The sequence below is a fragment of the Lagopus leucura genome, unplaced genomic scaffold, assembly GCF_019238085.1.
Source record: "Lagopus leucura isolate 7727_CA_CO unplaced genomic scaffold, USGS_WTPT01 Super-Scaffold_100159, whole genome shotgun sequence".
Lineage (NCBI taxonomy): Eukaryota > Metazoa > Chordata > Aves > Galliformes > Phasianidae > Lagopus > Lagopus leucura.
Genome location: NW_024962335.1, coordinates 6,025,341 through 6,093,294, shown reverse-complemented (window position 1 = coordinate 6,093,294; position 67,954 = coordinate 6,025,341). Strand labels below are relative to the sequence as shown.

The following is a 67,954-nucleotide window of genomic DNA, read 5'->3' as shown; positions in this document are numbered from 1 at the left end:
TCTGGCAGAGTTGGTTCAAACAAACGTGTGCTGTAACTTTTTCCCAATGTAGTTGTTTCTCACATCCTTTGCACTGTTGCAATAGTGCAGATATACTCCTTGCTATTTTTGTCTTGCTTTCTGTAGGATATGCATCAGACTAACCTACTTGCCTCTTGGCCAGCTTGATTCAGTCTTATTTCTTCTTTTTTTTAATATATATTTTTTTAAGATTAAGCATGTTTATGCATGCTGCACTAATTTTGTCTGGTTCCTGGCAGCATAGTCACATCTATTTTTCTCTAGGGGAAGTGCTTTCCAGACTGCTGTTCACGTAGAACTGCAGAGCAGTATACCCCACTGTGCTCAAGATTCACACCTCCTCCTACGCACGTGCATGGACCCAGGCTGATGCTGTCATGTCAACAGGGTGTCTCTGGAAATCTCTTTTCCAAGGCTTTTGTTACCTTTGTTGGTTTATTTTTTATTTTTTATATATGAGAATTAAAGAAGAAACTGGAATCACATCTTCCATGAACAAAAGCTGTTCCTAATTAGGCACTAGCACAATGAAATTTGCATGGGGAATCAGCAGTGCTCAGTGAAACCAAGCTTTTTCAACAAATCATTTATTCATGAAAATACTCTATCACAGTCTTTCTGAATTGTTAGTGAATTTATAAAAATATGAAAATAGTTTCAACAACAGGGGAAAAAAAATACGAAAGTGCTTATGTCTTAAATAACAATTCTCTGCTAAGACATTAAGGTAGCACAGTATGCTGTTCCCCAGGTAATAAAACCCTGGAATTTGTCTGCAATTGTACTCCTACTACTAGGAAGTCTGTTCTCAAGAAGAGTAATCTCCTTGTGATGCTCTGCTTTGTTTCAGGACTCTAAATAAGCCACTGAAACTCTATATTGGCAGTGGGGAGAGCCTCCATGGTATTATGGGATCTAGGCTCAGATCCAGCAGAGAGTGAATTGGAGTTAGATTTCTTCCTCTGAGGAGGTTGTTTGAGTGAGAAATTCACTTGATTTTGTGAATCTTAACATTCTCTTTTTGTAATGGCTGGCACTATTCCAAAAAGACTGACAGGAAACCATCCTGAGATTGCTCAGTAGCACAATGGCCAGGAGTTACTCTACTCAAGTCCTAAAAGTCCTTCTTCTAAGAAAGCTGCCAGGGAGAGATCCAGTGCAGCCTTTAGCTTCTTGGCCAAAAGTAAAAGCTGTTGATGAAGAGGGCGATAGTATTTTGGATCCTTCAGTAAGGTAGTCATTTACCTATTTGATCTGGTTTGATTCAAGTTCCCAAACACTCAATTCAAACTACAACACAAAAGCATGGTGTGAGATTTATCTTCCAGTTCAAAGAGAGAGGAAAAAAAAAAAAAAGTTAATTTGCAGTCAAATAAACAAAAATATTTTAATATTCATCTGCCCATCAAATGAACCAACTGAAAAGACCAATTTTCTCTACTTTAGCCAGGATTTCAGTGTTTTCTTTTTATTTCTCAATTGTTTCTTTCTGTCTGGAATCAGAAAACAGACTTCTCAGGTGTTGAAGGACATTGGTAATGATTTTCAGTAGCAGTATTATGTATGCTCTTATTCTCCTCAAGGCATTAGAAAGAGTTGTGCTCATATTTTCATACTTTTATGGGGTCTGCATACAGATCCCCTTTTGTGTGCTGTTTCAATGTCCTTTGTTGTCACATTTGTGCAAGATGCCTGTGCTGGAAACTGTTCCCAGGGATCAAAGTATGTCTGTGGTGCCTGCTTTTTCCATATCTAACTTCAGTCTCCCTCTTCTATGACATACCTTCTCCTTGCTTTGGACTGTCTGTTGTAAGCATTACAAAGAACAATACGAAAGGACATAAGGATCTTGTTTTCCTAAGAATAACTCATGCCTTTCTTACTAGAGTTGTCATAATGTTGTACTCACAAGATGGAATCCTGTTCTCTGGGCATGCAAACTAGTTGCCTGCTGCCTCCTCCAAGCAGATCTGCTTGGTTACTTGTTCTCTAGCAACTGCTTATGGTTAAGAAGAATAATAGTCTTTAGCAGAGATCCATCACTTACTTTCTGAAGCCCTGTAACCTCTTATTTCTAGTGGTTTAATATTACCTCAATCCTGGGATTTTTCAGTGTTGGTAATTTTGAAGAGTGAAGTAGGCTAAGTCCCATTTCTGTTGGAGGAATGTCAGCCTCCAGGCTTTTTGTCTGAGCAGTTTGGGGCAGCGACCGGCACCTCACGTCTGTGAAAAGGTTGAAGTGATTGGTAGGAATCAAGATAAGAAATGGGTTCTGCTGTAAATGAAGCCTGTCACATACACATTAATTCAGCACAAGACAGATGGCAACAATGACATAACTGGGGCAAAACGTCAGACGTACATATAATTACGTGTATAGGTGAGAAACATGAAAGATCAGTTAGCTCTATTTGTCAGAGAAAAGCAATAATGAAGAAAACATTTTATTTATTTATTTATTTATTTTCAAGCTCTAGAAACTTGGAGGATCCCAGTGCACTGAAGTCCAAAAGCCCACCTGATGCATTCTGCTTGGCACATTACATCCCTATAACTGTTTTACCAACATCAGAAAAAAAACTAAATGCTTGCTGTAACTGCTGGGTTTTTTTTGTTTGTTTGTTTTTTTGTCAGCAGTTATACAGAACTGTTCCCTGACATAAATTTTCTTTTATGACAGACCTTAACTTTAAATGTGTAAAGAAGAATAATTTTGGAGATAACTCCGCTGCCTCATCTGTATCAATGTCAGCAAACATTTGCCTTTAGTAGGGCATTGCATACACTTTGGATGCAAATATACTTCTAAGGTAATTGCCTCCCTCCTTTTCATGTTTCCTTCAAGGTGTAATCCACACAGATTGGACTAGGTTATAGTTTAAGCCAGCAAGCAGCTCAGCACCACAAAACCTCTTGCTCACTCTCCCCAGGTGGGATGGAGAAAGGAACTGCAAAGTAAAACCCATGGGTTGAAGTAATGATAATACAACAATATAGTAAGGAAAAGACTAATAATAATAATAGTAATAATAATAGAAATACAGAACAAATGATGCACACAAAATTGTTCACCACAAGCAGACCAATGCCCCAGTCCCTGAGCAACAGCAGCCCAACACCAACCAATTCCCCCAGTTTTACTGGCAGCAAGACACCATATCACAGAATCATAGAATGGCCTGGGATATATAGTATGGGATGTTTCTGGAGTCAGCAGTCCCGATTCTGTCTCCTCCAAGAGTTGTGCACCCCCAATTCCTTGTTGGCATTGCAGTGTAAGAAGCTGAAAAGTTCTTGACTTAGTGTGAGCACTGCTCTGCAACAATTGAAATATCAGCATATTTTCAACATTATTCTCATCCTAAATCCAAAATATGACACCATACCATCTACTGGAAAGAAAATTAACTCTATCCCAGCTGAAGCTAGGGAAAATTATCTAAATGTATATGAGCTATCTGGAGAAAAGATACCCTAGTTCTTGCACTTTCAAACACTCAAAGGAGGCTGGAAAATGAACAAAGGGAAAAGGAAGAAAGAATATTGATTTGACAGAGGGACGTTTCGTGGTAGCCCATAGTGACTGGAGGCAATCCAGGACCCTCAGATCAGATGCGTAATGTTTAAAAGAAGGGGAAAAAAATCAACCTAAAATAGGAGATGCATCCTTATAACATTTTGTACTCAAAGGGCTTATAAAACTGTACATTCTCCAAGTGCAGAAGGACTAACAATTCTCTGCCATCGGTAAACTGAAGAACAGAATTATTAGCATGATCAGGTGCACCTGGCTCATTGGTATTTTGTCACTCAGACCATGCAATGATTTCCAGCAGCTGTCTCACGAGCCATGATAGCTCGACTCATTGGTGCAGATGGTAGGGAGAGCTTTGGGAACCTACAAAATAATCTTGAGTAGTTAGTAGCTACAGCACAAAACCAGAGGAACTTCAGAGAGGAATAATAATGCAGAGTTGTTAATGCAGAAAGCAAATATTTTTTTCCCTACAGTTTAATTGTACAGACTGACACAATTGGCAGGGCTTTCTGGTAATGTGTCATGACTTGTCCTCTCTTGTTTACCTTGTCAAAGGCAAATAGTACTAAAGAAGTGACAGGTGAGCTTGTGACATTTTTTTCTACACTGACATTTGTGATCCACTTCAAACGATAATCAGTTGACTCTTCCAAATCTCCAGAAACTGTTTAAACACAACAGTTCTGACACAGTCCAGCAGTTGTAAGTCCTGTTGAAAGCTCATGTAAACATACCCTTTGTTTAGATTTAAAAAAAAGTCTCTCCTCTGAAAGTTGTTACTGTTTTCAAGGAAAATATGGCAAATAATTGTGCAGTTTTCATAATCTCTTTCGATCATTTCAGAAACCATTTCCATAACAGTGCTGATGAATGTGTGTGCCTTATTTAAAAGAAAATAAACTTTGAGCAACTATATCTTATCATTAATAGATAATTTGAAATGTTTTAGATAAATCTTTTCACACTGCTTTGCTAGAAGCCACATTTCACACTGAATATATGCACCCTATTACTATGAAAACACTTCCATTTATAAATTCTACCTGTTCTCTGTGTGTGAACATACATACTTTAAGACTGGTTTCACATTCAAAAAAATATCTGATGAACTGTGAATCATGCAAGCTAGTGACCTCAGTCTATTTGTTTGCTGGGGATGCAGATTCCTAGTCTTTCAAGAGTCAACTGTCCAGAATCTTTCATAAGAAAAACTCTGTCTTTCCCGTCTCAGTGGTGGTAAGGCAAACAGATGCAGAATTGTTTTGCAAGCAGAAACCATTTTCAGAAATGTTTTTTTAAAAAAACACAACCCTATAAAGTAATAAATCACCTTCTCCCTAAGTTCATAAATTGGCAGTAGAAATTTATGTGATGCTGGATGATGAAACTCATTCAAATCACTTCCAATTGCATATATTTACAGTATTCCTACAGTGTTTTTGGGAAAGCTCCCCAAAAGAAAAGGAAGACAACTCAAAACTAAGAATACTACTAAAATATATTAAGATACAAAAAACCTTTCTCCTAATTGAGAACTATAACCAAGCAATTTAGATGAGTTAATTTTTGGAGACGCGAAAAAGGTCATCTTTTCACAGAAGAATTAAAACTGTAGTGGTAGAACATTCATCATTAGTGATAATTTTTAGAGGTGCTCTAGTTGGTATGAAAAGATGTTTATGGCAGTCGACTCTGTTGCATATGTTTGTATGTAAGCACAACTTTCAGTGAAACAAAACAAAGATCAAGGACTAGCTGAGAGAGAGAGAAATGAAAACAAAAACAGGGAAGGAAAAGAAGAGAGGGTCTTTGGTAGAAGTGCTGTATCAGAGTGAGAAGGAAAATAAGGTTGATTTGGAACAGAGGGAATCTTGAAAGAAGCTTTATTGGGCATCTGCTTTGTGTAAAAGAATGGGGAAAGAATCTTGAAGAGCTCAGATGCATTTTGGGAGGAAAATTAAGAGCCCAGAAGCTATTGCTCCACAATGCCTCTTGTAGTGGTCCTAAGGCCTTTCCTAAAACTTGAGATTCACTATATCTCAGTGTACTCTATCTTTACTTCTTTTAGGAACTGGCAGGAAAGCAATTACATTCAGTAACAGTGTCTCATGTTTGTAATAATGTCCAAAGTGCTGTGATTAGTAAGTAATCCAACATTTGAACCCTGTCCAAACACAAAGAAACTGTGCCGATGTGAAAACAGCACCCATGAGTTTTCTTCAGATCATGCATTACTATATTTTGTGCACTCTTTCATGCTGATGTGGAATTGCCTTTTAGAAAGAATTCCAGAAGGAATATAGTATTATGCCACAACCTTGAGTTTCATTAAAGATTTTTTGGAAACCATGTGAGGAAGCAATGTCAGCTGGCAAATCAACTCTGCGGTGTTCTCAGGCTTAACCCTCATCCTGTAAACCATATGCTTCTCCATGTGCTTAGTTTTATCAGCTAATGCTTCAAAAACTGGCTGATATAAGATCCATGGTCTACTAATTTTCAGTGGCCCTGTAACTTGTGTTTTTTTGTTTTTTTTTCAGGAGCACTGTGGCCCCTTAAATGCTTACAGGTGCTGAATCAAGGCTCAGATACACTACAAACTCGAAAGTTTTTGACTAGTCTCTGCTTAACAATATGCAGTGGAAAAGTCCAATTTTATTCAAGGAATGCCAGAAAAAAGGAGGTTTAATGCTGACAGAGAAAAGTCAACATTGGATGGTTATAGAAAATATGTTTTAAAAAATTCTAAGTCCCAGCATTGGTTAATCATATCATTTGGGGCATCTCTACTCTTGTAAAATGGATGGCCCTGTAGATGCATCCTGTTCATGAAAGGCATATAATGGGATAATTAAGCCAGATTAAGATGGATCAAATTCACACTGAAATTCAGATTTCAGAATATCAGAAATCCCATTCATAGGTATTTTGTTTGTTTTTTTTTTTTTTCACTGGAAGACTTGTTATCTAAATATTTTTAAGGCTCCTATGTAACTCTTGTATAAAAGCCCTATACCTTCAGTATTACTTTTAGGCTATAACTTAACACAACAGGAATTTTATTTCAATGCATAATCTACTTAAGAGAAAAGAAAAAAGTTGTTCTGGATCAGGCATTCCCTCTCCAAATCTCTAGATCTACTTGCCAGAATCCCACAGAGGTATGGTTGTTCTTCGTGTCAATAATACATGATGAAGTGACACACACGCTCTTTTCAATATGCTGTTACCCAAATAACTATATGTCTAGTAAGCAAAAGAAAACATACTGCATAAGACAAAGGGTAGAAGAGGAGAAACAGCAGTGAGTAAAAGATATTATGAAATGATGACTTTCATCAGAATGGCTTTACTTAGAGAAAAATGAAGTTTTTAACCATAATCAACGCCTCGAGCTATTCCAGATATAATCCAAGAGAAATGAAATGAGAATGAGATACATGAAATCTTCTGAGTTTGCAATAGTAACAGCTGTGCCCAGAGAACCTGGGGAGATTGCTATTCAAATATGTCTATTTTAAATAGCATCTTCAATTCAAGCATACATCACTCTCCATTAAAACAAAGACAAAATCCAAGGCTAAGCACACTGTACAAACTCTGTGATCTTCAATAAACGGTCTTATAATCAAGCATCATGTAATTAGTGCAGGAACTGAATGCCAAAAATATGTTGTGATTCTATTAAATGTACCCTTAAGGATTTGTGAAAAAGAATAAATATTCTAGGACTGATGCCCATTTACCCTGTTCTGTTCCACATGAAAGAAATTATATTAAATCAACTGAATATCTGGAAAGAATTAAATCATCATCTCTCATTGGCAAGCCTAAAGGAAAAATTCACAAGAAAGCACAGTTTTACATAATAAAAGTTCTCATGTTTCATGGAGTAAAAAAGGAAAAAAAAATTACTGCCAAAGGGAATGGGTTTGGGTTTTTTTTCTTTTTTTTTTTTTTTTTTTCTTCTTTTGATTATTCATCTTTTCAGATAGTATATTAAGGAGCTCTCATCTGCTCTTTTTTATTAGCTTTATTCAGTGGCCTAAACCTGCAGACATAGTACCCAAAATTATCTAAATGAAACCAGCTCAGATGCTGTCGTGGAAACTCTCGCAGAAACTCTTCTCTCTAACAGCTGATACAGTGACAGCCATTGGCACTATACAGTAGCAGTCCAAACCAACTGGCCCCCTCAGCAGGATTCTTTTTAATGACAGAAATGTCTGGATTTTTTACTACTCTTGAGGTCTATTTAAAGTAGCTTTTGGCCAAAATCTGCCTTTGTCAGTGGTGTTTCAGAGGTGTAAATGAAAACAAGGACTTTCTCCAGCAGACCAAACTTACCACTGGCTCCAAATGATTTATTTCAGAGATGGCTTTGGTTTAGTGCTGTAGAGTTACAAGTCACATGGAACTGTGCTTTAATTTGTGCTTAGCTTTGGTGTGCCATGCTTGAATATGAACTATGATCATTAAGATGCCATAAAACATTCGGAGCTTAACTCTCACTCTGCTCTCTGAGGTGGAAATCTGGCTTTCACTAGCTGATGCTGTGTTCTGCAGACTTTAATAAGGAGAAGTTGCAAACCTTGAATGCTAAAAATTACAGATTAGATACATACTTAAATACCCACTTAACAGATAGAAACTGAGATGTCTCACTTCCTCGCAGAATATGAACAACTGATTCAGCATCTCATTTCTGGCTTCAGCAATTCCATCAATTACTGAGTCTCCTCTTACACCTCAGGTCCCTTTTCAGAAGGTCTCAGTCCTTCTCTCAGCCTCTTCTATTCCCTGCTAATCACCCACTGTTCTTTTTCTTTAGATGAATCAGTTTATTCTCACTATTTGATCCTCCGCCTCTGTGATAAGGATTCCTCAGTCTTCTGATGAAAGCTATATTAAAGAAACTTCAATTTGACGAGGGAAAATACAGAATTTGTTCTTTTCCTCTTTAGTTATCCTCAGTACTACATTTCTTTATAAATCTACATTTACTACATTTACTTAAATCTACTTAACTACTTCTTCTTTCTGTCCACTTCTTGTTTTGGATGCTTCACTGATTGTTTTGGATACCTCCCTTTACTTACTGTGATCTGAATTTTGTCACCACATGACAGGCTGTTTCCTGTATCTCTTGAACTATTATTCCCATCTATAGGCTGTCAGTACTTTTATAGCACTCAGTTATCAGAATATCTTCCTTCTGGTCTCCTTGACAGTAATTCCCATTTTTTTTCTTTCTCTGTGTTGACATACAGGGTTATTTGCACACACATTTGCACACTAATTATTTAGAGCTTCAAATCATCTTCCTTGACTATCATTTTGAATACACTGCACTAAATCTGTCAATTTTTGCTATTTTCCACTCCCCAAAATGAATTCAAGCTTCTGACTTCAGGTTGGACTTGCTGACCTGGACAAAAAATTCAGCTACCTGTTATCACATACTACAAATTATACATTGATGCGACTAAAAACTTGCAGAACTTCTCATCTTATGTTTCACTAAGCAGTTGCTTCAGAAGCTGTGGCAGATGCAGTCAGTTTCTGATATTTTCACCTGCTTTTAAACGTGGCTCATGTAGGCCCTTTTGCTGTGGTGGTAGCATTATATTTTTTTTCCAGTTCCTCACAGTGGATTCTCTGACTACCAGAAGGAATCAGAAAAATAACTGTGGGCATCTGGGCAAACAGCACTATAATCACCACACTGCTCCTCAAAGGACAGAAAGAGAGCATCATTCGTGCAGTGAAATTTAACACTGTTTCCCTTGTGCTTGTATGGAGAATTTCCCTCTGCACCATAGCTGGAAGAATTCCCACAGCCCAAAGCTGACAGAATCTGGTTTAATCTGGATTTCCTGACTTCAGGAAATTTGCACAAACCAAAACTTCCCCATGAATGATTCCCTTACATGTTCATCTCCACAGCTTTGTGTGAAAACAAGATATTACCGACCTCGAAACAGCACTGAGACACATAAGCACTGTGGTTGCTTTGAACCCTAAAGTATGCCTCTCTCCTTCCATGTATAATCCAGTGCTTGTGCATTTTCCTGACACCTGGCACACTTGCTTAGAGTAAGTGCTTAAATTCGTCTCTTTTGGAGAACAGACAGCAGTAGAAATCCGCCCAATGGAGAACTTCAGCTGCAATGGTTGTGCTCGATATAAGGTCATTTTTCAGTTAATCCAGATCCTGTTTCCAGTAGAGGTAACACTGAGATGGCAGAGCTCATGCAGCACAGACCATGTGGGAACTTGTAGATGGTCCACTGAGCAAATGCTGATTGCAGCTTGATTTTGAATTGTGAAAGTCAGCGACGGGTTGTTCAGGCAATTAAACAAAGCAAAAAAAAGAACAAACTAAAGCCCCCAAAAAGGCAATTTTGTAAATCAGACCTCTAAAAGCCATTTGATTCTAGACACTTGAGGTTCTGTCAAGCTATTAGGATACCATATGTGTGTCAGTTTATGAAAGCCTTTCTCGGTGTGTAAAATTTAAAGAGAATTTTTGGTAAAGGCCAGATACATTTCAAATAGGAAGTGAAATGCAATGTCTTTGTACTTCTGTTCAACCAAAAAAATATCCAAAAATATTTTTGTAGGCATTTTTCTCAGACATTCGCCTTTAAAAATATGACTAAATCTGACCTTTTTTAAATGGTGGAAAAATTCATGTGTTGCTCTTCAATCAGTGTTAGTTTCCTGTACTGTCACCCTAACAGCAACCTGAACTTATGCTGAACTGCTATCTGGGCCAATATTTTCTGCGAGGTAATTTGTTTCTGTCTTGCTTTCCACACATTTCATTAATAGAAATGGATTCTAGCTAACATTGAATTCTTTCTTGTTTACAGCTACATTATTTTGCAGATACTTGATAAATCACCTCAATAACTCTAACAGCTAAAGATTCATATTTCCTTAAAGTCAATGAGAAAAATCTTGCATTATACACTAAATTCTCTGTGTGTGTGCTAGTGTCTGGTAAGACATGTTCCCAAGTCTGCTCGGAAAAGAAACAGTTTAAAGCAGAAACTCAAAACAAATAAACAGAAATATTGGCTGAGGGGTGGTGTGCCTCTTGCTGACAGTGCCAGAGGTCCTGGAGTCAGGTCACAGCCCACAGCCCAGCTCTGTCTGTCTCACTTTGCACAGCTGCTCCGCAGCCCATGAGCCTTGCTGGGGAGCTGCACCCCTCCTCTGCAGACTGCTTAAAACTCTTGGTGCTATTTCTGCCACTGTGGAGTGAAGCTGGATCATGGCCTGTGTTAAAATCCAAGTTATTTCAAAGCTGGTATTAACAGGAAGGAAACTTCTCATAGGACGTAGTAAGTTATGGGGGGAGGAAGGGGGAGAGGAAAAAAGAAAAAATCTTTTGCTAACAAAATCAATAATTTAATCTATGAAAACATACATTATTTTAAAAAAGTAATTTCCATGTTTTTAGAGCAATTAGAAGAAAATAAATTGCACACAGTCAGCTGGTAATAATGAAACTTGCTGAAGCTCAACTGTTCATATGATCCCTTTCAGCTGTCACTTGCAGCTCTATTTTACAATGCAAACATACTTAAATTAAACTGTCAAATACACGAGAGAGAAAATCCATCTTTTTGGCCTGTATAATTGAAAAAAAAAAACCCAAAATGTAGGGCTATAATTTTAATGTTTTATAAAACTTAATGAAAAACACTAAAACATTAACCACATTTTATTTCTAGCTTTTTCAATGACAACATTAAAAAAAATGAAATAGCTTTTAAAATGAAGTTGTAATTTTTAATTTTTGTATAGATCTGATTGTTTGGGGAGAAGAAGGGAGTTGTATTTTTTTCTTTTATGTGTGTATCCTACCTGTCACTAAGTGATTTTCCACCGTTGTCTCCTTCTCAGGGAAGACAGTCTGACATTTAGCCCTTCATCAAAGATTAACTGAATCAATATACTTCCCAAATACCAGACCAGAGCAGTGAGTACTAATGACAGTAGAGCTTTCCATGAGATTGATAGCATCCGAGACTCTAGCTAGGTGACTGCTAGAAGAAGCAAATAAAAGGAAATGTAATGCATAAATGCCATTGAAGTGCAACTAAAATAATGATAACATGAAAGCCACGTGCGTTTATAATCCCTAGACTGTGTTCTGCAAGTTGAGTAATTACATCTTCTTTAGAATCATAGAAACATTAAGGTTGGAAAAGGCCTCCAAGATCATCGAGTCCAACCATCCAGCTACCACTAATATTGCCCACTAAACTATGTTCCTTAGTGTTACAACACCATGTTTTTGAACATCTCCAGTGATGGTGTCTCTACCACTGCCATAGGCAGCCTGTTTCAGTGCCTGACCACTCTTTCAGAGAAAAATTTTTTCCTATTATCCAACCAGAACTTCCCCTGATGCAACTTGAGGTCATTCCCTCTTGTCCTATCACTAACAGATCTCTACAGATGGAATTACTTGCTAGTGCATTATTCTGAAATTGTAAAGTTTGAGATGCTACAAGTAATTAATATTCATTGGGATAGACTTACATAAAGGCATTCAAGTGCAAACAATTATGTCATCATACAAGTATTTTTTGATGTTTGATGTTTGAAAGAATTTTCTAATGAGTGGGAAAGAAAACCTTTTGTTCAATGTTTTCTATTTCAAATTTGCTCAGGTAATTGAGGATGACGTGACATCCATTCTGCCACATACTGTCTTTTACAGTATTGATACATGAATTAAATATAACAGTCTCCATTGTTTCTGTTGAAAAATGGATAAAACAAAATATACTATAAAAAACTTGTGTTCTAGTGAAATCCTTCTCTTATTGAAACTTTTTTCTGGTTTAGTTTTCCATCCGAGGCAAAGCATCATACATCTTTCAGTGATAAATATGATAACCCAGCTCTGAACTGTACTTGTATAGCCAAGGAAAAACTTAACAGTTTTCCATCTCTGCAGCCAGGAACTGCTTTTTCCTGGGTCTAACACCACAGGCTGGTCTGGAACAGCAGACAATAGCTCGGATGTTAATAAAAACCATTCTGCCACACCACATGCCTGCATACTCAGCACTTCTATCTTATGTTCAACTATGATTAAGAAAGATTCCTTGCCCAACTCCTCAAAACTCATGCAAATTATACCTCTTAAAGAGCAAACTGTAAATTTGGTTTTAGAAGAATGGCAGCCTATCTAATATGAATGGAATATAACCCAAGTATGTGAGTCTGAAGCCCTGACTCCAGCCTTTGGGCTTTGTGAGAGTTCTTGAGACTGCCTTTGTTACAGCTTATACATAACTGATAGAGAAATTAAGCACAAAATGTATATTTGTTTTCATCTAACTGATTTTAAAAGTATAAAAGGATCAGGTTGAAAAAAAAAAAGTGACCTATTATAATTTCTCCAACAAAGTCTTCAGAAAATGCATCTTCATCTCTCCAGCTTTCCATGGCAAACATTGTCTTAAGCACCGATCTCAATTTATGTTACGTCAGTATCACCTGCCAGCTGTGTCCAAACTGAAACTGCTAAATATCCTGAGAAAAAGTATATTTTTGAAACTTTGGATTCAAATAAAAGGAAGGAGTATAAGATGGATAATTTGTTGTAAAAGCAATTTCAGATTTTGTTTAGCTGAGTTGAGTAATTGGAGTTCTCTGACTTTCTAAGTGCTTTTCTAAGCTAACCATATGGTTTATTCCTATAAAATATACAGTAATAATCTCACAATTTTTCATCTGCTTGAAAATTTACAGCATACTGAAAGAGGGAATAGAACAGTGTGATGGATTTAACTTATGGCCTATTTCAGTGAAAAAATGTTAAGGATGTAAAACTGTCCTTGGAAACAAGGACAATCTGAATTTTACAGGACAGTCATGCCTGCAAGTCTGGTTAAAGATGATTAAAACTAATAGCTTTTGGACCATGCTTACAGTTTGCAAGATCATTTAATGATTCCAGAAGCAAGTTCTAAATCACCTTTTCCAGGAGAAAAAAATTGTGATCGTTAACTATAGATTTGGTGCTTGATTTTACAGTAAGTAAGAATTCTTTTTAATACTAATACTTTATTCTTAATAACAAGGAAATTCCAAGTCTAAATAGATGTAGTCTTTACCTGGGTAAGAAACCAATATTCTGGATGCTCATTTAGAAAAACGTTACAGTTTAGCACACCAAACTGCATGAAAATGTTTGGAGAACTAATCAGTAATAATCAATGCTAGACAGATCTGGTATACATTTCATAGATTTTAAAGAGGCAGGCTATTTTTAATTTGTTTTTTATTATTTTTATGGAATAGATAAAAAATAAAAACAAACTGGGCAGGCTGTAAAAATTACCAAAAATTTGTGTTTCAACCATAGGAAAAAGATCATATAATACACAATCCAACACTATAATCTGCTGACAAAAAAATACAAAGGTGAAGGATGACAGTAAGAGTAACTTTTAAAGGAGACAAATAACAACTTCAAAGGATCATATGAATTGAAAATGAAATTTGTTATCATGAACAAAGGATCAGGCATACTGAGGTGAGAAATAAAGCATTACACATGTAATGTGCTTTTGGTTGTAACTATGACTCATTAAAAAGCTATTTGTTTTCCTGCATTGACTGTTTATTCAGAAATAATTAAAACTAAACAGGACTTTACTAATAAAAACAGTTGTAGCTATCTTACATTTTCTGTTTAACTCTATTTTTCCTTCTGTTTATGTTGATTTGCACAAGGGATAGAACAGTTGGAGCACTGTAAATCCTTCTTTTGTACTCTGTTTAACTTTGATGAGCAAAATGGAAATGCTAATCCCTTCTGCAGACACATGATTTCCTTCCTTTCCCCTTCTCTCTGAGACATTTTGTTTTTATGTGCTCCAGCCTTTGTTCCCAAGTCCCAAGGAGGTTCATTTGATGCACTTATTTCACCATGGTCCTGGGCTGAATAAGGCTCTACAATCCAGCAATTCATGACATTAGAGATACTGAGACAGGACAGGGATATGTCAAAATAGCTTCCTACCTCTTCAACCTATGCCTTTAGAACAAACAAACAAAAAGGACAGTCGGGGGCATTCAGAATCTCAGAAGTGAATGTTCTGAAATGCTGGCGTGAAATTTAGCTCTGTCTTTGATTGCAGCTAACTTCAGTGATTACAGGATTTTGCATTCTGGTTTCTCTTTGTTTACATAATAGTGAGTGTACATTTTAAATTTGGAAAGCAAATAATAGAAAATCTTAAGAACAAGTTGAGACAAACATTTGGATGAGAAGTGGATTGTTTAGGACACTGTGCGCCTTAGTAAAGCTCTTCATGAACATTCAGTGGGAACAGTTTGGAGTGCTGAATACTATTTTCGTTTAGAAAATTTAAAGCTGTCCAATTGGATGAGGTATGTACAAGGGCTGCTCCAAAAGTAATGCATCCTACTTCATTATGTTGGCCCAAGGCATCAGAAGCAGATGTTGATGGCATGGCAGTAGAGGATAAATCTTCCTGCCAATATTCCGTTACATTTTGTTGCTGTGTCACAGATGGCAGCAGAGGGGCAGTGTGACAGAATGGCATCTGACATGGAAGTGAATCTGAAGCACAGGTGTGTCTTCCAATTGCAGAAAAAGCTAGATTCATTGACATTCATTAATGCTTGTCAAACATTTATAGAGAGCAAACAGTGGATTTGAGCAGGTTGAGGTGGTGAGTGGTGTGTTTCAGCAGTGATGCTGTCATAGCAGCTGTCATTTCTGTAGGTGCAGATTTTTACGAGTGCGGCATGCAGGCCCTTGTCCATCACTGCAGAAAATGCATAGCTAATGGTGGTGACTCTTTTTGGCCTGTTTCTTGTGACCAGTGTACCTGCAGAGTCCTTTCTTGTTATTTTTCACATCCCTCACCACGTGCACTTCCATCTGCACTCTGACTTCCCTGATCCTGTATCAGCATGCCCTGATAGCATCCCTGTGTTCTTCCCACGTGACACATCCGTTCTTACACTGCTTGTAGACTTCTTCGTATCCCTCAGTTTGACCTGCAGGTCCTTGCCCAGCCATGCAGGTTTCCTGCCTCCCCTGCTTGTTCTCCTGTTCTGAGGGACAGAGAGCACATGTACTCTCAGAAGGGCATTCTCTTCTCCGTAATGAAATTAAGGTCCCCTCCTCACACTAATGTTAATGCTAATCAGCTGTCACGGGGTTATCTTTAGATATAAGTCCCTGACAAGGGGGCACAGGCCCCGGGAAGAACAGAGAGAAGAAAAAGGGGTACGAACGATTTGCCGCTACCCGGCCAGCCCCGGACCGCGTGCGCTCCGGGAGAGGGGAAGGGCAGAGAGTTACCGATAGTTTTAACAAAGAGAAAACACAACGGCAACGATCTGAGGAGGAAGATTTACTGAATTTAAGTAAATCAAACAAAACGAGAGAGAGAAGAGTATCAAAAAATGAGAGTGAAACCACGATAGTGCGAGGGAAAGCACGTGCTTTCTCCGCGGAGAGTTCAGACGGCTGAGCCGGGGCCAGACGGAGAGAGGCAGACGCTCCGGGTCCTGTCCTCAGCTCCATCCCACTGCCTCTTCCCGCCAGGCCCTCCAGGGATGCCGCCCCCCTCCCCTTCCATAAGGATGCTCAAAGAGTCACAAAAGGCAGTAAAAAGAACCAAAACATTAACTCGTTTACTCCCACTGGTCCACCTGATGTTCTGATGTGGAATACTGACAACAAAAATCATGAAACCACAACACCAGCTAATGCAAAAATTAACATGCCAATGTTACTTCAGTTTTGTAGTGCAAGTGACCCAAATTTCCTTGTGTGGCTGATGTACTTCTGATCATAGAATCTGGAAAAGGCTTGGAAGAACTCTAGAATATCTTTTTAAGGGTCTATATAGCTTGAGCAGCTTAAGTTACTGTCACCACTACTACAATAGTGGAACAGGCTGCCCCGAGAGGTTGTGGATGCCCCATCCCTGGAGATGTTCAATGCCTGATTGGATGGGGCGCTGGGCAGCCTGGTTTAGTATGAAATGGGGAGGTTGGTGGCCCTGCATGTGTCAGGGGCGTTGGAGATTCATGATCCTTGAGGTCCCTTCCAACCCTGGCCATTCTGTGATTCTGTGTGATTCTGTATAATACTCCTCTCCTTTATTTAGACTTGTCCACGGCCCAAGAGAAGGTGACCTTTCATTTTTTTACTGTTATTTTATATGGAAATACATAAACATCTTCACTAATTGCTCTTTCCCTATCATTTCAAACTGGGAGCAGCTTTTAGCCAGGTGCTAAGTAGAAACAGAACGCATGTCTCACTCCTTCCAAAGGTGGACATTATCCTCGATTAAAAGTAGCAAGAGAACTTGACAGATCTGAAGTAGCAGAATAAAGGTCTGTACTTCTGGTCAGGTTGGCAGTCTAGAAAGGTGATAGTGAGGAATCTTAATGATGTATACAAGCTCTCTTTCTGAGGTACAGGCAGGATTTTTCATTTCATGGAGAAAATACTATTCTTTCCACACATTCTTTATTATCAGAAGTTTCTGAGGATGAATCTGTTAGACCCAAAATAAAAAAAAAAGCAAAGAAAAAAATTGTATTTATTAAATGAGTTCTGACAGTCTGAATCAAAGACAGTGCTTTATAATCAGTTTTGAGAAAACAAGACTAGGACAATCCTGAGGCTTTGGCACTGAGTTCAAGAGCACAGCTAGCAGTCATTGTACCTCCAGGAGCTGGGAGAACTGAAATGGAAACAAAGTCTTCTCAAAAAATACAAAGGAATAAATTAATTCATTTTGTGTTGCCAGCAATTATACAGTAGGAATGCATTTTTAGCTAAAAAGTGTTAGGCAATGACCACAGCTGGATATGCTTTCAGCTCTAGTCTTACTCCAAAAACCACTAGATGCAATGGAACTCTCCATTAACTTTAGCGAGCTTTTAATCAAGCCCAATATACAAAGTCAGACAGCAAGATTTAGAGATAACTAGGGATGTTTGCAAGACAGTAACTTAAACTGCAAAATCCTCTCCAGAGGACGTGGAGAAAAAAAACGTCTCTGAAGGGACTAATTACAGGACATGGAAAGATCATTTGCAAATGTCTTTTAGCCAGACCCAGGAATTTCATTATCTTCTGTGATAACAGGATTCAGAAAACACAAGACAGTAACCCAAATCATAAACTTTCTGTGAGCTTTTTTTGAATGCTTGTCTTTGCAATCAGAAATATCACCAGTACTTATACAAACTTTTTTTTTCCTTTGCTTTTGTGTGCATAATATTCTCAAACTGCTAAACTCTTTGGTCTCTTGGATTTCTATCTAGTCTAGAGCTGCTAGCATCCAAGGTCAAAGAAGATGCAAAACATTAATTCCACCATCAAATACAGCATGTCTCCCACAGATTTGCCACTCTGTCTCCAACTTCTGCTTACTTACATCATAAAATGCACCCCAAAAATAATTTTCTTTCTTTGACCCCTTTATTTTAATTTGAAAAATATATGTGCCACATAAGACAACATGTTCCGAATTTTGTGATGTACTTTGTATAAAATGTAGGCTTTTCCAAATAAGTTTACAAACAAACAAAAAAATACCAACATCAGTTACTATAATACAACATTCAGTTCATTTTATTTGCTTACTGGCCTCCTTGTTTCTGCAAAAACAAAGCTAGCAAAGTATATTGTATTTTAGCAGGAATGGGAAAATAGTAAGCCATGAAAATCAAGATTATGGTAAGATCCAGAAACTAAAGTTTTTTGAATAGTTTTGGTCTTAATAAAACAAAACCTATAGACCAAAATTGCCAAAAGCTTCAGGCCCTAGGCCACAGTATGTAAAAATCAACTTATTTGTGTAAAGAACTGAGAAAAAAAACACGAGTGTAGACCTGAAGAAGTTGTTTTAGATAAGAATTTTCCTTCAACAAAGGATACAAGATTGAAGTCTTTTGTACAAGCGCTTATCTAGAGAGAATGCTTTTTGTAAATCGAGCATTTAGAAATTACATCTTTTAAAAGAACAAGTACAGAGGAAAATAAAATACTTAGAAGTCAGATAATGTTCATTACTTCATTATGGGGAACAACGTAAAAATTACCACCAGGATGCATTTTACTGCAGAAGCTATAGCTATTTGTTATGTGACCTCCAAGAAGTATACTTGAGTTCTGAAAGCAACCAGGTCATTAGCTTCAGGAGTAAACCACAGTACTTTGAGTTTAAAACTATTGACCAGAACAAAAACTGCAACAGGACTCAGTAGTGTGATCCCACAGCACAGTGGGAAGGAGTTTTCAAGAAAGAAATTATTGGATGTAACAATTCAAGGCCCACCTTCTGATAAGAATCATATTAAGCTGAACCTTCCTGTCATCGAGGAGTAGTTGTAGTACTTCAGGGCTTCACTCAGTTGCCAAGGCAGCAAATAATACTAAATAACATTTCATTTGTCCTAAAATATCTTGCCTATTTGCTGACAGATTTGTTATTCTTCTACAGGTCATTTGATCCATCTGCTAAATCTTTTCAAATTTCTCAGATTGCCTAGGCCAGTGGACATTCAAATTATTAGAGATTGCTTAACATTTTTAACATGCTTTGAGTTTTGCATACAAATTTGGGCTTATAGGTTGGTCTTTTTAGTTGAAAAACAAAATGATGAGGAAATTATTTAAAACAAAAGGAATCAGGTTTCCTTAATACATTAGAGTCTTCTACATTAACACTATATTCCTTCAAAGGTAAGGAATATCTTTAGGCTTTTGCAGCTGTTTGCATGGAACAATGGCAGTATTAGGAAGTACGTTTAAAAGAAGAGATGGAGAAATGATGAAGAAGATCTGAAGAGTGGTTCTTTATTGTACAAAATGGCAATAATAATAAAAAAAAAAGCCACCACAGAATCAAGTAGAAAAAAATATACAGAAATTGCCATCAATAAGAAATCATGAATTATAAAGTAAAAAAGTAAAGTATAATGTATATATAAAGTATAAAGTAAAGTGCACACTACTACAATATATATTTATCACTTGCAGTATATTACAGCAGTTCATATATGTTAAGGAAGTGGTATCGTCCTTTATAGAATCGTAGAATCATTAAAGTTGGAAAAAACCTCTAAGATCATCTAGTCCAACCTTTGTATCATCACCTCCATGGCCAATAATGATGTCCTTCAGGGCCATCTCTGCATGTCTCTTTAACACCTCCAGGGATGTCGATATCACCTGGCAGCCTGTTCCAATGCCTGAACCTCCCCTGATGCAACTTCAAGCCATTACATCTCCTCCTATCACTAGTTATCTGGGAGAAAAAGCTGACCCCCATAGCTACAATATCCTTTCAGATTGTTGCAGAGAGCAATAAGATTTCCCTGAGCCTCCTTTTCTACAGACTAAGTAATCCCAGTTCTCTGAGTCACTCCCTGTAAGATTTGTGCTCCAGATCCTTCAAAGCTGTGCTACCCTTCTCTGAACGTGTTCAAGGTGTCAATATCTTTCTTGTAGTGAGGGGCAGAAAACTGAACACAGTGCTTGAGATGAGGCCTTACCAGTGCCAAGTACAGAGGGATGATCACCTCCCTTGTCCTGCTGGCTACAATATTCCTGATACAAACCAGTATCCCATTGGCCTTCTTGGCTACCTAGGCACACTTCTGGTTCATGTTTAGTCAGCTGTTGACCGGCACCCCCTGATCCTTTTGCTCTATGCCACTTGCAAGCCACCCTGCCCCAAGTCTGTAGCAGTGCATGGGATTGCTGTGGTCCAAGTGGAGAACTCGACACTTGGTCTTGTTGAATTTCATCCCATTGGCTGCAGCCCAGAGATCAGCCAATCCAAATCCCTCTGTAGGGCCTTCCCACACTCAGGCAGATTAACACTATCTCCCAGTGTGGTGTCATCTGCAAAGTTACTGAGAGTGCACTCAATCTCCTTGTCCAGATCATCAAAAATACAGTAAAAGGACAGGCCCCAGTACTGGCCACTGAGGAACACCACTCATGATTGGACACCAGCAGGATTTAATTCCATTCACCATTGCTCTCAGGGCTCATCATCCAGCCAGCTTTTAATGCAGTGAAGAGTAACAATCATGTCCAAGCCATGAGCTGCTAGCTTTTCAAGGAAAATACTGTGGGGGACAGAGTCACAGGCTTTACTGAAGGTAACCTAGGTAGGTTGCAGAAGAAAAACATGGGAAAGAATGGGTCCCTTAAGTATTGTCTCAGAAGTACTTAGAGAAAAAAAATTCTCTAAATACATATTACCCACAGTAGATTGAAATAAATTAAATATTATCACATGCAAAAAATATGTCATAGGTAAAAGTATTCCATCTACTATGCAATTTCTTGAGGTCTTGATTTTGAAGGTAGGAAACACATATTTTTAGATGATCAGAGCACCTAAAAAACTGTTTCCAGCACATAATTGAGAGTGTTGACTATTTGGAATAACAGTATGTTTACTCGCTAGGTAAGAAGTGACTTAGGTCATTCACCCTGTGGTAAATCTAGAGGATCTTTCCCAGCTTTGATGAAACTACTGTGTCTCAATTCAAGCTAAATTGGGCACTGTTTCAAAGTCACGTGGGTTCTGTATTGATTTTCTTACAGCTCACTTAGATTTCCTTTTACTGATGCTTTTATTTTATGCTTATTGTTTACATCTGCCTACTGAGAAAGCAATCAAGAAATTAAATATCAACAGCTCTGTGTTTTATTGCAGAGGTTTTAATGTATTAAAATATATATCACTGAGTGTTGATCATGCATTGCATTTCTGTTCTGCGTCCTTCCTGTTATTATAAAATCTATAATGGATTAATTGAGCAAAAATAAAACTACTTCTACTTTTTAATCAGATTTATAAAGACACTGGTAGGAGCAGTGAGGAGTTTTAGGGGAAGGGATAAAAAGCAGTGATGTGGAATAAATGCCATTTGCTTACAATAAACCTTTGTTTGACCTTGCTCAAATTAAATTCTGCAAAATCAAACATAAAGGTGTTCAAAGTCAGAGAAACTCTCTGAGCTGAAGTCCCCCATTGAGGATAGAAGCTGTACTACCTCCCACAGCCCCAGAATGCCACTGTCATTGGTCAGGGTCTAATACCACTGGCTCTGCATTCTGAGTAACTCCACGCCATTTGAGAGATTGGAAGCAAAAGGTAAGTTTTGGTACTTATTTCTTAGAAAAGTAAATTGGATTTTTAGGGTTGGAAATATTTTTATAGCATTTGTTTGATTTTATTGCACAAATTGCTGATTTAAAGGCTGAAGGTAGAGGAGACTATGTTTTTCTCTGGATATGTCTTAGTTCCTTCCTGTTAGAGGAGTACATAATCTTCATCAAAATATTTGATCTTTCAGCTACTGCAGATGCCAATATCATTACAGGATGTTCCAATATATTGCACAGAAGGGAAGTACAGAGACATACAAACTCTGTAGGTTAGAGCAGATACTATGGGTATACATAAATAGCAGTATTTCTGAGGAGATAAACATTGTATTTACTGCTTTTGCCTACTTATGCAAAATGGTGTACATTTAAATATGTCATTTAAAATCTTTTATTTTTAGGAAAAATTAAATGTAAATGATTCTGAATAATGGGTATTCAGCATTTGTTTGCTTGGAGCAAAAAAAAAAATGTATGTTATTATTATATTTTGGGGTTAGTATATAATATCCTTTATAATTTGATCATTTGAGTTAAATGACATGTCAGAAAAAAGTAAGACCAGAAATATTTCTATTAAGAATATCAGAAAATACAAAACGGGAAAAAAGAACAAGAATATTCAAGTGTGTTTCAAGTATGCTTGGATGTATTTTATTTTATTTTACTGCAGTGAAGCAGGAAACCTTTAGTAATCTTATAAGCTAATACTGAAAGGTGCAATTCAACTAAGTCTGCTCAAAGACAAGCTAATGTTGCGCTAGCTTCTCCCAGCAGCAACTGAAAAGTCTTTTTGAATAAAGCACATGAGGGAAAAATGAATGCCTTGTGTTGCTGGCCATCCCCAGAGGAATTTCATATCCTCATGCCTAAACCAGCTTCATAAAGACCTCTTTTCACATCACTAAAATTCAAGTTGTCGCTTAGCATGCGTTCCAAAAACTGTCTCACACGTTTCTTATACTTAATCTACTTTAAATTGCTATAATTTTAAATGAAATACTTGCCTGTGTGTATTATGGGATTACAACAGAAGTACAGAAGTTTATTAGCTATGCACTGCTTATTATCAAAGTTTGCCCTTTTGGTGAAATTAGTGGAAGCAGTGAATAAATTAAGATGTAAGCAAAAAATATTGAATAGACCCTGCACGTTAGACATAACTTACAAAGGATAGGGAGTGTATAAATACTGATATTTAAGGCTAGTGTGAATATTGCACCATGTTAGTAAAATACAGAACTTTTAAAAAGGTGGTAATTGATTTTGAAGTTCTATCCTCCAAGGAGAACAGATGACAGCACTCCAATGTAATTTCTAACTACTTTAAAAATTATGCTGATTGGATAATGAAAGAAGTAAGGTTACTGTCAATAATAGGGCTGGGAAGAACATAGACTATTTCTGATTTTGCTCCCCAGACCCTTTGCAGAAGAGACATTCCAAATATGCCACATCCTTTGAAAACTTAAAATGACACTATGTCAGAACAGCTGTTGGGTGAAAAAATGCATTGATTATGCTCATCCAAAGACAGGAAGGAAAGGGGTCCTAATGTTTTTGAATAGATTTTGGTAGAGGAGAAAGACAAAATTAAGCTGGACATTTCAAAGTATGATTTATTGTGATTGATTAAAGAATAGTAACTTAGTCTTGGCTAATTTCTCAAAAGCTCTTTCTAGTGATACATTTGAAATAGTAAAATATAGATGAAGAGGAATAAAGATTATTATACAAACTTTCTTTACCCTTTAGATATCTTCTCACTGAGGTCAGTTTATTTTTATACCATTCTGATACAACAAAAATCAGTCGGTCCTTCCTTTATTAGCTAAATGTTAGTATGACCAAAACCATCTGCAGAAATTCTCTGATCCAAAATAAACCTTTGAGACTTTGTGAATAAATATGACCATCAAATCATTGCTGCATGAAAAGAAGCACTGTATTTCTGAGACTAAATTTTCATGGATTACTTGCAATTATCATATTAGTCACATTTTGTTCATTTTCTTCTCTTTCAGGAAAAAAAAAAAAAGAAGAATGAAGACGTTTGTAAATATTTTTCTGGGATTTTTTATCTTTGAGTATGTTGGAGCTGTACCTATCACTGATCCTTTAACTTATGATTCTGAGTTCTATGATGTTTCACTTGGAGAACTGCCTCACCCATTTGCCTATGCTGAAACTGAGCAATCTGACCAATTAGAGGTAATGAGAACTTTTCATTTTTCTGTTCTTTTAAAGTATGTAACTGCAGCAGCTACAGATGGCTTTTGTTGGCCATGAAAACATATAGCAGACAAATCTGCTCATGTTATTGTCTTTTGTTGATCAACAATCAATTCTCTGTGCTAATAACACACTGTTGTCAGTTCACATTTTCTCCAGTCTAAAAATGTGGCCAATTTTTTTTCCCAATTGCATATGTGTGATTAGGCAGAAGATTCCCCAGGTGTCCTCACTTTGTTGCAAATTGTGATAGAGATTGCCCCAGTGATTTATTTGTCTATATGAGATACTGAAACAGCTGTTATAGGACATGCAGGATTCCCCATGAGATGAGGTTGTGAAATGCTGTTACCTGAGGTTATTTCTCATAATAACAAATATGTTAAACACAAGTATTTTAGGTTATAAAAGGTAGTGATTACTATTTCTGTTAGAAAAGTGAACAAAAGGAAGTGAGAAAGGAAAGGAAAGGAGCTTGAACTGAAAAACAAGAATGGAAGGAATATTACTGAAGAAAAACTACTGAAATTCTGTCAGATTCTGAGATACTGTGGCCTGTAGAAGACACGACCCAATTTGTTGAGTTTAATGCTCTCTTCTAGATTATTGTATTTCTCTATGTTACTTAAAAGCTACATTAGTGCTGATCTCATTCTGCTTCATAGCCATGGGCAAAAATTCCTTGAAGGTGATATAAGCACTGTGTGATACAGCACTGAGTGGATAGATGTTCATCATAGAAGATAAGCGAAAAATACTGGTTAGATAATAAGGGTAATTTTGCGTGGTTGCTTTGTTTTTGTTCTGCTTTTAACTTTTTTTTTTTTTTTAATTACATATAATATTTTAGTAGTTTCTTACAAAACAGTACATAATTCATGAAAATGTGCTCCTCTTAGTGATTCATGATTGCATTGAGAAAGACAGTAGCTAGTATTTCATCAAGGTGAGATCAAGGTAGCAGCATTAAAATCAAAGGAAAAAGAGACAGAATTTACAGATAAATATATTTTAAAACTAGCAAACTGGAATGATACATATCATCTCTGCATCAGGATCAGAACCTCACAGTTTAGAGGAAATACATTTTCTAATCTAAGAAGGACTGTGAAGAACTTTGGCTTAGAGGAATGATTTTGTCATTGATCCACTTCCCTGTGCCATGCAGATTCAAAGGTCTTTAAATACTCATTCATCTGTGCTTTCTTCCATGAAAAATTCACCTTCAACTTTAAATCACTAGATACTTGTGCTTCATTTTAGAGAGCAATAATTCTGAGTTTCTATGCCTTTTATTCCTGAGAACGTATCAGTCCTATAGATTTCTCAGTAATGTCCTGAATGCTAAGTGCAACTGTCTTCTGGTCTCCCTGTGACATGCTATGATACTATTGTCTGTATGGCCCCTCTTCAAGTTTCTGAGGGACATATAAGGCAAGTCTCCTGTGGCTCTCTTCCAGCTGAAAGGAAATTCAGAATGATCAATATTATATCAAACAAGATAAAACAGATCCTATCTCAGTTTGCTATATTTAGGGAAACATGGAATAGAAACAAGACATCAAAATATTTATTTTGTCTTGTAAACTTTTCCAAAGTATGATTTTCTCCCAATGTTGAGCTCTTTATCCAGTCTTCTTAAAATTCTCCAAGTGAAGGTCATCAGTCATAGCAGCTGGAAGGAATGTTACTTTAAGGATGAATGGATGGACCTCCCTGTGAGAGCTGTTTTTTTCCCAGATCTTTTGCCAAAATCCTTTGCTTACATTCATTTTCCCATGTACCACCCCAAAGAAGCCTAAGCATTCACAGTTCCCAAAGCCCAACGGAGAGCTCAGGGTGGTCAGTGTTACAGAAATCAGAAAGCTTTTATAGACTTTTAAGTCAGTTATCATTCAGATACTCTAAACATTATTGTCATCACTCATGTTTTATAAACAACACATTTGATTTTCACTGACAGGGTGGTGAACTGTTAGCACAGACTGCCCAGAGAGGTTGTGCATGCCTCGTCCCTGGAGGTGTTCAAGGCCAGGTTGGATGGGGCCCTTGGCAGGCTGATCTAGTACTTGATATTGTAGCTGGCAACCCTGCCTGCAGCAATGGGTTGGAACTCGATGATCCTTGAGTTCTCTTCCAACCCAAGCCATTTTATGATTTTATGACTTCTCAATCACTGTTACAACTTACCATGAATATGCAAACTACACGTCTCTTTGTGCAGCCCTGTGTGTAGAACTCAGTACTTATTGAAGGTCATGGCTTAGATTTTATTATGCATAGCTTTAATGATGAGCAATACCACAGAGGCATATACAAATAGCAGGCCTTCATTTGATCCAAATGGTGTGCAGTAACTCTTTAGGACCTGATTTGCGTTTTGCTTTAGAGACCTCCAAATAATGTTTTAGCTTTCTGGAAATCTGAAAAACTGAAGAAATATTATCTGTTGTTGCTCTCTTCAGTTCTTTGCAAACATAAATCATTCTACATAACAGATTTCTAAATTCACAGGAATTCACAGGAACTTTTCCTAACACTTTTTTAGACTAATTGGATAATTTCAAGCTTTTCCAGGCTCGTACTTCCAACTGATTTTCAGATGGTCTATGAGTCAGATTTGCACTAGGACTTCAGATGAGCTGCTTCTTTTTAATTCAGGGGCATTAGGTCCATGTGAATGTCAAAGAATTAAACTAAAGTACCTGTGTCAGGTATACCCTTTCCAGAATGGACCCATTATGTCCTGTAATCAATCGCTGAATGTGCAGTCACCAAATTGAAAGACCTACAAGTAATTACGGGGGGAATCCTATCTGTCATTCTATCCGGTTAAAATTAGGTGTTGCATCTCAAACTCATTCTCTCTTTTGGGATATATTACTCATATAACTTTATATAGACTTACGGTACCTATGTCTAGCTGAGTTCTGAAGTTTTAATTTAATAGTTAGCTAACAGTGACAGAAGAGGCATAACTTCTGTAATTCTGATACTGAGTTTTGAAAAATTAACAATGGAAATCAGAGGTTCTTTAGCAATGCCTGCTAAAATAAGCTTGTAATTTTTTGCATTCTTTTCATTGTATACAACAAATGTACATGGAACACATTTTTAGTACAAAGATTTTGCAAGGGGAAATTGCTTACAGCTGGGAATTAGAGGATTGTACAGAATCCTGAATCAAAGTTGTGCATTGGCATGTATTAGATCAAAATTTGGCTACAAAATCTGTGGTTTCTAAGTGTCTAGGTTACTGAAACATGAAAGTCCAAGCCAAGACTTTGCTGCCAAAGGACATTTGTTGCCAAGAAAACCTTACTAATATATCAATCAGAAAGATAATTTTATAAAGACTTTAAGGAGAACTAAAAATTGTGGATAAAGGCAAAAAGGCAATGCACACACACGCACACACACATACACACACACAAAAGAGCAACCACAATGAAAAAAGAACAACAACAACAACAAAAAGGAAAATAAGAATACAAACCTTTTACCGAGGTTGAAATTTCAAGGTCCTGGAGGAGAAAGGCTGCAAAGAGATGTCACTGTAAAGTTATCTACAAACTTTGCATTGGTTTTAGCTGACAGTTACAACTGCATAAACACGCATTGTACCATCCCTCTCCTTCATACCATTTTTTTGTTTATTATTTTCAATGAATATTTTTGTCACAATGGGGTTAAAAGGCCCCAGTCAAGACTGTGTCTTCATTGTCCCAACTGCTCTGCAAACGTGTACTGATTTCATTCCTTAAAATGGGTATGATCAAGTCAGTCTATCAAAGAGACTGTTGTGTAACTTCTTGTTCATACTAACAATAGTTCTTCCCTCTTTGAAACTAAAACTCTGGACGTGAGACAAATAAATTGTGCATAGATATTCCTATGTGCATCAGCTAATAAGGTTTAATAAAATCATATTACACGCTTTTGATTATACTGCCTGTTAAATTTATCTAGTTCATTTTCCTTCAGTTAGGAAAAATTATGACAGAAAACAGGAATTGAAATCCACAGACTGCAGAAAAATAATGTTGCCTTTTTCATTGGTACCAGTGAGGCTGAGAAGGGAGAAAGCTAACTTAGCACTAAATAAGCAGCAAAAAAAAAAGAGGGTCCATATCTGTGTACACAGAATACATGAGCTGGATAATATGGATCCAGAAGAAAATTAGAAACAAGCACTGTAAAAAACCTAATATCTAAAATGGCATCTGTGTATTGAATTTGAATCAAACTGCTAATAGAATGTTCAGAATCCTGCTCAAAGAAAAGAACATGAGTCATAAATACACATTCACATAAATGTGTCTGCATATGCACACAAAGAATTGCTGCTGTTACTGTAACAGAAATGAAGATGGCTGTTACCTGTGCAAGAATTCCAACTTGCCCATATTCAGTGTTGAAGGAAGCTTGCACTTCTTTTTATGACTTTGTAATAGGTTTCTGATTAAGCTAGAGACTTAAAAGTGGTTATACATCATATAGACTTTAAAAAAGCTTATGAATTGGCACAACTAATGTAGAAGTAAAATAACTAATAAAATAAGGGAATTAAGTTTACCATTTGGAGCTTTATTCCATTTAGGCAATGTTCTATTTGAGTTTTGAATACAGCTCTTACTTTCACTCAGTTGTTCATAACTGATTCTATATGCTTCTGTATGTATAGCTCCACAAAGGCTAGACATTTCCAGCATCCCCCCTTGTCCTATCATTATCAGATCATATAAAAATTCTTCTGCTCATAAGCTCCCTTCAAGTACTGGAAGGAAGTTCTAGTACAGTAGCCCAAGAAGAGCTAGTCTTTCCTAATTATCTACACAAAAAGTTATAAAGATTAAGTATACTGACTAAAAAAATCTTAAATACCTAAAACATTGAAAACAGTCATAACACCAGTTACCATTACTTTACGAGAACTAATAAACTGCAATCCTCCTCCTGCCTCAAACAGTGAAATCATTGGTGTAATAGTTGTCCTAGTCCGAAGGCACAAAACTGGTCCAGCTTGAGCTCATTACTTTAGTGTAACTAACTATCACCAGCCTTGAAATTCCTGTGCAAGAGATGAGAGCTGTAACTTGACAGTGAGATTACATCTTTTACAATAGATGCTTGTTACCTTGATATCCTTGAGCACTTCAGCATTTTTTTGCCAGACATCCAGCCTTACGACCACTTCCAGAAAGAACGGATGTGTATCCTTCCTACTAATACAGATTGTGACATAAGGATACAGATATTTGCTAAAATTAACCCGGATTTCTAAATTTGTATGCATGGCTGCATGTCTTTTTTTCTGAATACAAGCAAGCTCTTAACGTGCACCTTTATCCAGAATCCAGAACATGCTCTGGTATACAGCTCAGAGTGGAGAGGGCTGCGGTTCTGGTCTGAGTCTCCTCTGTTGTCTCTATCTGTGCTCATGTACAGTGATTTTCTAATGCATGGTACACAAATAATCCTTTGAAAAAGTCTCAGTTCATCACTAATTAGGCTACATAATCACATTTCCTTTGGTTTGTTCCCATTCTGTCCTGAATTTTTCCTCTGGCTCTGTTTCATCATCTCAACCATGCTCTCCTCTCTCCTTCATTTGGTAGCTAGGAAGTCTTCTGTAACAGAGATTTTTGCAGTGCCAACCTTGGCAGGCTAACAACAGGTATATGCTCTCTTGGTTGAATTCCCTCAGCACTTTCTCCTTTGCCTCATGTTCTTGCTCTAGACCTGTCACAAATGGTTGTCAGCTGATTTTACACTAACAGTCCACTCTGTGAAGGCATACCTAAACTGTTAAAAATTTTTCTAAGATGCAACAGCTTGTGAGCATTGTATCTGTATCACGGTGGTTGGGCTACATGTGTATACCAGTTTGGATCAAATCAGATGAAATATCTTAGCACTGCAATCTATAGAAATGAGATGAAGAACAGATATGACACCAAACTTTGATGTCCAGTGAAAAATATTATTGCTTTCATATTGTGTCCTGAACAGCCAAAGGAAGATGGACAGGCACCTCAGGAAGTTGAGCTGAACCACCCTTAAGAGGCGATTCTTTTTTGCCTGTCTACACAGGCAAGTGTATTTAAGTGCTGAACAGGATATTTAAATTCAACATCTGAAGTTAAGTGGAGCAAATACAGTCCTTTTCTGTTCATGTTTATAACAGTGTTTTGTTGGAGTGTACTCAAAGAAATCACAGTGTGTTTAGGAAAAGCTAGGCTGATGAATTGAACAAAAGCACGTTCAGCTCCAGCAGTGCCTGATCTGACTGCAGTGCATGAGAAAATATGCTTGAGACGCTGAACTCTCCTCTACAGGTAGCTGAAAATCAAACTGAAGTTGTTTTCTGTGGGTTGACAACATTCCTGGTAGAAACTCCAGCAGGCTGAGTGGTCTCCAAGTTTGTTTAACTGACTGTGCATGTTCACTTTGTGGCTTGGATCAGCAAGAACTGCTGTGGTAGTCTTCATTAAGTAGCTGAGATTATTTTTCAGCTCTGATGTGCCTTTTAATGATTCAAAGAGTCCTTTTCTGATTTCTAAAACTGGCATGGTATTTCTCTGCAATTTGTCTTCCAAAATTTCAGCACTATTCCAAAGAATAATGTCTGCTCTAGGCTTGCTTAAGATCACGTAGCTTTCAAACCAGTGTTAGAAATCTGTAATTTCAAATGGTGCTGAAATGAGACTTTAATTTAATACCGATAGAAATCCTGATTAGCCTCCATTTATATGGAATTTCTGCATTCTCAGATAACAGAATTTGTAAGTAAAATCCCTTTTCCAATGCTGTGCAACATGAATATTTTTACTCAGCTATAACCAGACATGACACAGCTACACTTGCTTTTAATACAAGATGTTTTAGGATACTATGTGGTCAGGATGATAAAAAGACTGTTTTCCAAGATTAATGAAAAGAGCCTCAGACTCTATCTACATTTTCCAAGGCAGAAGCCATGAAAATTAATTTCTAAAGAACTGGATTACAAGTTCATATACATTGATTGGGCTGACTGAAGTATATGTATACATATTTATACATATAAATATGTATATATGTGTATGTGTGTAAATTCCAATAGAAACAACAAAATAACTTAAAAAAAAAAACAAAAAAACACAACAACCATAACAGGATTAATAAGGGATGCTATGCCTGGCAATATCATTTCTAGAGCACTGTTCCCAGGAGCAACACAGATAAATGTGTTGTTTCCACCAAAATTGATGGTCCTGCACATTGAAGAATAGATGTCTTCTCAGTGAAGACTCCATCCTGCCAACATCTGGCAGGAAAAAAAGTTATAGAATACAAGATACACCAGTGTAAACATGCATGTAGCTAACATCTGAGAGAATGAATGTGAATAGGTAAAATCAGTTTATTTAGAAATTTTGTCAGTTGTAAATTTTGTTACCCTCCTCTCTCCAGAATCTGACAGTAAGTTTTATGACACTACTTTCCCCAATCTAACTGCTATTTCTATAGTTCTGTACAAGAAAATGGTAATTGTTCTGAGCTGCAAAATTTGTAATTTAAATAGCTACGCATTAACTTGCAAATATTTATTTTCAAGGCAATAAGAGAAAAGAAGATCTTAAATGCAAAATTCAAGAAGAAACTAGTAGGTGCCACTTTTGGAAAGAAACCAATAACTTCTTCCATAATTAAGGTATTTTCTTGTAAGCCTTTGACAGTTTTGGAACAGCAGTAGGGGAACTAGTTCCTTTTGGTGGGCCAGTGTGTGTTAGAACCGCCCCTTCAAGTTTATAATGTCTCTCTTTTAAGTACAAGAGAACTGAGAGAAGGCGCACATGAGATTCTCCTGTAGATTTAAACTTATTACATGAAATATATCAATCTTGATCCTAGAATTCTTTTGTAGACATTAATCAATAGACAAAACCTCCGAAGTAAAATGGGGAGAGTGAAGGCTTCAAGCCTTGCCATTTCCCTCACTGAATTTCTTTGCATTCTGTATTTCTGTTCATTGTACAGCTTATGTGCATCCACGGTCCTAATGCTTACTCATCTACATTTCCAGTCTGTTTCATTACTGCTGACTACTACCCCACAAACATTCTTTCATCTTACTTTTATTTTTCTTTTCACATTTCAGCTTCCTGAGCCTTTTCTAATCTTAAAACCTTTACAATTTTTTCCTACCTCTTTTTCAGGTAATGATGAGGGATAAATACCTACAAAACCTGTTTTGAGTTGATGGCAGGAGCTCTTCAGATGTTCTTTTCTTTCTCTGCTGACTGTGGTAGGAGGCCAGCTTATACTAGTTGTCTAGCCCGTGGATGACTCGTTACATGACTAGGCTTTCACCACTTGTATTTTATCACTCATTCAGTATGTTCAGATTTCTTTGCTTTTGATTTTTTTTTAACTTCCTGATCTGAAAGTGCCTCTGAATTGGTCATCCACATTGAACAGTTTCATTTTCAGTTATACTGACAGTAAATATAGGAGGAAAAAAATATTTCATGAATATTTTGTGACATCTTAATAAACATATTACTCTGCTTACAGCATGCTTTGTAGCTAATACTAGTATTGCTATTCTCTAAATCTCTCAATTGATTCCAAAGGCAGACTAGAATAGCTTCATATCATGTCATTTGATGTGATGTGATGATTGTTTTTCACTGTTCTCTTATGACATATATTATGTCTGTCTTTAAAGGCTAATTATGATTTGAAGGCCTGTATATATTGGCAAATATCTTTTATCTCTAGAATATTAATGTTGCTTTGTATTTTTTAATATATTATTTAGAATAGCAAAGGAAATACAAAATAAAAAAAAAGTTGAAGAGATAATAATCTCATAAAATGATCTAAAAATATTTCTATTTTTCTGTAAAGTGTATGTTGCCAAAAAAAGCAACAAACATCTGGAAGACAAAAGATCATTCTGTACAATGTACAAAGAAACATCTTTGTCTTGTTACCGTCTTGCATGATTTATCAAATATGTAGAAAATAGAAAACTGTATGGATCAGATGACGAGTAATGGGAAACAGACTGTTACCTCTAGGTTACTGGTTCAGGTCCAGTCCATGTACAGCAAGCAAATGCTGCTCATGTTCTGGGACTGGTATGTAATACATTTAAACTCCTATTACTAGTGCAAAAATGGCAATGTTGTAACATTCCTTGTAATAGTTGGTGTTTTTTTTACAATGGTGACAACAGATGCAATGGATCGAACACATATTAATGTGAGCTGCTTGGAATAATTTCTCTACAAGAAATGTGGGCAGACATTTATCTGTGCATCCCCAAAATGAGATCATATCCTGTAACAGAAGAGTGAGAAAAAACAATCCAGAAACAGAATTACCAGAAATTAGCATCTCTGCCTTGGTACCCAACAACTACAGTGACTACAGAGCTAAGAATAGCTGAACAGCAAAAGGCAGAGAAAGAAAACTGTGGGTCTCAAATACCATGAAGTAAATCCTCAAATGCTCAGAGAAAGATAGTGTAGATAATTCAAATCCTGTGACAAGTGAAAGGAACATTTTCCTAGGTCTATTTACAAACCCTCTCTTGAAGATGCTTTTGTCCAGAATGTTGTTTTCTGTAGAACTGCCACAAAAGATGTATATAAAGCTGTTAATAGGTCTCAAAATCTATGGATTTTATTCATGGCAGGGACTCTCAACTGACATCCTCTGGTGGAGAAGTAGACAGCATGTGCAAGTGCTTTAGTGCAGTGCAAGCCTGGGTCAATAAAAGTCTGGAATGTATCCCTCCCTCTAGGCTTTCTCCATTCAGAGAACATCTGTCCCATTTCCTTTGTTCCCAAAGTCTTCTTTAGATTTGTCCACAAGTCCATTCCTGCTTAAGCTTCTTACTGTTAGTGCTACAGATGGGAACATTTTGTATTTGTCTACACCAAGGAGCAAGGTACAGCCTCACTCCTATTTACACCAACAGGTTACTCAGTCATAGTTCATTTCAAGTTCATTTTTCTCACTCGATGACCATGCATTCTACAAAGTTATGATCCTAATAACTAAATCAGCACATATTTATCTGTAAATATGGCCTATAGTGATGTAACTAGGGAATATACAGAGACCCTAAAGTCCATTCAGTCCATTCATATAGGTATTAGAATGTAGCAAAGGCATTACTCATGCTTGAGTCCGAGACCTAGTATTTCATGTGTGCTATTTCTTCTAACTTGTGTAGTCTAAATAGAAAAGTTAATTTTAAAAATTCCTAAAGACCTGTCCCATATGGATGTAATCTACATCTTTTATTGGCCTTTACAACTATGATTTATGGACATGAGTGTGAGCAACTTGAACAACCAGTTCTCCAGTGGGACAGCAAAGCTAGCAGTAAAGGGGTAATGATCTAGAAGTAAGAGAAGTTGCCAGGTGAGAAACTCAGAATTCAACAGCTTTATCACGCTGTGGTAGAAAGCTGCAGTGAAGGAAAATACTTCATAAAGTTTAACTTTACGTTTGAGTGCCTTTGTGCAAGGTGAAGGTACTGAGATAAAAATCCTACTTTTGATACTCTACTTTAGATAGACTAAGGAGTGTTAACTGCAGCACTGAGGTGCAGCAACCGAAGAGGAGTATACTTTAACTAACATTTAAACAGCACCTCAATGTGCAAAGCACCATAAGAACTCTAATTCACCTTCTGGATTTAAAAAATAAGTGCATTTTCAAAGGAGAGCCTGAAGGGCTGAACATGGGGAAATCAAGATACAGCAGTAAAGCAGAATGCAGAGGTTAGATAACTACAGTGCATTCTTAGCGTCTGGGTGATTACAGGAAACTGCACTGCCTTTTTGCAAATGTGGGCCGCTCCAGCAACAAGCTTGGTGAGTCTACAACACTGTTTTTATGAGAGATGATATGACATGAGAAAGTTCCCACATTTTAGAATTCTTGAATAATAGCTTTTTAAAAGTATGTTACTGTTTTTAAAACAATAACAGTGGCTTCACAGCCACACTGAATTTCAATTTATGATGATCCGATTACCCCTATCATGGATAAATGGCAGGCATATTTTTGATGCTTCACAGCAAATTTTACTTCATTGTCACACAGAGCATGTCCAGCTTTCTCAGAAAAATGATGTGTTTAAATAAAGCAGATAAAAGTATTTTGTTAGTACATGTTCTTATTAATGAAATATATGCAGCTTGCATTCATGTGTGCATACAGCACATTTAAAAATTAAGATAAAAAGAGAATAAGCATGCTGAAGTTTTGTGATTTGTTTACACACCACCGGAATTCACTATAGCTGCCTGATAAAATACAGCTTGAGCACTAAACTTCAGAACTTACGTGACCTCTACTGGCAGATTGTAAGTAACTGGAAGACAAACAGCTGCCAGTGGAAGTAAACAGTAACATTTCTCAATTTTTTTCCCAGACAGAGATTGGGACTGCGATACCTTCTATAATTCAAGAGAGTTATTCTTCTGCACCACTGACAGAAGAACCTGAGGAAGAAGCATCAACGCCAAAATTAATTGATGGATCTTCTGCACAAGGGTCTGGGGTTCTTGTGCCCCAAACTCAAGATGGTTAGTATGGAGGAACAAGATTTACATGTGGAACATTGCTTTTGAGTGAGCTCACTTTGCCCACTTATGAACGTCTACCTCAACTTACTCCCATCAGATATATCATTTCTGCATCTCTGTTATTGCAGAGGTATATTGTGGCCTATCTTGAATGCCCTGAAATCAGATACATGCTTAGTCAAAGGGTTGCCATGCTGTTTCCCTATGAAAATGGCTCTGAATCAATTAAAACATTTTTCAATTTTTTTTTTACTTTTAAAAAATTTAGAAGCTCAGAAATGCTGCCACCACATTTTTATTGACTTAGATTACAGTAACATTTTAACTATGCTCATTAAATTCTTTTGATAATATTTTCATACAAAAAAAAAGAAAGTGAAGAATTGATCATAAAAAATTGGGAACTCTAGAAAGGCGAACAGTTTAGAAATTTCCAGTGTAACTAATTTTTTTATCTGATTCTGAAGAAGAGCTTTCTACATATCACAGAAAAATTAAAATTGCAAAACATAATCTGTCCCTTTCCCACACAAGCTTGTGATGCTAATAATTAGGATTTGCTAGTAGTTACTCTAAACCCATAGTTGAAGGCTACTATAGTTATTCATGTCTGTGATGAGTCTGTGTTGTATAGTGATCAACACACAACAGAAAAAGCCTAAATTTTTTTTACCATGCTTAAAAAAATACTTGAGTGCCATGGAAGATAAATGAATAGAAAAGCTCATGCATCCAAAATTGTGTGTGTCTGATGAGGAGAAATGAATAATGTTTTAGTCTGTTTTTTTTATTCTATTAATAGTGAACACTGACCAGACGAAAACATTATACATAAGCCAAAACAAACAGAAGTGGAAATGTCAATTTCCCAGGAGAATCCTGAAAAACCCTCACAACTTCCTTCAATTCTTAAAACTTCAGGAAATTAGAATAACATTTCACATACATATTACATATGATGAATACTTCATCTATCAGTTTTTCAGCACTGAATGTAAACCAACTAGTGCATCAAATGAAAAGATGCATGCGGGAGGCCAGGGGCTGTAACATGTCGAATAAGATTCTTTGATGCCTTTACTCATATTTTCCTCTCAGATTTTGCTGCTGTTCTTGGCTTCACACTGGACAGAAGATTACAAAGCCCAGGAACATCAAGCCAAGTTCATTTGTCTTTTTGTCATATTTTTGAATCCTTACCCTACGCTTATCCTTTTTTAGCCTACTCTAGACAAAGTGATAAGTACAAGTCTTTCAAATGGGACATAAGAAGAAATGCTCTTCCTGTACTATGTTGCAATATTTCAAAAAATAAAATCAGCCATTCTCAACTCTGCATTCATTTAGGTCTAAAATTTTTGGAATGATTCAAGGTATGACAATTTGTTTTCTCCCTGTAACTAGTTTAAACCATCCATTGAAAGTTAGGGAAATTAGAAATAAGAGTTTAATCCTTATAGTTACCCAAGTAGGTATTAACAAATAACACTATTCTGGTCATCTTTAATCTTTAATCTTGCCTGAAAAGATACCACATGTATAGCTTGTCCTTCAGCTAGTTACTATTTATTGTTGATAACTGGCATGGATTAAGAACGCAAATCTACAGCTGGTCTGGAAAAAAATCTCATCTGCAAAAATAATACTTCCATACTTATTAATTATGCTACTAGTTTATAACTAATCAGAACAACCAGGTATCTGCTACTAAAAGGGAAGAAACATGAAACAGAGGAATATTTATATGGCAGTAAAAGACGAGAAACAGGGGAGACTTAATTGTGTCCTTCCAGTACTTGAAGGGAGCATTTATATGCAGGAGGGGGAACAACTGTTTACATAGATTGATAGCGATAGGACAAGGGGGAATGGTTTTAAACTGAGATAGGGAAGATTTAGGTTAGATATTAGAAGGAAGTTTTTAACACAGAGAGTGGTGATGCACTGGAACAGGTTGCCCAAGGAGGCTGTGGATGCCCCATCCCTGGAGGCATTCAAGGCCAGGCTGGATGTGGCTCTGGGCAGCCTGGTCTGGTGGGTGGTGACCCTGCACACAGCAGGGAGGGTGAAACTAGATGATCACTGTGGTCCTCTTCAACTCAGGCTATTCTCTGATTCTCTGATTCTCTGATTCTATGATTTATACCAGTACTCAAAGAATGTATAAAAAATGGAACACTCATAGCAACTAGCACCTTTTTCTGCACAAAATAGCATTGAGAACATTCAATTGTTGTCAGAATTCTCACAACATTTGAGCAGTATAATATGAGAAACACCTGATTTCACTGTCTGCATACAGTTATATGATTAGGAAGAAATGTGTTGCTTTTTCATTTTCCTTCTGGTGGTAACCATTTTATTAACACAGTCAAAAGTTCAAACTACCTTAACTCAGACTGATAGAAAGGTACTTTTTTTTCCTGACATTACATTTCTGAATCATTTTCTAAATAAAAAGTTCCTAAATAAAAAATTAAAGTTCTCTATAGCTCTGAAAATATTAACTTCCCTACACATTACTTAGAAATACTATTTACGGAAACAGATTTAGGAAATCATTTTAAGTTTCAGTCACTGGCTGTTAATTTTCCCTTCTAGATGGAAGTGAACTCTTGCTAGATTAGGGTTAAATTGAACTTTGGCTGCTGCTGCCACATAATGTTCTATTGCTGTAACTTGGGACACACAGTATCCTAAGAAATATTTTAAAAGCCCTTCCAAAAGGCATAGTTAGGAAACAAAAGTAATTATTTTTGAGGCAGAAATTAATCACTTGGTTGTAATTATATGTTGTGGTGATCAAGATGGAATAGGATTTACCTTTAGCATCAATAAAATCCTTTATATGCTTGAGTATTTCATTATATTATTTTACATATCCTTTTGGACATTTTTTGTCCAAACAGTCAGTTCTCTTCTAAATTCTTTCACAGGCCTTCCCACGTGCTTGTTGTGTACATGCCTAGGAACAACAGTCTACTGTGATGACCATGAGCTGGATGCTGTTCCACCACTGCCTAAGAAAACCACGTATTTTTACTCACGCTACAACCGAATCAGGAAGATAAACAAAAACGACTTTGCTAACTTAAGTATGGAAAATACTGTTTTTCCAAATATCTTTATTTTCTGTTCTTCCTGGCACTGTGATTCATTATACATTATGTTTGATGCTAGTAACATTATACATATAAATGCACATAGAAAAGTGGTTTGCTTTGCTTAGAGATCAGTACTTCAAATATTGTCAAAATCTTGAATTACTAAAATAATAAAGTTCATCTGTGTTTTTGCTGTTACCTGCAATAAACTTTAGGAAGACAGAAAAAAATAAAGCAAAAACAAACAAACAAAAAACCACCAATGGAATATTTGCAGCGTATCAGAATGTACCATTTTTCTAGGTAGATGTAGGTAGATTTACTTCAGAACTATCTAGGAAATTCTTCAGTAAATGAAAAATTCTAATTCAAAATCCTGTGTGGCCTGAACTGGCCAAAATTAGTAATCTTGAAAGCTTCAATTTTCCAGTTTCTTACTTGAGCCATCTTGAAGATACATGATTTTTACACTTACCAGTCTGATGATCAAGCCACTTTATTGTGTGTTTTAGACTAACTTTATGTAACAAATGCTTGTAGATTTAATGCTGAAAAGTATTGAATCACTGTCAAAAAAAGGCTACTGCAATAATTAAAGGGAATAAAAGATTCTCTATGAAAGCAAACTGTAAGTGCTTGGATTGGCCAGCACAGTAAGATGAAAGCTGGGAAGGGACACATTTTCCATTTATAAATAAAACAAGGGCAAGAAACACTTAGAAAACCTAAAAGTTATTTAAGCCTAAATACACTGCTAGTAGAAAAAATAAAAGATGGCACAATGAGAAAAAAAAGTTAAATAAATGTTAAATAAAATAAAATAATGACTAATGATGAAAAACATTCTGGATAAAATTATAATTAAGCCACAGATTAACTGACTTAAAGTTCAAGTCCATGCATATCAATACATTGATATTTATATGTTCTGTTTAAAGTAAGTTTCATTTTATAATATTTTTTTCAACTGGCAAAAATGTTGGAATGTATTTTAGAAAAAAAGTCAACATATGCAATTTCTTACACTACATTCCAGTAGGAAAATGGTGACAACACTGTGGGACCAAATAGAAGAGATTATTTTTATTTCTGTTTAAACTTTCTTTTTCAAAAGATAATCATTTAAAATATTTCCAGAACAAATGTGAATTTAACAATTGCTGCCTTCTTTTATTGAAAGATGTATGATGAATGACACAAAAATTTTTAAACAGGTTGAAAGGGAGATGTTGATCCCTTTTGCTAGAAACATTAGATGTGAATTATCTTTTCTGAAGTATCTGTGGCATTTCCACGGAAATAAACAGAAGGAATTACCTTCAGAGTTACAAATGTACACGATTTAATGCTCTTCACCTGTAATTTAAATAGGCTGTTTGCTTTTTTCTTTTCTTTTTTTTTAAGTTTCAAGAAATACATTGAGAAATGCTCATTGCATCTTGTTTCTCTGCCAGATAACTTAAAAAGGATTGATTTGACTGCAAATCTAATATCAGAGATCCATGAAGATGCCTTCCGGAGACTGCCCCAACTTCAGGAACTTGTGCTCCGTGACAACAGGATAAGGCAACTTCCTGAGCTGCCATCTACCTTGACTTTCATTGATATTAGCAACAACAGGCTTGGTCGCAAGGGAATCCGTAATGAGGCATTTAAAGTAAGTGCAGGTTTCACAGGAAAATCCTTTCTTCCTCTTTCCAAACTGAAGTAGGATGTGGTCTGAAAAGCAGCCTAAATATCTCTCCTGCAGTAGTAAAGCTATTGAGGTTATAGACATCGCTATTGTGCTGATTGCCAGGCAAGCAATAAAAATGGAACAAGATGAATGAACACTACCAGCTGAACATTAAAGTCCTATTTCTTTTTATTAATGAAGATCCAGACAAGACATAGGACGGCATACTGTATCTACAAGCCAATCATCCACATTGCTAACAAAACGCAGGGGGGACAGGCTCCAGAAAGCTGCTTTATCTCCTCTTACAAGCAGACAAGATGGCACAGAAAAGCTATGGATGCTACTGCTTCAAAATTACTCTGCTTTGTATCTATGTGGGAACGTGCTAGAGTAGATCATGAAATGAATATACTTTCTTCCCATCTTGAAATTGGAACCTCTGAGTGATCACCCTTCCTCAGAAATTTTGGTGGAGAGAAGCAGCCACGCAGTATCTCTAATTGCATGTGAAATCTGAAGTCATTAGACTGTACTGTAAGCAACAAAGAGAATATTACTAGCTTCACACATTAGACTTGGCTCATGTGGACCACATAAGAAGCTAGTTGTAACCAACTGTGTCTGAACTCCTCCTTTGGAAAATAGCTTATAAGGGAAGCAACCAATAGCAACCAGTTATTGAGTCAGACGTTTTTGCCTAGCCCAATATAACGAAAGTACTGGGAGTAGGAATGATAAACAAAAATCAGCCCAGAAGTTAAGAATCTGGCCTAGCACCTATTTCTTCTGCATGAGGAGCTCTCAGCCCTTCCCTTCCATATTTACCAAGCACCTTCATTCTGATGTCTCAAAAATCCCTGCCGAAAAGATTTAAACAAAAACACTGTACTCCAGCAAGCAGTTAGGTACTGTGTTCACTCCGGTGAGTAACAGAAGAAGAAAAATGAGAGAATTCTACTGAGCTTTACCGACATAGACAAGTTTATATCTTGATATTGTTGTAATCATCAGATGAAGCTGCTTCTTCCACTAAACTGTGGAGAAAATCATTTAGCTTTTCAAATTGAATTTTATTCTTAGATTAAGCATTTCTTGTGTTGTTAAAATTTTTAAACATCAGTAAGCTTCTGCAAAATTGAGTAAGTTTATCACAAAAACAAGAAAACAGACAAAATAGGGAAGCTTTTCTGCATAACTGGTAGAGGCACTATTTTCAACTTTCAACATCATTGAAATGAAGTTTCTAATTAAAGATATTTACAAAGTCCTTTTTCCTTTATTTTTATCCAAACAGTTAATCTTTAACAGAAATAGCTTTCTGCCTGTGCAAATGAAAGTTCTTAACTGTCTTTGAGTTTCTGCCTTTTAATCCATATAATGCTGACGTAAAAGTAGTTAGTTTTCAATAAAGATGATCGTAGTGATAGACTTCAAATTTACTTGCTAAAGATTTTCAAAAATATTTTAACATCCTCACCTGCTTTTATTCTTCATCTTCTAGGATCTGCATGAATTACAGCATCTTTACATCACTGACAATAACTTGGATCACGTTCCATTGCCACTCCCTGAAAGCCTCCAAGCTCTTCATCTTCAGGTAGGCTACACAGTAGTGGTACTATGTATCATGTTAATTATAGCAAGTAAAACTGGAAAGTGTGAATATTACCTTGTTTTCTTTCTTCTGTTTATACAAAAGTCTATGTGCTTGACCCAAATAAACTATTGGACACATAAAAGCAACGAATTATTGCAGTATTTCAAATAAGTAAAATATAGCTCATTTAAAAATTATTAGATTTTGTAATGCAATATTTTTCAAACTTAAAATGCTAGAATGAATTCAGTGCTATGTGTTACAGACCAAAGCTAGTGAGCTGTATTCTTTCCACACCACTTTCTGACTAATAAAGTAATAAGGAATAATTTTCAGCCAATCCTCACTTTAAGAGGTCACTTTTTTAGTTCTAATTTCCAGACAATCTTGGATTCAAGCAATTCACTGCTCATAACAGTTCATTTAAAGAATGAAAGCTCAGTAAAGAAAAGGTATATAAGAAGAATTTACATCAAAGGAATAACTCTAAAACATATAATTTTCCCTGTATGTATACAGATGTGGATTAAGCTAACGTCAGAGGGCCTGGGGGGGAAGTAATTTACCACAGATTAATTTCCAGATTTGTGCCTTTACAGGTTGAGGCACATCAATCTGTTAAGATAGTGATTTATGTTCAGTGACTTTTGGACTGTCCTATGCTGGTTCCAAGTTGCATTAATAAGGCTGTTATTCTCAAAATGATAATGCTCTATTTTTCTACCAGGCTCCTGCTCCAAAATCTGCCTTAGTTATATTCTTTGAGTTATTTAGTTCTGAAACTGCACCAGACAAAAGTTTTTCCCTCTGCTTAGGAGATTTCTCAGCTGAGCACTTGTAGCCACAATCTCAAATTCTATTATCTCCCTAGACACAGAAAATATATCAATAGCTTTTCCTTTAAAGATTAAAAATTTATTTTCAAGCCACTATTCTAACAAACATTTTGGTTGTTTTTTTTTGTTTGTTTGTTTTTTTTTTTTTAGAACAACAACATTCAAGAGATGCACGAAGATACTTTCTGCAAAATGAGAGATTTCACTTATGTACGCAGGGCTCTTGAGGACATCAGACTGGATGGTAATCCAATCAACTTGAGCAAAACCCCTTATGCATATATGTGTCTACCCCGTTTGCCAGTTGGTAACCTCATCTAAGCTATGACAGAAGCCAGTACTGTCACATATTATGAGAATTCTTAAGAAAGATTATTAACTCCTTACTACAGTACACAAGATACATGTTTTTCAAATCTTGTTAATTTGGGAAATATTTCCATTAACAATGAAACTGATAATGAGGTACAGATAATGAGATGGAATGCTATAAGACAAGTTAAATATCTAAACAGCTGTAAGTTGTGAAGCAATATTAAGAAAAATGTTTTACTTACAAAAATAGTACTGAAGGCAATAGAAGATCAATGTAAATGCAAATTTTTTTCCTTAATCAATGTATCATTTCTAAATTTAAATAATTTTATAAGTTGAAATTGTAACATAGGTGGAAAAGTATTAAAAAGAAAATATGTGTACACAAGTGAATATTTATCCCTTTTGATTGAATATTTTCCCTCTCAGAGACGCTCACATTTGTCAGCTATTCTTCCAAAACATATCTTCACTTTAGAAGAGTACAAACAGTATTCCAAAAGGTACGTTTTCTTTGGAAAACAGAATCTTTCAGTCAATTATAAAACATAAATTAAAGGTAAAATATTTATTGATGTCTTTAGAATTAGTCTTTATGATGCTAATAAAGCCCGAAGCTGTTTTATGTATCTTGGATAAACTGACCTAACAGTTTATCTAGCTAATAAAAATCTCACGTAAAATGAATTATTTGAGAAACAGTGAGCTTTATTCTGCATGAGAAGTAGGTAAACTCACTGTATTTCTACAATCACACACACACACAAAAAGTTGCAATTCATTGTGTTCTGGACCAGAATTTGGAGTCACAAGTTATAACAGAAACAAATGTCTTTGAAGAGACATGGCTTAATTTGCAGTTTGTTTAACACTGAGCTTTTGTCCTTTGCTATTTGAGAGCATTACCAGTTAAAGATTAGGAAATCCTTTCCCTTTCGATAGTTTGAACAACTATTTTCCTTTTAGGGAAGAGGGAATCAGGATCTCTAATATATTTTTCTCCGGAAATGCCCTCCAAAATGTTTAACAAGTTAATTTGGGTGCTTGCTTATTCAATTCCGCAGTGAAAGCCAGGAAATAACACCTGCACATCTGTGATGGTAAAGCTTTGACAAAAGACTTTAGCCAAAAAGATCTCCATAAAACATAATAAGTCCTTCCACTTACACAGGCTGACATTTGTTTAATATCAAACTTCCCTTTCATATAACTGTATATTCATATGAATACATGCAGTCATTTAAAATGCAAGTGCAACTGACATGTTAGATGTTAGATCTGGCCATGCAATGGAAAATCTGTGTGCAGACTACATTCTTCACTTCTGGGAACACGGGCAGCATGTTTGTACACAAAAAATTCAAGCAGGCTAAAATCAGATTTGGAGGAATACAGCAAACCACAATGTCTCGCCTTTATGACTGCACTTCTGTTAATTTGGCTGCCTTATTTGAAATCGGGAAAGGAAAACTAAACAACTACCCAACAAACAATAGCAACAGAACAAGGTAAGAGCAGGATGCTTCTCTGCCATTTAAAATAATTTTTCTTCATTTTCTGACACACAAAACAAACTGTAGAACAACTCTTTTCATTTTAATGTTTCCTTCCAAAGGCATGCTGTTCTATGATACATCCTTTTGGAGCTGAGGCATTTTTTCTTCTCTTATCCCCCAGACCTCTTCTTTAAAACATCAAAAAATCTGAACATATGGGACAATGTCTAGTGGTCAAAGGGACAAGGCACAATATAAGCTTCAACATTCAGAGTGGTATGTTCTATAGCTGTTTTTTCCTGTCCTTGGGACTTAGCTTCCCCGTCTTTCAATCTATATGTAAATAATGACTGCTTTTAGAGTTTTTGGTGAATCAAATGAAAGCTAATATCAAGGAGGAAAAACATTATTTGTTCTACTGGGAACAGACTACAAAGAGTGATACTCTAATGTTAAAGTTACCCTGGAATGGTTTTACAGGTTTTATAACACTCTTGTTTAAAAGCTTGGTAGCATAATGTCATCATTCTTGTTAACTGTAGTTCTGAAAGAAACCGTGTGTTTTGCTGCACTAAAAGCAGAATGAGTCCAGCAAAGCATTGGAAGAATGGGATAAAGCAAAAGTTTTGACTAACAGAACATGAGGTTATAGGACATAGAACAGGTCCTGGGAACATGAGACTTTGTCTTTTTTTTTTCTTTTTTTTTTCTTTTTTTTTTTTTTTAATACACGCCATCATATCTTGTGTTTTTTTTTTGTTTTTTTTTTTTTAATTATGAATAAAAAGTTTGTATCAAGTGAAATGATTTAGTCAAAAATCAGCTAAGCAAATATCAATCATGGTAGTATTACTTTATTTTTTAACAGAAGAATTCAAACATACTTTCACAGAAATTTTGCTAACTAAATATATTTATTTTGCTCCAGAATTATTTGAAAAAAATTAATAAGTTGAATTTTCCTATGTGGAAGGTCAACCCTACAGTCCATTTAATTGTTCTTTGTGACATGACACTGAAACCTCTTCTGAGAAGTATAAATCCAACAGCAAAACCAATTCTAAATAAAATTCTGCTTGGTGCTACCTTTCTCTATTGATGCATGATAATCAAGTAATGCTTATCTTCAAAAAGGATCACTGCAAGTTTGTGTGGTCAACATTGCTGCAGTCACGGTCCTCTTATTCCCAGTGCCTGACAGATAAGCAGACATTCTCAGAACTGACTGTAAACATGAACTTAGCTCAACGGTAACATATAAATTAAGGAGTCAGAAAACAATTGATTCCAAGATCTTGAAAAAAATGAAGAGAAAAATTCCATTCTGTTGCTGTATTGTATAGGGATCTAATTAAAATGAATATTAGATATCTATGAAACAGTCAAATTTTCATAGTCATACATAAATGTATTTTATTACCTATGCAATGTGTATCAATGTCCAGTGGTTATTTCACATTGACTGCAAAGCTTTTTCCCCTCCAGCAGATGAAGATGTAAGCAAAAGTGTTTCTGGCTTTGAACTAGTGACTTGCCTACCAAGGGAGAGAAAATGGACAGAGAAGGTTGAGGCTTATCAGAAAAACAGGTTTCAGAGAGTCACAGAATGTAGTGCAGTAGAGAGAACTGTGCTGCCAAAGAACTTCTGTGAACTGAGTAGGGAATAAAGCTGGGAAGAAGGTGAGGTAAAGTAAGGACAGAATATAGAGTGATGTGATGAATCAAGAGAGGGAGAAAGAAGAGTTGAGAGCAGAGAGAGATTACTCTGGTTCTCTCTTGTCTTACTGAAAGGCAGAGGCTAAACAGCTAACTCTCAGAAGACTCAGACTCTATTCCATCTGTTTTCATGCTAGATATTCTATCCCTTCATTTTGTTAATGCCTCACTTCTCTTGCTACCGCATCTCTTCATATTCACAGTGGAGCACATACTGTGGAAAAGATGAAAATTCAAAGGCCAGGGATAAAGTACTAAAACCCCTTTCACAGTTGCTGTGATAAGTTGAATCTGCCCCTGAATTCTAGTGCAGAGGTCAGTCACCATGTCCTAGAGGCTGCTTTGCTTCCCACATCAAGTTATCACAGCAAGTCATTCTTGGGGAAGATATGTAGCAGTTGGAGAGAACCAATCATGCTAATCATGGCAATTATACAAAACATTGTGACTGTTCAGATACCTTCCTCCAAACATATTCTACAGTGTGACCATGGTTTTGCAAGCTCCTGTCAGATAAAGAAAAGCAGGGAAAGGGTATGTTGGGAAAAAAAGCAGAAGTTGCTGCGGTTGACAAAAATCAACTACTGTGCTCCAGAAATCAAGAAATACTACATAGAATACAATCTTTCTAAGCTCTGGTTTGGAAAAGACTTCCAAAACCACAGAGCAGAGCTCCATCTCTCATATAGCAGTCAGCAATACTAATGAAATGCAAAACTTATACAGTTGCAGAAATCTAGCCTGAGAGTTCATCGTTTCTGTTATTTTCTATTTTCTAGAATAGGGTTTTTTGTTGGTTTTTTTTTTTTGTGTACTCTGAATTTCAGTCTTTGTTCCACTTTACAAATAAGGCTGAGCCACATGCAGCTCAACTATGATGCTCAGGATGAGACTCACTTCACATGAACAGACTGTCTGAAGCCCACTACCAAATTCCATTCTTCAGAGGACTGGGAGAGGTGCTCAGCATGCACAGTGCATGTGCTACCTACTATGATAATTTTCTCTGCCTGATCCTTAACTTCTCTTTCTCTGAAGTTCAGTATTCTGCCAGACCTAAAGTCTAAGCCTGTGCTTCTCTTTCAAACAATCTTTCAGCTTCTCTATTCAAATACATGCCAAGCATGTGCATGAAGGAAATGTTCTGACATCTGCGGTTGTGAGGCAAACAGTTAATGCGAATTTTCACCAAAAGAAGTTGTAGTAAAATTGCATCAAAAGAGTAGCAGACAAAACTACAATATTTCCTTTGGTCAGAAATGTAATGTTTTGTATCCACAGTATTTAAAAGGCAGCCCTATTTGTACTGGCTTATTTTTCTCTGGTGACTGTGAAGACTCTGAGAGAATATGATCAAAACCATGAGTGGTAGTATAGCTTTCATATTCCATTGACTTCTGTAAAATTCTTCAAAAAATTTCTACTCAAGTTATATTCACACAGTTTTCACAAAGTGAATGTGCATAAATCTTACTGATTTACGCAAAGCATAAATAAAAACAGTACAAATAAATGTCCTGGAAATCTCAGCATTAGACACTGAGGATAAAATCTCAGTCGTAAAAATGTCAGTAGCAAAATACCTATTGAGTCCAAGAAAGGTAAGGTGTATTCTGCTTTCAGTCTTGTGCCCATACTATCAGTCTGCACTTCTCATTTACAAAAAATAAAGGAGGCGAATCTGAATTCAGACAATAAATTAGGTAAATTATTTTAGGTAAAAAGAAAATGTCAGATAACAATTCAGGCTTCTTTTTGAACTATTCCTGGATGTAATAAGTAGACTAAACCAGTAGATTAAAAATGATTTTCAGCAAATACACGTACAGAAACCAGCTTTCCTTTTGTTTTGCTCAACAAGCAAAAGAGGAAGGTGACAGAATCTTTTGCAATGAGATGCCAAATGCTGGCAATACAACACTGTGTAACAGTGAAGTATCTCTCCAAAAAAGATTTCCTCTCCCAAGTGGAGGGAGTATTCTGACATCAACAGTAAGTTATAGAAGCTGCCAGACCCTGAAAAACTAATTATGATTTTTAGAGCCACTGAATTTTCCAAACCAACAGGATCTGAGCCTCACTTCAGAATCACTACAGAAAATATATATATATATATATTACAACAAATAATTCTTTGAAAATAATTACCATGTTGGGGACCAAAATGTACAACATAATAATCATGAAAAAAATGGATTTATTTCCTTAATCTAACACATAGTATGCAGTATAATCCTTATATATCCACACTATACAAAAGACTTTTAACAGCAGAATAATGCAGACTTTAAAATGAAAGATGACAACAAGTTAAAGTTGGAGAAGAGAGAGAGAGACATCAGATGTGTGTACAGGTGGGTGGATTTGAAAAAGGTAGGAAGCATGAAGGACACTGTAACAGTACAGAATCTTATGTCAAAAATTCAAACACTTCTCTCAGCATCTGAATCAGGAAGAATTTGTATGCAGACACAGACATAGACTGCCCTAGCATCAAATAATTGCTTCAGAATTATTTCAGGGAATACAAGGAGGTATATTTTCAACAGACAAACAAGTGTTCTGCTTCTAGAGCAAAACAGCGATAACATTTAAATTCTCTGAAAAACATATATATATTCACTGCATGCAGAATCTAAGTTTCTGAGCAGTGAATGGAAAGTGTTAGCTTCTCTTTACTCAGTCTTGTGTCAAGAGTGTGGAAAGTCTATGAAAAATAAAGAACTGAATTTAAAAAAAACAGTGATTCCCAGCATTTCTGCAGCCAATTCCTGTGCTTACCTGTCTCCCTTGACATTTTGGCCACAATCTTACTCTTAAAACACAGAATTTGTGCACTGGTAGATAACCACCTGCAATGTCTCAGCTGCTGGCTGCAAGGCAGGACACAAAGCAGGTGTCTGACTCTTTCCACAATACAGGACTATAATGTCAGCGTATGGAATCCAAAACAGCTGCAGTTCTCAACAATCTTTTAGCTAAGAAACATCGTGGCAGCAAGTCTTCAGACCTGCCCCATCCATTCTCCAGGTTGTACAAGAGTACTTCTACTCAAAGAATCTGAATCCATAGTCTGGAAGTCTATATTCTGATTTCCTTAACAGTTCAAATCTTACACTACCATTACACTATATGTATTATCAGAAGCAATGAAGTTGATACTACTGTCACTTCAAAAAACAGTCCAGAGATTAGCACTAGCAAGTCCTAGAAATAGAAAAAGCATGTATCTTCACAGGTAATTGTTGCAAGTTCCTCTTTGCTAGGAGGACAATCCTATCAGAAAAGATAATTGAACAAGTAAAATTAGAACTAGTTTTAAAAGAAAAAGATTATAGACTGTTCAGTGCAGCTGTGCTGGGTTTGACATCTTATGAGCACATCCTCTAGGACTGCTGCCGGAGGAATGAGTAACTTGTGAACCACATCTTAGCCTGGAGGACGGAAGTGCCGGGTGGAGTCAGGTGTCTGAAACTGCGTAGCTATGCTGTCCTTGTTCCCTTCTAGGTAAAGCCTGTGGACCTGGGCTTTTTGCAGCGATGAGGCTATTTCTGCTGCTAGGTTCTAGAGCTGGCAGGATACACTGTTCTTTCAGTAACACAATCCAAATGCAAATGTGCATTAAGCACAAACCAGTCTCACTCAAGTGGGGAGACCCATGGGAATCCAGCCCTATGCAACTCCTTTGGGTTTACAGGGAGCTTGAGTTAAATATCTGGTTTGTATTGAAGAGTTCATCCAAAGGGAATCCATGTAGACACATTCTGCTGAAGCTGTCAGTGTTCAACAAGGAGATAAGTAACAACATCAAATCAAGTTACATCAATCACTATTGATTAAATTACTTTTGCACGTCTAAAAGGTTTTTCCTCAACATATTGAAGTGATAACAGCTTGGAAAAAGTTGTATTTGCTGTGTCAATACAGAATATTTCTACTTCTGCCTTGCAAATACCTCTGATCCCTCTCAAAACTCATCAGGGATAAGGGAACATTATTAACCAGATCAGCTGCTAAGTAAATCCTTCTTTTGATTTGGGAAGGTCTCCTAATCGCTAAAATCTGACTGAGGGATAAAAAAATGACCACAGAACCTACAATAGTTAACACGGTAAGACAAAGCTTTCCACAAAGTCTCTGCAGTTAATACTGTCACCAGACTGTCACTGTATACATTGAGGTTCAGATCACAAACTGTGTCTGGGGCAACAGTTCAGGACACCTTGATTGAACAAATACTGTGAACCTTCATCTTCTCTTTCAGTTGCAGTCAAGCTGAGCTCAGCAGCTCTCAACATTTATAAGCAAAAAACTGTAGCTATCCCTAGAAAAGAATGTGAAAAGGACATTACTCATGCAATGATCAGCTAACCATTTCATGGGCTGCTACTGCCATCGTGCGTTGACAAATGATAACACAATTGGTAACAAATATACCAAAGCCTAACACTAAGGATAGATGTCACCTTTTGTTTATCTTTTGAAAGGTGAATGCCATACATCTTTTCTTTTTTATTCTTTTTTTTTTTTTTTCCTTTCTTTTATGTTTAATATATTCTGGATTTGGAAGGATTTGGAAACTATTCCACGAGGAAGTGAAAGTTAAAGTTAGGGTCTAGAAAAAAATAAAAAAAAAAAAAGGAAGAAAATATTTTCTCTGAAATACTGCAAGCAAATAATTTATATGTTGAGTACTTGACAATATTTCTCAGCAGATGACGAACACAGAACCTGATGTAAATGAGCATCTCTTAAGACAAAACCATGACCCTGATGACCCAGATCTATCAGTGTACAGCTAAAGCAATACATCCTCATAGTGTCTACTTCTTCACAGTTGCACAGGCCTTGAAAACCTTCACAGAGACACATGTATGAAAAATAAATAAATAAATAAACAAACAGCCAATCAAACAAATAAACGTCATTTTTGTGTGGTAAGAATGAGGACACATTATCTGTTTTTCCAGAAATAAACGTGTAACACTTGTCTTCAATCTAGCTATCCTGTGTAAGGCTTTGTTCTCTCACCATAACAGACACCTTTATTCATTTATTTGTTCCACACTGGGAAAGCCAACAAAATGGATGCTACAAGCAGTGCCTGGTATAGTGGAATTAGAATATGTATGGATAATGAATCTTGAGAAAGATAGGTCTGCTATCCATCTTTCTGAGGCCCATGAAAGGACAGAAATTAATTTCAACATATTCCTCTCCTCCTTGATAAAGGTCATTCACTTTAAGAGAAGGAAAAATTAGGACTAACATTAAAGCTAGACCTGGTTTGGTGCCTGGGTCTATTTGGGAAGCAGGTGCAGATATCCCCTGTCCTCCCACAGGCTGACCAGCGCTGGAGGTCACAGAGGATGACACGTCATAGGTATCACCCCATTGATGATGTCACATCATACCACTGGGTGGGGTGCCATGTCAGTCCGCCATTTGTCCCTCAGGCCACCACAGATGAAGCCACGTTGGCAGAGAACAGTGAGACAGATGGGTGCCATCATGCGGCAGGTGAGGCGCAGGGCTCTCTCCTGGCACCAGTTGCCAAATATCACCATTGTTACACAGTGGAGCCCTAATGTCAGAGGAGACTGTCCCTTGCAATGCTTGTGCAGCCACATCGCTCTGCAAAAGGCAGTCAACTTCAGGCACCGCTGTATTGGCAGACGTGACAGGCAACGGCAAAGGCGAAGGAATGTACTCAACTTGACTGGCTTAAGGGCTGGCAAAGGCAGAAGATGGCCAAGACAGGGGAAACAAAACTTTAACAGAAAGACAAAGCAAGGAAAACCAGAGAGACAGATGCACCACATCTGTGCATCTTCATCAAAAAACAGCAGTGGGCAGGAACGGCTGCGCATATCTCCTGCACAGAGATCATGGCACAAGAGGCCAGGGGTGACACGCCAGCAGTGTGGAAGGAGGAGGCAGAGGAATAGAATGAGGTGTCACCGCTGTTCCAAGCCACTCCACCAAAAAGGATCAGGTCGGCAGCGCAGCCCCAAAAAGTCCCAAATTCACACTCCTGCCACTGGATATGGGCAGCCCCAGGCCTGCCATTCTGCCCATAGCTGCAACTCTTCCTTGGGCTTGCAACAGCCCTGTGAGTCAGCAGTGGGCAGCAACAGGCTCAGAGATAAAAGAAGCAAGAGCAGAAATGGGGAAAGTTCCCCGCTATGTAACACGAAGGATTGCAGCTGCAGTGAAGGGTTCCATGTGCCTCTCACTCTGCTGCAAAAGATGGACAAGTACTTCCACCTCATGAACACAGCAAGGCACTGTCCACCTGGGATGCGTGCACCCCACAACACCACACAGTACATAATGGAACAGCATCAGGATGCATGGGAAAATGAGAAAGATGAAGGAGTGGCAATGAATGGAGGCAACGTTATCAACAATGCTATGGATGAGAATGTCTCTGTCACAGACTTTCTCCCTTCCATGGACCAGGAAGATTATAACACTTCTACAGTAGAAGAAGAGGGAGACATAGAGGTGGAGGAAGATGATGATGGGGAGGAGAGCACACAGTCTGCCAACCTAGACTAGATGTTCAAAGTCAATATCCATTGAGACATCTAAACAGGAGTGACAGCACAGGAAAGCATCTAAATTTTAAAATTAGCCATTATAAGCCAGCAAGCATTTGACATACAGGTCACTAAATAAATATCTTCACTTCTAATCCTGCTGCCTATTGTCTAGTGCTTCACATACACTGCGATCAGGATGGCAAAATAAGAGCAAGAAAAACAGACTAGTACTGCATATGACAAAGAGGTCAAAACAGCTGCAGTAGAGAGTTACCTTTTAGAGACTAAAAGCAAATCTCTCAGGTGCACACACCCCATTCAGGAAGGCTTTTAAGTATGCTGTTATGTTTCATGAAAAGAGGAAGCCTTAGACAAATAATTAAAAAAAAAAAAAATGCATATAGATAAGCACAGATGAGAATGGAGGCTTCATTTGGACATTAAGAAGAAAGAGTATTTATTAAATAGATATATTTTTGATATAAACAGACACTAAAACCTGCTCAGCAATGGCTAAAGTGTGTATTTCATGTATATATTGTATAATGTAACCAAAATAAGTGCAATTGAAAATTAGAAGAAAAAGAGCAAAATAAGTCTGGGGGCACAACAGCCCAGCCACAATATGTTCCCTTTCATTTGTTATAAGTGCTGATATCATTTTTTTTTTACCAAAGGTCAAGAAGAGGGAGAGGCTTGGTGATACATTCTATTGTATTCACTTTTTAAGCTAGCTAGAAGTGCAACCATGGGAACCATCACAAGCATACTAGTATTTTCATCTCAAGGTGAAAGAGACAAGAATTATATGGGCTTTTACTGAAGTTCACCTTTTAATCTCACAGTGATTGAACCTATTGTCCTTCCTCCTTGTTCTGTTTACTCGCTAGCTAACAGAAAGCCTCTCAAAGCTTTAGAACTTGAATGGCTATCTGTATGCAAATCTCTCATTTGGCAGGAATCCTCACTTTTAGCTCACATATTTTGAGACAGCCAATGAGATGCTATTATGGACTGTAATGAATGAGGATGATATACAGAGGGATTAAAGGAGGAAGGAGAGATTTAGTAAGTCATAAATAAGCTGTTACTCCATAGAAAACTTCTCAAACTCTGACTTATTTTAAAACAAAATTGTGAAAATTATTCTCAAATAAGTGTGATTTTCAATCTTTTTACTAAGGGAGATTTATAGATTTATAGAGTATCATTTATCTCAAGAGTACAAGAAAGATTTTCATTTTGAATTTACTGACATGCATAGGAAAACAAACAAAACAAAACAACAAAAAACGGAAGCTGTTCTTTCAGTGGCAATGAGTCTGAGGAAATTTTTGCTAAATGGCTTTATCTACATGCAGTTCCAAAAATGGAAGAGCCCAACATAGGGAAGTCAAAGTAAAAAAAAGTAGTTTTATAATAAATACATAAAAATGGGGACTAATATAGCAAAATATTTCATTCTAAAGTGTAAAGGTTTCATCTGTGGTAAAGGTAAGAGAGAAGCAATATTGCAACTGTATGGCAATATTCAGATTTGATATTTTTACCCAAATTACATGTTATATTTAAAAAGTTCTCTAGACAAGAAATAATTGCAAGCTGACATGTAAGTGCTTTCAAGTATGCAGTATATCAACAGAATAAGGATGTGAAATATCTGTAAGTATAGTACTTTAAGAGACTAAAGCCCTCCAAAATACACATTTTCTAAAACATAAGCTATCTGAATAAATATTTCTGATGCCAGTGCCAGGCTGATTTTCACATACTTTCAGATCCCATTTATCTATAAAGCTCATTATGTAAAAATCTGAATCACTAATATTTCTAGATAATGAAGTATATATTCAATTTGGTAAATTAAGCCAACAAGGTATTGCTATGAATGCCATTAACTGCACAACACAGACTTGCAAATATCTCTTCATTGTACATTAACAAAATAGCCAGACTGTTCTTACTATTTCTTATTTTCCAACAGCTACACTAGAAAACAAAGTGAATTTTCTACTTGTGAATGTGACATTCACAGAACAAGTTCTGACCTTCAGTTTCTTCTCCCTGGGAACCTATCATGCAAGCAGCACAAGCCACATCACTATGTCACATGTTCCCATGTATCAGAGACAAGAGATTAGACTGCTCCGTGTTTCATTTTAGGTCTCTTATGCTAACAGGGACCAAAACTATTCTGAGAACAACCTTGCAGCTGCTAGTTGAGTATTACACTGAGAGATAAGATATTTGAATTCCTGTTTGCAACCTGTGTTACTACAAATTTGTGTAGAGTTAAGATAATGGATTAAAAACACACTGTCTGGTCTTCAAATCTCTTTTGAGCTGATCTTCTAGATGATTGAAAGTAGATAGTCAGACTTACTTAGGCAAAGGAGGAATGAACATCCAGGTGTCCTGAATTCTAAGTATTTAAATCACTGAGCTATTAAATGATGGCAGAATAGCATCATCCTCACTTACAGAAACTCTTTCAATCTTTTAGCAAAACCATTTTAGAAAGGGTGTTCACCATCTCTTGGGCAGGGATATACTTTTGATTACATTGTTGACCATAAAAAATTTTAGTCATCAGATATTTGGTATTTTCATCATCCTTAACAAAAAGTTGCACTGTTCAAATTTATGACTATAGTACATTTCTGAATCGCTATAAAATTTCACACCTACAAAACAGAGGAAGGATTAAATAAAATGTGTAGATTATTTGCCTCCTGAGCTTTTTTGAGAAAAAAAAAAAAAAAAAAAAAAAAAAAAAAGAAAAAAAAGTAATAAGGAATATTTGAGAAATGAGAAAAGGTAATGATTAATGGATTTATGGATTTATGTAGCCTCATATGTTGATAACATTACAAAAACACAAAACCACAACATCTTTCAAAGTCTGAAATCTAATCTGGACTGCAAACACTGGACTAATTATCATTCCGTGCTTTCTGTCTGCTATTATTGCTACACTTGATGAGAGATTTGGACACCTTGTTCTAACAGATATTTAGGAGATAAGAATACAGTGTTTGACAGTTTTTTATAGTTGTTTACAAACACTGCAATTAAATTACTATCTGGTTTCAGCCTTCCTCATCTATTCATTCATGGTAAGCACTTTCTCTAATGCTAGCTCTCCCTGTCTGATGTTTCTTAATTAAATCCCCGCCTCAGTCTCCCCCTCTAATGTTCCCAGACCAAGACTGAACATTTTCCCTGTTCCTACCTCACTCCTTCCATACACTTTCATCAAAACTAGAAAACTAAAATGCTTAGGATTGTAGAATTGTCCATTCTGTTAACATGGAGCCCAGTATCATTTTGGCCTAAACCAACTAGCGCTCTTCTCAGCAATATCTGGAGTTAACATGGACTACAGACCACTCAAAACAACCAGCCTGGATGTGGTCAACCTATTTTGGATGGGAAGTAATTTGAGCTATATAAACTTGATTTATGCTGTGTCAGTTGGACTTAAGGCCAGAGAACAATTCAAGCCCATTTTATCTATTAATACAGAAACAGCTTCAAAATCAGTTCCAATCTGTAGATTGTTCCTTTCCTTCTTTGATCCATCACTTCAGTCCTCTAGGTTCAAATTAAATATATTCTCCTTCAGAGAAGGAGAAAGGTCGTCTTAGATCTCAGCCCCAGCTCAGCCTGCAATGAATCAGAGGCATCAAAATCCTTCTGAACCTGTAGGATCTAACCTCGCACTGGAGTATCTATTGGTGTGTGTGCATGGGTGATGTCTGAGAATAGCTTGGAGGGAACATATGCTCAGAGCAGCTGGAATTCTGAGCTAATAAATCTGCAAAGCTTTTGAAAGTCTCCTATAATTATACCTTAACTGTAGTTTTGTCAATGGTTTATGGGCTGGTCCGGCCCAGTTCCGTGACCAGCAGGGCGGAGGGATCTGCGGATCCGCGCCTCTGGGAAAGGGGAAGCAGGGGACCCCAAAATACTTGAAAACAACAGCACTGATCTGAGGTGGAACAAATGATTTTACTAAATATAGTATTAGTAAAATACAACGAGAGAGAGAGAGAGAGAGAGAGTGTCTGTTTGAATTGTATAGACCTCACCACAATGCTGGGGTGAGAAGTGCAGTCCAGTTGAGTGACTGAAGTACAGACGGTGAAGTGCAGATGGTGAAGCGCAGGCGGTGAAGCGCAGATAGTGAAGCGCAGACAGCGAAGAGCAGGCGAAGAAGAAGGATCAGGTGACCTTGCTTGGAGTTATATCCCCTTGCTGACCGCAAAGTCTCCTGGGGAAATGTAGTTCTTCTCCGACGGACGAACATTCGGCAGATATCAAACCCCACCCCCAATGCATTACATGATGTTATGGTGTGGAATACTGATGACCAAAAATCATAAAACCATGACAAGTTTCTTCTAAGATTCATAGGTTGAAGAAAGATTAGTCTTAGTCTTTTTTTTTTTTTTTTTTTTTTTTTTTTCCCCATTCACAACAGAAGAGGTTTGCCCTAAAACAAAGTTGCTCTGGTTCAACTTCAGGTTTCTGCTCTAAAATTCACACAGTCAAAAAAAAAAAAAAAAAAAAAAAAACTTAACAATTCTTAACAGGAAAGTGAATCTTTCTCATATTTTTTATTCTTAGAGAATTATAAAACAAATTTGCCAAAACAATACTTCAAACAGAAAGTTTTAGTTACATGATGAAGAGCTGGCAGTTAAGAACAACTGAAGACATTAATACACACCTGACATTAATAATGAGAGTTAGTACTGATAACAGGCAGTATTACTAGCTGCACCTAGATTTACAAACCGCTGAACTACCACCAACAAAAAAGCACAAGTAATTTTCTCCCCATTACATTACACCTGAAAAAAAGCACATACCAGAACTCAACAGTAAGCCAGACAGAGTCAGAAAGCTTTGATCTGTGACAAAATTTTCATATCTACATCTGAGAGAGAATTTATCCTACCTAACTTCAGACATCTGTAATGTCAGTTGTCTTCTACAAAGATTTTACAACAGGGTTCCAGACATAAAAGAAAAATGAGCTTCAGGCTGGGTAAGGGCAACATGCACAGTTCAGGTATCACTCACCTTGGTTCCATATAGCCTGGACAGATTTAGTCCAACGATATTTCTGAGGTATTACACAGTTCAGTTTGGGTTTCCAGGTCTGTGATTGGATAACTGAGCTGCACACAGTGCTCACAGATGTACTGGAATACTTTAGCTATCTAGATAAGCTCAAGTCTAAGAGCAAGCCATGCAATTCCACGAGCTAAACACTGTCAGTCAGAGGTCTGACCAAGCTATGGTAAATATTACAAATTTGAGATCCAAGCATGGTTTCACTTCTTCCAAGATTTAATTAAAGCCATAGCTTTAACTATCTACTTATCCTTTAAAAATGCTTCTGAGTGTGGCAAATCTTAACAGAAACCCCAACTCAGCCTATGGAGCTGGTAAGGTGTCACACAGAGGAAATGAGCGCTAACAAAATTAAAAGTGTATTTTAATGTTTGCTTGCACATAACGATACATCCTCATCTCCAGGCCGCCTGAAGTTTTGCTGCTGTCATTCAGATCATGCAGAGCTCAACTCCCAGGTAGCCATGGGGGTTCCATCCCATTGCCTGCTGGAAGTTGGTAGGCCATGGGCATGAGGATGCAATGCCAGACACCAAGCGTGCAGGCCCAGAGGAGGAAATGGCTACCGTTGTTGGCTTCTGCTCCATGGCAGCTTCCTTGTGGCTTGGCTGTCTGCCTGCTCTGAGCATAGCATATTGCTGGTGCATTTAGAGAACTGAGCAGGGCAGTAGAAGCATTTTGGCATTGTTCACTGATATTTTCCCCCCAAAGTGGCAGGCCTTTCATGGAAAAAGCATTTGTTTTGAATTATGTCTTTTCTCAGACTCAAGTTTTCATTCCTCACAGTGAAACGCTTCTCTGTTCAGCCAAGCTTTTTCACATCAGGCAGTCTGAAATAACCATGTTACAACTTCAATGCAAACAAATGTCATCTGGGCACTAAGGTACTGTGTTATTATTTTGGCATCTACAGTCCCCGTAGGATGAGTTCTCTGTAATTTAATAGCCTTAGTAGTTTAATACTTAAAGAGACTAAATTGTTCAGGAAAGCATGAAAAATTTGCTAAAAGCCATGTAAAAGCGGAGCTTTCATCTCCACTCCAGTCCCGACATTCTGAATGATAGGCAGCTGATAATGACAGTGATCTTTTACTTGATATTGCTAGATATGTGTTTTGGCTTAACTCAGCAGGTGGCTGAGCACCACATAGCTGTTGGCTCACCCTCTATACTTCCCTGTAGGATAGGGGAGAGAATCGGAAAAAAAAAAAAACAAAGTAGAACTTGTGGATTGAGATCAGACTCCTTAGAAAGATAAAGGAAAAAAGTTATGACAATATAAATATATATGAATGCATATAACAAGTGAGGCAAAAGTAATGGCTCACCACCAATCTATTGATGATACCCACTTAGCCACACAGTGAGTGGAAGAAAGCCAAATGAACTCCCAACCCCATCAAAACTCCTTCTGCTTGGTGTCATATGGTATGGAATATCCCTTTGGCCAGTTTAAATAAGCTGTCCTGATTCTATTCCTTCCCCTTGGGCTCTTTGCTGAAAATGGCTTTGGCTCTGAATAACACTGCTTAGCAGCAAATAGAAACATTGGTGCGTTATCACTGTTGTTTTTCTCCTACAACCAAAACATAGCATCATATCAGACACTCCGAAGAAAACAATTTCTTTCTAAATGAAACTGAGGCAGTATGTCAGTGTGTCTAATCCATTCCTAAATTATTTAGAAAGCTCTGCATGCACTCTGTAAAAGACGTGTAAGTGCTAGTGTATCATGGAGTCATCCCAGCTCTTATTTGGGGTGGGAAGTATACATTTTACTAAGAAGCAAAATAATGTAAAAAAAAGAGGAAACAATCTTATATTGGTTCCCATGAGTCTTGAGGTTGGAGAGTGAGAGTGGGAGGAGAAAAAAATTAAGCCAGTAAAAATTCTTGGGAAGTAAGAAGCATCAGTGCTATGAATCACACTGCCAGTGGGAGTACTGGAAGTAGCTTTCCATCTGCTCAGCCCTAGTTAAAAAGCCCAAGTTCCATTCTTGAAAACACAATTTGTCAAAATTGAAATTAAGTTCAGAGTCACAATTTTCAAATTGTCATTGTTTTAAAAATAACAATAGTGGCAGAAGGGAGATTTTGCTAAAAAACAAAACAAAACATGTCTCATTTTGGTTCCCAAATATTTCTAAGTTTCTGTTAGTGTGAATTTGGTGAAACTGAATTGTCTATACATGATAAGACTACAATCAAACAACATTATTGGGACCAAAAACTGGTCAAAAAGTCCATCCTATCCCACTGCCACGTCTTCTGCATATGCTACTAAGAGTGCAAAAAACTGTGTTAAAGATTTTTTTAAGGGACTTAAGAAAATAAAATCTTTTTTTTTTTTTTAATGTTATTGTCAATATAGAATAGAACTTGGAAGCATAAAACCATCCTGAATATGTGCAGTGATGATTTTATGTCCAAAGGCCTAAATAAAATAAAACAAACAACATCACTTTGGAAGATGTTTATGGAGGGACCTATAGTCAATGCTGTACGCCACTGAACATGGCAAAGCTCCATCCAAATAATGTTATCATTCTAAGGCTAACTCTTATTTAATTTAGTATCAGCAAAAAATAAGCTTGAGATGTCTCTTCTCTTAAGTGTAGAAGACCTGCTTCTAATCAGTTCTTTGAGGAAACAGAGATATGATGAGATATTATAGTGAGTTTCAGGAAAAGGGAGCACCCAGACAGAAAACTTGTAAGGTTACAAAAGATGCTTGAGGATTTCCTGGACTAGAGGAATGAAGAGTCACATAAACCTATCCATTCTCCCTGGAAGTTTTTTTCTTCATAATTCTGCTTCTTTTCCAAGCAACTAAACTCACATAGGCTTTTAAAATACTAGCAAATAGTCCAGCTTGTTGTCAATTTTCAGCACAATTAGAGTTGCAACAAAATTATTTTCCCAACAGTGTTTCAGTGGCTCAAATGGGAGATTCTCTACCTGCCTAGGGACTGAACCGCCCAGCTATTCATATTGCATCTTCTCACCCCCAACCCATGATGGCAAGCATGTAAATTGGTTGCTAAGTAAATTATAATAAACCAAAATACATCAAGTCTAATACTCAGGTTGTATTAGTGCCATTAAAATTCACTGGGGTCTATCACTTCATGCAAGACATGTATCTTACCCATGTTATTTAAAAACCAGGGAGATTTTTCTTGAAATTGTTTCTGCCAAGTTTCTCTGCCGCCTTACCTAATTATCAAAGAGATGTCTTGCCTCTAGAGAGAAAGTAATTTAATATGTTTTTCTAGCTGCTCCAGTCGCTGAGTCATAATACAGGGTTTGTGAAATTACAGCCTTACTTTGACAGATAGGCAATAAGAAACACAGAGCTGCATGAATTATGATATATGTAGGAGAAATTCAAAGAGATGGATTTTGGAAGCATAAAGTCTTAATCTATGAAAGTATCTCTAGGATAGAAAAGAAGACTGAAAAATCCACTGGCAAACTAACAGCTTTGGCAGAACATTTCTTCTAAAGACATGCTCTGGCGTGAACTGTCTTTAAAAAAAATAATCTCATATAATATATTGAAATAAAGTAGCCAGAAAGTACTTCACATGCATTTCTCACATATTGCTAAATCATATTTAAAAAAAAATGACAATAACAATAATATGGTTAATTAAAATAGATATGTCCAGAAATTACATATCTTCTATAATATACTGAAAAGAGATCTACCAGGGGAAGATTTTTTTCCTTTTAGCATTTAATCTTTTTTAAAAATGTCCATACTGATTAACTTGACAGTTACCTTGGCCATATAAGCATTTAATTTTTAATTAATTAGATATAAATATCTTCACTATTTCTAAGTCATTTTATGGCTAAAATTAAATTCACTCCATGCTCATAATAAGGATTCTTTATAAAATTAATGTTATGTGATGGATCTCTATTTACCTTGACAAGAAAAATTTTAGAAATACTCTCTCTGTCTCTCTCTCCATTTCTTTCTCTCCTTCTCTCTTTTCCACTCTTTCCCACTTTCTCCCTTAACTTCCAGGAAAAAATAAAAATTAAAAAAAGATACCAAGTAAGATGAACAGTCTTGTAAGAAGTCAGAATAATGTGCCTTATGGAAGGAATTAGCAAAGCAATGAAACAGAAGGCACAACTGAAGAAAGCCATGTGACTGGCAAGCCTTCTAATACTGCACGTGTTCCTTGCAGTCAGCATTTCTTTTGAAAAGCTGTAACACCCTTACTTGCTCTTTAGTGACAGATTAAGCACAGATGGCAATTCAGCAGTCTTGTCTGTGCATGCTGGCCCAGAGAACGTGACCTGCATCTGTTTTAAGCTACAGACTAATGTGTTTGCTCAAGACAGCAGCAGGCATTGCTGAGTAATCCTTGGATTCACATGAGAGCCTCTTTTCTTGCCTCTGAGACTTTTCCAACATGGAAGAGCAGGTGCTCATAGGTGCTTGCCCTAGGATGAGAGATGCCTTTCTGGAACACTTCTGAAATTTCTGTTTTCATAGATGACACTTCAAAGAAAGGTTAGTGGAGTGCAATGCCGCAACAATTTAATTCCTAATACACTAAGGCAGCAGGCCATGATCCAAATGTACATTTAAAATACAAATGAAAATATCTGACACAAGACTGAGAGTATTTACTATATAAATTTATAGCATTTCCTGCAGACCAATAATTTTTGTGACATAAACATAGTTCTACGTACTACAAGCTTATAATCTGTATTCCTACCTCTAGAAAATGTCACAAAGATAGAATTTGTTTTCAAGCTAAAACTCTGTTTCTTTTAATTTACTGTATCTTTAAAGCAATATTTATAATGCCTTTGCGCTAGCTAGAAACAGACTAAAATCTATATACTCCCAAATTTACTCCTCCCTCATCTGTACTGATATTATTGCTCTTTGGCTTTGAAGTTAGGCTATTCCAGAATCTTAGATGTATTTTCAAAGAAGTCTGGGAGGTACACTATCTAATCTCCCATCCCAGCTTTGTTGTTGGACACAACTTTAGGGATAGATATTTCTCTAAGGGCAGACATTTAGAGGTTTGTGTAGTGCACCCTGGGACCCTACTGTGATACATTTATGGACATGATCCCATACATACAGTCAATCCGAAATTCTTAAGTAGATGTAACAAGGAGAATCACAGAATCATAGACTCTCAGAATTGTTTGATTTGAAACTGACCTTTAAAGGTTACCCAGTACTCTCATGTCACTCTCACACTGCTGTTTCTTTTTTTTGTTTGTTTGTTTTTTAAGCTACATGAAATATTAACCTTTTGTATAATGCCTTTTCTAGCACTGATGTTTCAAATAATTAAATGGTCAAGCTCGTTATTAATAAGGACTTCTACCTGCTTTTTTTTTGAATAATCAGTTTCTTCATTCTTTTTCTTCTGCTAACTGTTGCACCAGAACAGAATATTGTGTAATGTAAATTTGGGGATGTGGTAGCAGAAATGCTGAGGACTGTGCGATGGAAGTAAGGAGCAACTAAACATTGTTTGGAGACAGTGCTCATTTCTAGGTATTTCTTTATTCATATTGTGTATTTAAGCAAGAAGAAATTCCATAGCTCTCAGACAATTCAGTTAGCACAGCTTACTATTCAGTAGTTAATTTTAATAAGAATACGACATTTTCTTTTTCAAATCATAGTTCACAAAACTCTTCAAACTCATGAACAAGATTAACTTGAATTTCAGTCTCAAGAGACTCATAATTTAACAGGTTTTTGCAGTCCTTCCAACTTCATAACATTTTTTCACTACTGCTTTACAAGAAGAACAGGATAAATTCTTCACATTTTAAAGAAGTGAGAACAGAAGGACTTGGAGATAGAATATTAAATCATTTCTTTTTACAAAATTCCTGAAGCACATCCTCACACTTTAATGAAGGTCTCAGTAGACAATCCTTCTTAAAAAATGATAGAGCAGTTTTTGTCAATTGTCAGCACTCAAAACTGCACACAATTCCATGAAAAATCTTTTCTTCCTTTTTCTCCCCTCTATTTCCAGAGACTGCAGCTGAACCAGTTAAGATTTTTATTTTTTTTTTTCCTGAAGTAAAACTCTGGAGCCTATACAACTGAATAAAATCTCTGACTCATTTTTTCCTTTGTTTGTGAAATATTTTTGAAAATAATTTAAAACTATATAAGTAAACAATTTGACATTAGTTTTCATACGTAGCTTGAAATTAAGCATAAAATTCAAAATCATATCAATAAATAACAATCTTACTTTAAACAAAGTACATGGAATAGCCTCTGAAAATTTCTTTATCATCCCTATCTTAATGATATGCAGGGGATTAAAAATGTATCAAGCAATGCCTGCCTAATACATACTATTACTTGAAATAGATGGAGTATATGCATAGTTTCTTTTTTTCTTTTTCTTTTTTTTTTTTTTGCAAATAAAGTATAAAAATTAAGACCTGTGACATATTTAAACTTTTTGCCTCTTCAGAGATGACCTAATTAAAGGTTAGCATTAACATGGTAAAGAATGGAAACTGCTGAGTTGATAGTGCTAATAATAATTATTTTCCTGCTAATTTAAAGCCTCCATTCCACTCCATGAATTCTAATTTACTTTTTCATTGCTTTAAAAAGAAACCTGTGTTATATGTTATGTGAAAAGTAACACCTTGCTCTAGCAAATGATTTGCACAAATGGTGTGATATACAATATCAATTTGGGCATCGGGGATATTTTTAGCTAATACAAACTGCCATATCCAATCACATCACTAGAACTGTTGTTTTCACTTGACAAGCTGGATTTCATTGAGATTTCTGCTTTCAAGTTATCAGCAACCAATGTCTCACTGAATATGCTGATTGGCTATTTGAGTTTTAACATAGACTGCTATAGCTCTAATTACCAAAAAAACTCAAAAAGCCCACAGAAAAACACAACATTGCCCAGAAATATTCCGATCTTGATTCCTTGATTCCTTTTTGTTTGTTTGTTTGTTTGCTTGTTTTTGTTTTGTTTTGTGAAGACAGATAAAACAAATTTTGGTCCAAGCCAAGCAGGAACAGGTGCCATTAACTTTACCAGCCTCAGAGCAGGGCAAGCCTGCCTGAGAAAAATGTTTTGAAACTGCTGGAAATGTGACATTTCCTTTTCTGCTCGTTATTTTCTTCTAATTCTTAACTGCTCACCAACCAGCACACAACATATATCCATGTCAAGACATAAACTGTGGGAAATCTCTCCTCGCTACATGTCTTAGCTAGTCTTTGAAAACCCTGGATAGATGCCCAAGGATGTGTCTCTGTGACAGATGCATCCAGGATCTGAAGCCCAGCATGTTCAGACCTGTTCTTCTGGCCTACTGGTGAAGTCCTCCACCATGCCTTCTGCTATCCGTGGTGTTGCTGAGGCTCATGAAACGGTCCAGCTGCGACTGGTTTATGTTGAGCTAAGATCATTTGTCATTTCTGGAAGAGCTCTCACAACATGGGTTGTAGGGTCACTCAGACAGCAAGACACAGATGCATTTGTAATGTTTTGATTCTTCCATCTCAGAGCTTCCTCTTCAGGACGTAGAGCCTCAGTTTTGGGTACAAAGAAAACCCTGGGCACAACCCAGGGTTCAGGGCACAAATATCTCCTATATCTCCAAACTCTCTTTTGGTGTCTTGAAAGCATGACAGTAGGAAACAGAGGAACCATTTTAAAGGTTCTAGCTTCATTATTAAGCACCAAACTCTTATTTTCAGATCCCAGGGCTGATACTTGGGCTCCAAAGCCACCATTTTATCACCTTTTATCACACACTTTACCATGGCACCATTTCTATGGCAACTGGCAGGCAATCAGCAGTAACTGGTAATTGCACTGTGCATCAGCCTGGCAACGAGGACAAATAAATCCCATCCTCTCCATTCAGCAGACATGGAAAGAAATACAGGGAGGAGTTGCCATCCCTCACAGCTCTTTATTAGGATTATAAGTAGTACTGCTGCACAGTGTCAGGGCTGCTCTCATGTAGACATCCTGTAGGAGCCACGGAAACAGGCTCCCCAAGGCAGTGGTCATAGTACAAAGTTTGACAGAGTTCTAGAAGTGTTTGGACAATGCACTCAGCCATATGTTCTGGTTTTTGAGTGGTCCTCTGTGGATCCAGGAGTCAGACTCCATGATCCTTATGGGTCCCTTCTTGGGATATTCTGTGACTCTGTGATTGTATCTCATGGCTCTGATATAGCAGGAAGTACAATCACAAAGCAAGAAACAAGATTCCAGGGCTATGCTGTAGCTGGTAGTTTGCTAGGTGTTGGGATCTTCATATTCAGACACAAATGTCAATAGCACTATCTCCAGATACATCTCTGTATTGTATCCGTTTCCTAAAATGGGATTATGACTGTGCACCAGACTCTGTAGATGGAGCCTTCACTCTCTGGAATTAAAAAACCTGGAAGACAATTGCTTCCCTTAGCATTCAGCCTATGCTCAAATTCACAGAGAGGTGCAAACAGAAAAAACAAATACACTTAAAGCTTCAGGAAAGAAAAAAAGAAACCAGGCAGGTAAGGTTGACAGATATCTAAAGCAAGCAAATCGAAACTGCAGCAAGTTTTAATTACTGCAGGAGATCTAAAATAGAGATTAATCAGTTGTCATTCCAACTAAACACAACTTGGGAAAGAAAGTATTAAACTTTTAAAACAATACAAAAAAGTAAAAAAAAAGAGACATCTGGGCAGAACAACACTCAGTGTGAAAAACATTATGAATTAAATTACTGAAATTACTGAATATAGCAAAAGGAACAATTACTTCAAAGTCAAGTGTACCTTAGGCATTTTCTAGCTCTCATTAGCTGAAGACTGTAGAAAAATCTGGATTATAGCTGTGATATCCTGACTTCGCTGAAAATTTATATTTGGAAAATATCCAAAGAAAGATTTGGATGTTTTTCAAATCTTTCTCCAAATCTTTGGTCATTTCTTGCTATTCTGTTGACAGCACTAGTCCCTCTGTAGCTTTTGTTTTCATCAACAACATTCTTCTACAACATCTAAGCTTGCATATCAAGACTGGGTCTTAATCCTGCTACTTTTCTCTATATAGTATCTGAAAGATTGTGTACTCGTCTTGTTGCGTCCAAATACATATCTTCAGTAACAGAGTAAAAGACTTAACTGAACTCTCTATAAATATGTTACTAGAGAAACATAAGCTGCATTGATACTAATATATTAAAGAGTTCATAGAGTTATCCCCTGACCCCTTGAGGCCCCATCTTGAGTACCGTGTCTAGGCCTGGAGACCCCAGCAAAAGAAAGATGCAGAGCTCTTGGAACAGGTCCAGAGGAGGGCTGCTAAGATGATCGGGGGGCTGCAGCACTTCTCCTGTGAAGAAGAGTTGAGGTAACTGGGCTTGTTTAGCTTGGAGAATAGAAGGTCCCAGAAAGACCTCATTGTGGCCTTCTGATACTTGAAGGGAGCACACAAGCAGGAGGGGGAACAGCTGTTTATGAGGGTGGATAGTGATAGCACAAAGGGGAATAGTTTCAAACTGAGACAGGGGAGATTTAGGTTAGATATTAGGAGTAAGTTTTTCACACAGAGGGTGGTGACACACTGGAACAGGTTGCCTGGAGAGGTTGTGGACACCCCATCCTTGAAGGCATTCAAGGCCAGGCTGGATGTGGCTCTGGGCAGCCTGGTCTGGTGATTGGAACCCTGAACATAGCAAGGGGGTTGAAACTTGATGATCACTGTAGTCCTTTTCAACCCAGGCCATTCTATGATTCTATGATCTTTAAGGTCCTTTTCAACTTAGACCATTCCATGATATGAGCTTCTATGATATGGACCTTGAAGTGAATTGTTTTTTGTGCTAAACTGTCAGAATAGGCCCTGTGATTTAGCCCAAATC

General features: G+C 36.9%; 1 protein-coding gene across 1 annotated transcript; it reads left to right on the top strand.

The window, feature by feature from the left end:
• Positions 1 to 23,760: 23,760 nt before the first annotated feature.
• On the top strand, positions 23,761 to 43,220 carry EPYC (epiphycan). Its single transcript, XM_042890347.1, has 6 exons — positions 23,761 to 23,990; positions 35,452 to 35,605; positions 38,542 to 38,700; positions 40,164 to 40,366; positions 41,889 to 41,984; positions 42,971 to 43,220. The coding sequence occupies exons 1-6, from the start codon at positions 23,823 to 23,825 to the stop codon at positions 43,139 to 43,141; spliced, it is 951 nt and encodes a 316-aa protein (XP_042746281.1). The 5' UTR covers positions 23,761 to 23,822; the 3' UTR covers positions 43,142 to 43,220.
• The last annotated feature ends 24,734 nt before the right edge of the window (positions 43,221 to 67,954 follow it).

Bases quoted from the DNA above. Each gene is read 5' to 3' on its own strand.
- EPYC (XM_042890347.1), top strand. From the start codon at position 23,823: ATGAAGACGTTTGTAAATATTTTTCTGGGATTTTTTATCTTTGAGTAT. The intron at 23,991-35,451 runs GTAATGAGAACT...TTTTTTTCCCAG, and splicing joins AGCAATCTGACCAATTAGAG to ACAGAGATTGGGACTGCGAT. The intron at 35,606-38,541 runs GTTAGTATGGAG...ATTCTTTCACAG, and splicing joins TGTGCCCCAAACTCAAGATG to GCCTTCCCACGTGCTTGTTG.